At 38.4% G+C, this 72089-nt stretch overlaps 1 protein-coding gene across 1 annotated transcript; it reads left to right on the top strand.

Moving 5' to 3' along the window:
- The first annotated feature begins 31369 nt into the window (after nucleotides 1-31369).
- Nucleotides 31370-70344, top strand: LOC127659258 (GRIP and coiled-coil domain-containing protein 2). Its single transcript, XM_052148996.1, has 23 exons — nucleotides 31370-31521; nucleotides 32206-32262; nucleotides 32379-32463; nucleotides 32573-32640; nucleotides 35846-35950; nucleotides 39970-41997; nucleotides 43628-43691; nucleotides 43847-43947; nucleotides 44049-44147; nucleotides 44278-44397; nucleotides 48077-48241; nucleotides 48389-48493; nucleotides 50528-50690; nucleotides 50823-50923; nucleotides 53637-53714; nucleotides 53944-54081; nucleotides 55598-55719; nucleotides 57819-57995; nucleotides 58134-58351; nucleotides 58525-58719; nucleotides 61223-61362; nucleotides 64802-65003; nucleotides 68038-70344. The coding sequence occupies exons 1-23, from the start codon at nucleotides 31516-31518 to the stop codon at nucleotides 68112-68114; spliced, it is 4614 nt and encodes a 1537-aa protein (XP_052004956.1). The 5' UTR covers nucleotides 31370-31515; the 3' UTR covers nucleotides 68115-70344.
- The last annotated feature ends 1745 nt before the right edge of the window (nucleotides 70345-72089 follow it).

The raw sequence follows: 72089 nt of genomic DNA, 5'->3' as shown, positions 1-72089 counted from the left end.
CGTATATCTTGAAACCCTTTTCCCTCTTTAATCCTACTCTCGGGAGCCGATGATGACGCTTGAATTATTCGGTGTACGTCATTTATCGTTATCCTTGGCAGATGTTGAAGGGATCTGGTGTAGAAAGCCATGTTTATCTGGTCCTAGTCTTACCTGACAGTTACCGGCGTCGTCGATGAACCTAACGTAGCGTTAGACCGGAAATACCATCGCCCACCAGTGACGTCTGACAATCATGGAACGTTCGTAAAATCAACTAGCCAATACCTCAACTTCAGTAGCAGCAAATGTGGGCATTTTGCAGAAAAACCTGTAGTTACACAGTAAATACATAGTCTTGTATGTTTTTAAATGTTAGTACATAGTAGTTAAGGCCACTTAATATAAAGTGTGACCATGAAATGTTTTTCATTTTGGTTTGTTCTGAGCAAAAACTGTATTTTTTGTTCCGATTCAGAAGTTACGCTGTCTCCATTCTAAATGTTACGTTTAGAACTGAATAAAAGAATGGTTAATAACGTTCTTTTTAAAATGAGAGTACTCTGCATTTGTCAGGATATACACTAGGAAAACAAGGTTAGAAGGATTCAGAATAACTTTTAATTCAGCTTTCGTAGGACAGTAGGGAAGTTCAGATGCATAAACGGGTGCTGTGAGTATAATACTGATGAATGACCGTCTTTACTCTTGCAGATAACGGCAGGCTTGAATGTGGTATGAAACACAATCCAAAGGACACTGAGCATGAACACCAGGGAGATGGTGGAGTCTCTGGACGAGGGAAACAGGTAAGTAACACAAGGGTGTACTGAGGAAACAGACTGGAACAGTTCAGGAACAATAGTCTGAAATGCACAGAGAGCAGGTTAGTGGGTCTTTCCTTGTTTAAGGTTCGACAGAGACTGGGGGTGAGGTGTGATCTTTAGTAGTGCTGGTGATTGCTGGATTGCTGGATTGATGACAGGTGATTAGTATTCGGGTGAGTGTGATCTCTGTGTTGTGGATGTGAGTGAGCCTGATTGACTCCTGACATTACCCCCCCCCCCCTCCAGGGTCCGTGTCAGCGGACCGAGGACCCAGACGTCGAGGTGGTCTGCCTCGAGGTCGTGGGGCTGGTCGATGTGGATGTTGTTGGTGGAATTCAGTGAGAAGAGTCGGGTCTAGGATATCGTCTCGAGGAACCCAAGATCTTTCTTCTGGTCCGTAACCTTCCCAGTCGACAAGGTATTCTATACGACCACCACGACGTCGGGAGTCCAGGATTTTGTGGACGGAGTAGATGGGGTCTTCTTCAATGGTATGTAAGGGAGGGGTCTGGTCAGGATCAGGCTCTGTAGTGGGAGGAAAAACAGAAGGATAATGAGGTTTCAGGAGAGATACATGGAAAACTGGGTGAATCTTGAATCGAGGAGGCAGGTGAAGCTTATATATGACTGGATTGACTTGATGGAGAATTTTAAAAGGTCCGATATATCGTGGGCTCAATTTACGACATGTTTGGCATAGACGGATGTCTCGAGTCGAGAGCCAGACAAGTTGACCAGGTTCAAACACGGGGGTGTCATTTCGACGTGCATCTGCAAATCTTTTGTGTCTGTGTATGGCCCGTTGGAGATGATGATGGGCATCTTTCCACACTCTTTCACTTTCTCGAAACCAGTAATCAACTGAAGGGACCTCGGAAGGCTCACCGGACCATGGAAACAGTGGTGGCTGGAAACCTAGGAAACATTGGATAGGTGTTAGCTCTGTGATGGTCTGATGCAAGGAGTTTTGGGCGTATTCTGCCCAGGCAAGGAATTGATTCCACGTGTCTTGATGATTTTGACAGAATGTGCGGCGGAAACGATTAATTTCTTGAACCTTCCACTCAGTCTGCCCATTAGCCTGGGGATGATATCCCGATGTCAAGCTTATCGTCACTCCGAGAAGAGAAAAGAAAGCTTTCCAAACCTGAGAGATGAATTGAGGTCCTCGATCGGACACAATGTCCTCAGGGATGCCAAAATGACGAAAAACCTGGTTGAAGAGGCTCTCGGCTGTCTCATGAGCTGTAGGAAGGCCTGGTAAGGGAATCAGTTTACAGGCTTTGGAGAATCTGTCAACTATAATGATAATGCAGGTGTTGCCTCCTGATGGAGGTAAATCAGTAATGAAATCAATACCCAGATGCAACCACGGCCGTTGAGGAATAGGTAGAGGTAATAGTTTCCCAGAAGGTAAGTGACGTGGAGTTTTAGATATTGCGCAAACTTGACACCCCTGGACGAAGCGTTGTACTTCCTTTCTCATGCCTGGCCACCAATATCATTGCTGTAGGAGAGTGTAAGTCTGTGTTGCTCCAGGATGACCTGTACCAACTGACGAATGAGCAGATTCGATGAGAGGTAGGCGATATTCGTCTGGGACATACGTGAGGGTGTCTGGGCATTCTGGTGGAGTAGGTTCTTGTCTCGTGGCTTCTTGGATTTGATCATTAATGTCCCATTAAATGGGATTGACGAAAACTGTAGTGGGCAGGACTGGTTCGGGTTCATCAACGGTGTCTGGAAGGGCATGGAGTCTGGAAAAAGCATCCGCACGGGTATTCTTGGATCCTGGACGATAGGTAATATGGAAGTGGAACCGAGTGAAGAATAAAGCCCAACGGGCTTGACGTGGGTTTAGTCTCTTGGCTTCTTTAAGATACTGAAGGTTCTTATGATCGGTAAGTACCGTGAACGGATGTTGTGCTCCTTCGAGCCAATGTCTCCACTCTTCCAAAGCCAATTTGATGGCGAGGAGTTCCCGATTACCCACATCATAGTTCTGTTCAGCTGGAGATAATTTTTTTGAAAAGAAGGCACAGGGAAGAGGTTTATGGGAATCCCCCTGGTGCTGAGAAAGTATGGCACCTACTCCCGTAGTGGAGGCATCGACTTCAACGATGAAGGCGAGGTCTGGGTTAGGGTGGCGTAGAAGAGGAGCAGAGATGAACTCGTTTTTCAATGTCTGGAAAGCACGATCAGCTTCAGGGTTCCAGGACAGGGATTTTGGTTTCCCTTTCAGGAGAGAGGTAAGAGCAGAGGTTATGGTACTGTAATTGTTAATGAACCTGCGATAGAAATTCGTGAAGCCAAGGAATCGTTGGAGCTCTTTTACTGTTTGCGGAGTGGGCCATGAGGTGACTGCTGCGACCTTTCCTTCATCCATCTTCACCCCCTGCTTACCCACGATGTACCCAAGGAAGGTAACCGATTCTTGATGGAAGATGCATTTCTCTGCTTTTAGGAAGAGGGAGTGATCTCGTAATCGTTGAAGAACACTGGAGACATGTCGTTGATGCGAAGATTCGTCTTGGGAGAAGATGAGAATATCATCAATATATACTATCACAAATTTGTTGAGGAAATCACGGAGTATTTCATTCATGAAATCTTGAAACACCGAAGGGGCGTTGACCAGACCATACGGCATGATGAGATATTCGTAGTGGCCAGAGGGGGTAATGAATGCAGACTTCCACTCATCCCCCTCTCGTATCCGGATTAGATTATACGCACTCCTGAGGTCAAGCTTGGTGAAGATACTAGTGCCTCGTAGCTGTTCGAGTGATGTGGGTACGAGAGGGAGTGGGTACCGAAACTTGATGGTGATCTTATTCAAAGCCCGGTAATCGATGCAAGGTCTTAGACCACCGTCTTTCTTTGCCACGAAGAAGAAACTAGATGCTGCTGGCGAAGTTGATGGACGAATGTACCCCTGATTTAGGGCTTCTTGTATATACTCTTCCATGGCTCGTTGTTCTGGGATGGAGAGAGAATAAATGTGGCCATGAGGCACCGATGTATCAGGTTCCAAGTCAATGGCGCAATCCCAAGGTCTGTGTGGGGAAGATGAGAGGCCTTTTCAGGACTAAATACGTCTGCAAAGGAGGCATAACAGGGTGGAATTTCCATGGTCCGTTTTGCTTGAGGGCTCTCGATAGATGTCACAGCAATGGAGATAGTTTGAGACGAAGTAGAGACAGGTCTTGGAAGTTTAGGGAAGCAAGTAGAGAAACAAGTAGAACCCCAGCGCAGAATTTCTCCGTTGTTCCATGAGACATCAGGATTGTCTCATGGATAGACAATCCTGATGTGCTGGATGAGCCAGGGTCTGCCAAGAATGATCGCAGAAGTGGAATTTTCCAACACCAAAGGAGTGAATGGTTCTTCGTGTAGACGACCTACTCTTAAAGTGATTGGTTTTATTCTGTGTTTTACATACCCAGGATTCAAGGTCTTTCCAGTCACTGATTTACATTTACATTTATGCATTTGGCAGACGCTTTTATCCAAAGCGACTTACAGTGCAATTATTACAGGGACAATCCCCCCGGAGCAACCTGGAGTTAAGTGCCTTGCTCAAGGACACAATGGTGGTGGCCATGGGGTTAGAACCTGTGACCTTCTGATTAACAGCCCTGTGCTTTAGCCACTACGCCACCACCACTCCACTACGCCACCACCACTCCGATTTGGCTGTGAACGGGGTTGAGCAGAGGATTTTCGGGAGTTGAAGTTGCCGGCAGAGGTCGCCCGAGATGAAATTACCCGCTGATCCTGAATCGATGAGGGCTGTAACTGAGATGGTAACATCAGTAGAAATCAATGAAACGGTGGTGGATAAAGGAGCAATATTGAGGGGACTGGCTACCAACGAACTCACCAGGAGACGAGGTGGACGGACAGGACAACCACCGATGTAATGAGAGTTGTCTCCACAATACAGACAGAGATTATTGGTCATGCGTCTGGTTCTTTCTGATGGAGAAAGACGGGTGTGGTCAATTTGCATAGGCTCAACCCCGTGGTGATCTGGGATATCAGCAGGCCTAGACGAGGAAGCATATGATGATTGGTGATGATCTGGGAAACAATTTTGAACTCGGTGAGAGACTCGGATAGACTGTTGAATAAACTTCTCAAGGCCCATGACATCATCATAAATTGCGAGTTGTAATCTGAGGGCTGGATTTAATCCTTGACGGTAGGTTGTCATGAGTGCTCTCTCATTCCATCCACTCGTGACGGCAAGGGTTCTAAACTTCAAAGCATAGTCAGTTATAGACATTTGTCCTTGTTGGAGGTGATATAACTGCTCACAGACTGATGAATCACCTACAGGACAACCAAATACTTCTTTGAAGTGTGTTATGAAGTTTTGAAGAGAGTCAGTAACCGGTCCTGTCTGATTCCACATGGATTCTGCCCATTGAAGTGCTCGGCCAGATAAGAGTGAAATAATGAAGGAGATTTTTTAACGTTCCGTTGGGAAATTGTATGGTTGTACCTCTAGAGCGAGTGAGCACTGAAGGAGAAATCCGTTGCAATCCTCCTCCCGGCCGGAGAAAGGCGCTGGTTTCACCATAGGGCAGAAAACAAACAGCGGTGGTGAAGCGACAGATCGCGGAAGTGGGAATCGCTGCAGCTCACGCTCACTGAGCTCAGGCGGGGAAATTCCAGCTGGATTAATCACAGGATTGGCTTGTTCTGAATCCATAGCGGTTTTGGGTCGAACCTTCTGTCAGGATATACACTAGGACAACAAGCTTAGAAGGATTCAGAATAACTTTTAATTCAGCTTTCGTAGGACAGTAGGGAAGTTCAGATGCATAAACGGGCGCTGTGAGTATAATACTGATGAATGACCGTCTTTACTCTTGCAGATAACGGCAGGCTTGAATGTGGTATGAAACACCATCCAAAGGACGCTGAGCATGAACACCAGGGAGATGGTGGAGTCTCTGGACGAGGGAAACAGGTAAGTAACACAAGGGTGTACTGAGGAAACAGACTGGAACAGTTCAGGAACAATAGTCTGAAATGCACAGAGAGCAGGTTAGTGGGTCTTTCCTTGTTTAAGGTTCGACAGAGACTGGGGGTGAGGTGTGCTCTTTAGTAGTGCTGGTGATTGCTGGATTGCTGGATTGATGACAGGTGATTAGTATTCGGGTGAGTGTGATCTCTGTGTTGTGGATGTGAGTGAGCCTGATTGACTCCTGACAGCATTAAGGGGTGGGTGAAATATAAATTGCAGTGTTGCCAGATGTCGCAAGAGAAACAAGCAACCAGGTCTGGAAAATCAAGCTTAAAATAAGCCACTTGCCTCACCAAAATATGTGTGGTGGGTTTATCAGCATAGAAATCATAACAAGCATACAGTTAAATGTTCATTAAGCGATTTCACCATTCTGAAGCTTTCATCTGACTGAGCTGCCCTCATTCCAAAACCCCACCCTCCAAAGATCATTTTGAGACTGAAACCTTGCAAAAGAGCAGCACTGATTGTTCCTGTGTCTGTCAAATACAACAGTGGCACAACAGCGCCCTCAACTGACTAACGGTATGAATAATAGCTTTAATGATCCACTTCAAATACTACACTATGAGAACGAGCAAAATGATTGACAGGAGAAAAGCATCAGTGTCCGTGGTCCATGGACCATTTTTGTTTGCTGTTTACAAAGTCTCCGGTGAGATATCTCAGGACACTTATTTCATTACTATATTTAAGGGAGTACCTTTAATTAACAGTAAGGAATCATTTTAATTACAAATCTGCTTCTTAGTCAAAATTCGATATCATCAAATCTGTATATAATAAATATAATCTCCAATAAAACTTGGAGACTATATACTTTTTTACCTCTAATAATGTTCTCCTTGTATCTGGATTAGCCGTGCACAGTGGCGATTTCTCAGGGCCAGCAAAGCCTTCTCTGCTGGTCTAACACGCCAAATAAATAAATATTTCTCATCCTTTAATTCTCAATCACCTTTTCGCCTATGTATTTTTAACTGCTTTCACTCTTAATTAATCTACAAACAAATAGAGAATAACAAAAGTTTATCCAGTCAGAATTTAAGTGTGAGAACTGTTTCACAAATCGCATGCCCGAAGCAGCACGTGAGTCTGAACTCCATCTCGTCAGGCCTTCAGAATTTCCACAGAATCCCTCAACAGTGCAAATGAATGGGCAACTAAAGTCAGATTGTCAGATTCATCAGCCAATCAGATTTATTTATTTGTTCTTGGTGGGTGTGATCTTTAGGATATGTCCCGGTCGAGGCCTTCTAGCTGGCCTTGAGTTACGCAATCACACTTTAAGTGATGTACATAATTCAAGAGTGAAACGCATAAGATCAATCCGTCTGACGAGTCAACTGTCACTGCCGCTATCGCCGTTGAGAAAGAGATACTTATGGATTCAAAAACGCAAGCTGTTCTGCATGAACGTGCGATTGATTAATTTATTAAACAGGAAAGAAGGACTGATTTTCATTTCAAGTAAATTGGTAAGTGCTTTTTGCATTGTTATAGCAACATCAGGACTTTTCTAAGTGTAAATTAGGTTGCTTGAGAATTAAGTGTCGGATCAAGTTTTGAAAAGTAGTGCTGCGTTCCATTCAACTCGGAAAGTCGGATTTTACAACTTCCTACTATGAAAAGTGCAATGGATTGCATCTTTAAGTCAGAATTACAACTTGTAGGCTCGTGCAGAAATTCTCAACTCTGATTTCGCTTAGATGCAGGGGCATGATGTCACACAAACATGTCCAGACTCAGGGAGATATACAAAGTAAGTGATAAACATTCACTTTATTAAGTAATATCGATAAATAAGTTTGTTTCCACATTACATGATATTAAAGCTAAGTTTGGAACAAACACCTGCAGAAACAGGTGTATAAAACATGGTAAATTATAATCTCTTTTGATAATCGTACACCTGTAGCACAAATGATAGCACTGCAGCACTGTTTATTAGTTGGGTTGCTAGGAGACATCTCTAATGAGAGTAAAACCGCTGCTAAGGTAACTGGAGCATTGCAGTTCTGAATATCTGGGAATAGAATGCATTTATGTTCGGAAATATCAAGTAGGAATATCACTCTTCCAACTTGAATGGAACGCAGCATATTAGATTAGATTCAACTTTATTGTCATTACACAAGTACGGGTACAAGGCAACGAAATGCAGTTTGGGTCTAACCAGAAGTGCAATAAATACTATTAGTACAAATTAAATTGGACAAAAACTATCCGAGTAAAAGTGCAGTGGAAAGTAATTGCATATTACAGTTAAAGTACGGTTTTGCAAATGTATATGTAAACAATTGGTACTGTAAATAAACAGTCGGCAGTGCAAATGATATTCCAGTCAGATAAGTAGTGCAAGATGCATATGTAAACAGTTGTTACTATAATATAGTCAGCAGTGCAAATGAACATTATAGCAGTGCAAATAACAAAGTGTATGAGGTATGAGGAGGGAGAGGAGAGTTTATCAGTATATGAGGGGAGTGGGATCAGTGAGGGTTAGAGTTCAGTAAAGAGACAGCTCTGGGGAAAAAGCTGTTCTTTAGTCTGCTGGTCCTGGTCTGGAGGCACCTGAAACGCCTGCCAGAGGGCAGGAGAGAAAACAGTCTGTGGGCTGGGTGAGAGGAGTCCTTAAGGATGCTGCGAGCTCGGTGCAGACAGCGTTTCCTCTGGATGTGCTCGATGGCAGGTAGTTGAGTCCCAGTGATGCGCTGGGCGGTTTCACCACCCGCTGCAGTGCCTTATGCTCTGCAACAGAACAGCTCCCATACCACACTGTAGCACAGTTGGTCAGGATGCTTTCTATTGCACAGCGATAGAAGTTCACCAGGATAGTCGAGGAAAGCTGATTCTTCCTCAGTGTCCTCAGGAAGAAGAGGCGCTGGTGAGCCTTCTTGACCAGGCAGGAGGTGTTGGTTGTCCAGGACATGTCCGCCGAGATGTGGGTTCCCAAGAACTTGAAACTAGAGACACGCTCAACAGCCATTCCATTGATGTGGATGGTGTCGTGTATGCCTCTTGGCTCTTTTCTGAAGTCCACGATGAGCTCCTTCGTTTTGGTGGTGTTGAGGAGCTGGTTATTTTCAGTGCACCATGTGGCCAGGTGCTTGATCTCCTCCCTATAGGCAGTCTCATCGTTGTTGCTGATGAGACCAATCACCGTAGTGTCGTCCGCAAACTTGATGATGGAATTAGATTCGTACACAGGTTTGCAGTCGGAGGTGAAGAGGGAGTAGAGAACGGGCTTAGCACACAGCCCTGTGGTACACCAGTGTTGAGTGTGATGGACGTGGAGCAGGTGAAGCCAGATCGAACATTCTGGGGTCTGTTGGTCAAAAAGTCCAAAATCCAGTTGCACATGGAGGTGTTGATGCCCAGGTCTCCAAGTTTGGCTATTAGCTTAGTTGGGATGACAGTATTGAATGCTGAGCTGAAGTCAACAAACAGCATGCGTGCATAGGTGTTCTTTTGTCCAGATGTGTGAGCACAGAGTGCAGTGCCATGGAAACTGCATCCTCTGTGCTCCTATTGCTACGGTAGGCAAACTGATGTGAGTCCAATGTGGATGGTAGAGAGTCTTTTAGGTGTGCCAGGACCAGCCGCTCAAAGCACTTCATTACAATGGGTGTGAGTGCTACAGGGCGGTAGTCGTTAAGGCACTTCGGGCTGGAGTGTTTTGGCACTGGCACAATGGAAGTGCATTTAAAGCATGTTGGTACAGCTGCTTGGGCAAGAGACAGGTTGAAAATGTCTGTAAAAACCCCAGCGAGCTGCTCCACACATGCTCTGAGTACGCGACCAGGGATGTTGTCTGGTCCTGCAGCCTTGTGCACGCTGATCCTGCTCAGTGCATTGCAGACATCTGTAGATGAGAGTGTGATTGGCGGGTGGTCTGCTGAGGATTTGAGCTTGGTGGCAGAATCTCTGTTGCCTCTTTCAAAGCGAGCATAAAAGTCATTTAGCTCGTTCAGGAAGTTGGCATCAGTGGCTGCGGGGGTGGAGTGAGTTGGTTTGTAGTCACTGATGGCCTGAATGCCCTGCCACATACGTCGAGGGTCAGTGTTGGAAAAGTGTCCCTCTATCTTAAGCTTGTAGCAGTGCTTGGCCTCTTTGATGCCCCTTTTCAGATTTGCTCTGGAAGTGCTATAGGCTTGTGCATCTCCTGATCTGAAGGCAGTGTTGCGTGTCTTCAATAGGAGTCGCACTTCCCTGTTCATCCATAGCTTCTGATTTGGGTATATGGTGATCTGCTTCTGGGTTGTAACACTGTCAATGGTGGTATTAATATAATCCAGTACAGAGGAGGTGTAGCAATCAATGTCCGTGTGAGAGTCACTGGTGGCTTGAGAAGCAAACACACTCCAGTCAGTGTGTAGAAACCTTTCCTGGAGTGTGAAATCTGCCCCCGCAGGCCACACCTTGATGGTCTTCACTGATGGCTTCACGCGATTGATGAGAGGTGCATATTTGGGAGTGAGGAACAAAGAAAGGTGATCTGACTGCCCCAGATCACCTGGTACACTGACCGTGTACACTGACAAAATGAAATTTATTGCAAGCAACATTTAAATCACGAATATTATTAGATATATTTTTCCAGGTATTATAGACCTCCTTGGTAGATTAATATGAAAAATTAGGATTTTTGAATGTCTGTTCGAAAGACGTTCATTTCACAAAACAGTCATGCAGCATAAGGCTTGCTTGAGCAATAAGTGTCATTTCAAGTTCTGGCTTTCATGCGTGGACATGTTTTTAAAATGTCAATTGGTATTACTAGTTAGCTGCGACATACTGTATGATGCCCAAAGGCATAGAGTGTCTTATTCATTGTGAAATTGTGTTTTCTTAATGGCATGAATCACACTGAAGGCCTAGACTTTAAATGCACTGCCCACCACTGGCCAATGCGAGTATATATAGTAATAATACATAGTTGTTAAAAAGGTCTTCATTTACAGAATGTGACATCCACAATGGGCAATTAGGCACAGAAGCAGTTTTTACTTTAGGATCAAAGCATGTTTCATTTTTCTGGGCAGCATGAAGTGGTGTAGTTCCAATAATATTCTGTGATAAACCCATTGGCATTTAGTTTCATTAAAAAATTATTTGGAACAAAATAATAAGAGCTATAACTGGTTACCATCATTTAAAAATAAAGTTTTCACTCCGGAACGATTGAGAATCACTTTAGATTATATACATGAAGCTTAACCTTTTATAGATAGATGTCATGCTGGCTTCTCATTGATTGGTTTAAACTAAATGTGCAGTGGTCACATGATAAATTGAACTGAGAGTAAAACAGGCTCAATCTAATTATGTTGTAATAGCGTTGGTGTGGTAGCGGAAGAGAGACACCTGCAGTCACAACGATCTCTCATCCTGAAGGCCAGTAATGTGCTGTGACTTAAATCAACTCAATGACTCTCAATAGATGCAGAGTGCTCTCAGACTTACACTCATTTAACCACTTCTGTTACAGTGAAGGACAAAAACCTTGAAATAATGACACTGAACAATGCAATAAGTCTATTTCCAATAAGAAACACTATCCTGAGTATTTCATGGCTTTGGCTGGTTGTTGATGCACTCAATATCCGTAAACACATTTACTGTAATGTAGCATATTGTAATAGTTAAACATTTGAACAGAAACATATTTGTACGTTCGACATCATATTCTTGTAAGTTTCACCGAATTAGACAAGCATTTGATGTGTGCATGTGTTCGGGTAAAAAAGCAAATTTTACCAGCTTCTTTTATAAACCCTGCTGACGTTCTGTGTGCAAATTACACAGTAAGATGTTGGGAGGGGGGTGGCGGCCATCTCTGATTTAGTTAATGCACGACTGTGGGGGAGGTGGATGTTGCTGTTTGTTTGAGAAGGCTGGTTGTAAAACATCTTTAATAAATGCAGTCATTCCATATAACCAACCTGACATTTGCAACCTAAAACATAAAAATATAATTCTGAGACTGTTTCAAATTGATGTCATTGTTCATTTATGTGTGTTAGCCAATGTAAAACATGGATAAGCAGCAAATGGGATCTTAAGAGTGCTGACAAATGGCCCATGCCAAAGCAATACCCCTGAAACAGCAGCAAAACCCAATGAATTCAATGTTTTTAGCATTTATCTGACAGTTGCTATTACTTCTACACCATTGGGCTTGTTTTCGGACAAGAAAACACAGTGTGTGACTGCTCATATATCCTGCTAACAAACTGCTGTCAGAGCTCTCTCGCACGCGGCACTCGGCTAATGTTTTACAGGATTGTCGTTTAAAAATGATACAGGGCACAGCGCAATTTAGCCAAGCGATATTAACGGCAGCAGAGAGCGCATCTGGAACGGTGCGGGGGCGGACACAGGCGGGTGATTGATGTGCTGTCACTGACCAGTGGCAGTTATTTATTTGATTATTTTCTTCCTGGTTTAGCTCCAGTATGAATCTGAGGAGGAAAGGAGCTGACAGCAAAAATCTATTGTCATTCTTACTGACACAGCTGAGACTTTAACCCACCAAAGTCTGTCTATATCAACTATCTGTGTCTTAGAACAGTACTGAAAAAGCTAGTGGCCTGTAACAGTGACTAGTTATACTTCAAATCTAACAAGATTTCTGATTGTTTGACCTGGACATTTAAATAACTCGTACAAATCTGTCAAAATGTACTTACCCCCATATGATTCCAAACCTGTATGACATTTTGACATTGTATGGACAAAAGGTGCAATGAAGTGAATAGTGGATGATGCTCTATTTGTGTTCTATGGAAGAATATGTTATTTGGAACAACATGCAGTAAATAATAGCTTGGTTCTATCCTGTTAACCTATAAAGGCTCTGATACATTCACAGCAAAGTTCTGCATTTAAATATGAGAAGTAGACTGTCCTGTCAACAGACAACATGAACTAATGTGACAATAAAATGTTTTCAATGACCATCCTATTCATTTTATGAATAGAATACACATGGGATCAGTAAAAAAAATTTAAAAAAATAAAAATAAAGCTGTTTTAACATTTCAGGGATGATTTAAGGTAATATGTATTGAAATGGTGAAATTGGAACACCCAATATGGCGGTTGTAGAAAATGTGAACAAAAGTAGCACAATTAATGAGATCATTGTTGTCAAATTTAACTGCTGATTTGAAATATGTTTTTGTTTTATCGCAGTCTTTACCAACTGTTTTGGAGACCTATGTTTGTCCCCCATTCAAGTAGACAGTTTTTTTTTACTGTCTGGAAGTGTTCCAAAGATGGCCACCTAGTGGACTGACTTCTCTTGAAATGGACTTTGTCTCAGTGTTGGCGTCAAAGTAGGTGGAGCTTCAGGTTAATTTCATTCTGATCATTTTTTTCATGAAAGGCTAAAAGGTTTACAGTAACTTTTTGTTATAATTACTATATATACATGCACGGTTAATCCAGATAAAAGGAGAACATTAATAGAGGTAAAAAGTATATTTCTCAGTTGTTTCCATGTCTTCACTGAATTATTGTTAGATATGATGCATTACAGATTTGATGTTGCTGGGTTGTGACTGAGAAGCAGATCTGTAAATAAATTATACTTTACTGTTAATTAAAACTGTATGCTTGTTATGATTTCTATGCCAATAAATCCACCACACAGGAAAATAAAATTGCTTAGTTTCGCTTATTTTGGTGATGCAAGCACCTTATTTTGGGCTTGTTTTCCCAGACCAGGATGCTTGTTTCTCTTGCAAGGAAGCAATTATTTGAACTGTAATAATTTAATGTCCAACATGTTTACTAATTGAAAAATTATTACATCCTCCAAAAATATAAACTTTTATACATTTTAGAATTTGTTTCTAAACGTTGGAAAAACAAAACAAAAAAATGCTGGGAATTAGCTGTCATTTTCCGCTGTTTTCTGTGGTGTTCTGTGCTTAAAAATCTTTGTTTTACAGTATTCTTGACATAAAATGGATAGTTCACCCAAAATCTCATAATTTATTCACCCTCGTACCATCCCAGGTGTTTATGACTTTCCTTCTTCACCAGAACGCATTTGAAGGAAAATAGTCAAATATTTTAGCTCTGTAGGTACTTCAAATGCAAGTGGATGGTGATCAGAACTTTGGAGCTCCAAAATTCAAAGACAGTCAGTATAAATGTCATCCATAAAAATTGTTTTATTGTAAATCATCGCTTTCATGTCACAAGAGGGCCGAGGTCACGCGGTCTCTCGTGTGACGTATTCGCGTTGGCATGTTACGAATGTAATCTCACATTTTCTCTTGAGACATCCAGGATAAGCACACAAACGCAACATTGTGCATTAACATACAGATACAAATACATCTCTGAACCAAAACCAACAAGGCTTCTGTACAGTGTTCCTCCTACTCACTTGTAAACAGCACTGCTCTTCCAGGTGTGTCGGACATGTTAGTTCTCACACGAACATGCCAACGCGATTACGTCACGCGCATACGGCTATAGACCTGAATCGATGGTTTATAGTTCAAAAGTACTTAAATATTGAACTTTTTCACACCTAAAGTGTTTGTATCACTTTAGAAGACATTAATTTAACCAGTGGTGTCGTATGGATGACGTTTATGCTGACTGTCTGTGATTTCTGGAGCTTCAAATATCTGATCACCATCCACTTGCATTTTAAGGACCTACTGAGCTGAGATATTTTTCTTAAAATGTGTTCTTCGGATGGAAGAAAGTCATACACATACATTTCATATAATTGTGTTGTGAATTAAAAACTTCCATTTGCTTTGAAAATCAACACAGTGGTGAAATTTTGCTACCCTAAATACTCAGCATTGCAATTTTGGAAAGTTTTTCCAAAATTCTTCCCAAAACAAAATATGCATAACCTTTTTACAGTCCTTGTTTTCATCACAGTCACAGTGTTCTTTATGAACAGAGCAGCACTGCTCATGTCAAGACCATCCGACCCAACATTAGTGTCACCTTTATCAGCTGTGTTGACTGTTGGCTGACCTCAGCGTTTACTGCAATGAGGAATCTTATCGAGTAGCGTCTGGTTAAAACAGTGTTTGAGAAAAATGTCTGTGCGTGGATGATTGTACTGCAACTTCATTACATAATTACTTGTGTAGTTATGAAAAACAAAAACCAGAGGTGGGTAGTAACACGCTACATTTACTTGAGTAACTTTATGGAAAAATTGCTTTTATGAGTATGTTTTATGGTGGGTACTTTTCACTCTTACTCAAGTGCATTTCTGATTTAAATAAATTACTTTTACTTTGTTACAATGGCAGACATCCCAAGTCTCCCGGAAGTTCCGGGAGTCTCCCGCGTATTGATAGCGGCTCCCTGATGCCCGCAAATTAGTTAAAATCTCCCGGAATCAAGAGCTAGCGAGCAAGAGCGGTTAGACTGTGCTCCAAACCGTGTAGCGCGCACGGCAGAGAGGGAGAGAGCGAGAGACCTTGCGTGTGTGTGTGCATCAAGAAGTGAAGACAGAGAGCATCCTGATTGGCCTGTTTCGGTAAGTCAACCAATCAATTGTCAGTGTGGGCGGGCTTTTATCTCTTCTCCCGAACTTAATTAATCAGGACAGTGTATCTAGACACAGGAGTGCCATGGCAGAGGGAGAGTGCCCCAAAAAGCGAAAATATAAGACACATTTTACGCCAGACTACACGAAAGTGTACCCCTGTCTAATAAGAGTGAAACATAATGACAGTCTTGCACGCTGTACAGTTTGTAACAGTGACTTCAGCATTGCCCATGGCGGGTTAAATCATCAGAAATAAAGCATATTTTTTCAATTATTCTATTTTTGCCATAACCATTGCTAGCACAATGTCATCCAGAAGAGAGAGGGTTCTCTCAAGCATAACAAATGTGCCTGTTGCAGTAGACGAAGAATTAATTTATAGATGCAAGAGTACAAGAGTGAGAAAGTCTAAACCGGAAGCAAGTATTTGTCTAAAATAAAATTATTTTACATACCAGAAATCATACATGTGAATCATTCTGCCATAAATGTTTAGGTCTCTGTTCTGCTCATTTAAATAATATTTAGTTTCTAACCTCATGTATACACAGTTTTAGCAACAATAATATTATAATAAGAATTATATAATAAGTACATGTTTATTCCAGTTGATTTCAGTTGGAAATAAAGTAGGATATTTTTAACGGTTGCTTAAAGGAGCAATATGTAACATTGACATCAAGCGTTTAAAATTGGTACTGCAGTCCAAATAAAAAAAAATTTAAAAAAAGAAAGAAAAGTAAGGATGAATCAAAAATATTTTTTGTGGTAATCAACTTTAAGCCACAAATAGTGTTAATTGAGCTTAATTTGTATTGAACCCGGAAAGTTCCTTTAAATCTTCTCAAGCTCACAGCTGATTGGTTCACACTTTCTGCACGTCATTTAGAACTTTCACTTTGACAATTCATTGTAGAAACCTCAAGCTGTTGTGGCGCATTGTGTTTCGTCAACAGACGCGTCTGCTTTAGACAAGTCAGAGGATGTCAGCTAGTGGTTTTCAATGCACATTAAGCCACAGCTGCTTCTCAAATGTTCAAGCAAATTTCAAGGAAATGACAGAAAGGAAGGACAAAGCTTAGAGATTTTCCTTTTAATTTTTCAGCTGCTGCTGCTCCACCACCAGGGAAGTCATCTACAGGTGAAACTCGAAAAATTAGAATATCGTGCAAAAGTTCATTAATTTCAGTAATTCAACTTAAAAGGTGAAACTAATATATTATATAGACTCATTACAAGCAAAGTAAGATATTTCAAGCCTTTATTTGATATAATTTTGATGATTATGGCTTATAGCTTATGAAAACCCCAAATTCAGAATCTCAGAAAATTAGAATATTACATGAAATGAATAAAAAAAAAGGATTTTAAATACAGAAATGTCGGCCCTCTGAAAAGTATAATCATGCATATGTACTCAGTACTTGGTTTGGGCCCCTTTTGCATTAATTACTGCCTCAATGCGCGTGGCATGGATGCTATCAGCCTGTGGCACTGCTGAGGTGTTATGGAAGACCAAGATGCTTCAATAGCGGCCTTCAGCTCTTCTGCATTGTTTGGTCTCATGTCTCTCATCTTTCTCTTGGCAATGCCCCATAGATTCTCTATGGGGTTCAGGTCAGGCGAGTTTGCTGGCCAATCAAGCACAGTAATACCATGGTCATTGAACCAGGTTTTGGTACTTTTGGCAGTGTGGGCAGGTGCCAAGTCCTGCTGGAAAATGAAGTCAGCATCTCCATAAAGCTTGTCTGCTGAAGGAAGCATGAAGTGCTCTAAAATGTCCCGGTAGAGCGGCTGCGTTGACTCTGGACTTAATAAAGCACAGTGGACCAACACCAGCCGATGACATGGCTCCCCAAACCAACACAGACTGTGGAAACTTCACACTGGACTTCAAGCATCTTGGATTGTGTGCCTCTCCATTCTTCCTCGACTCTGGGACCTTGGTTTCCAAATGAGATGCAAAATTTGCTCTCATCAGAAAAGAGGATTTTGGACCACTGAGCAACAGACCAGTTCTTTTTTTCTTTAGCCCAGGTAAGACGTTTGACATTTGAAGCCCATGTCCAGGACCCGTCTGTGTGTGGTGGCTCTTGATGCAGTAACTCCAGCCTCAGTCCACTCCTTGTGAAGCTCCCCCACACATTTGAATGGCCTTTTCCTGACAATCCTCTCCAGGCTACGGTCATCCCTGCTGCTTGTGCACCTTTTTCTTCCACACTTTTCCCTTCCACTTAACTTTCTATTAATGTGCTTTGATACAGCACTTTGAGAACATCTTTTGCAATTACCTTTTGAGGCTTTCCCTCCTTGTGGAGGGTGTCAATGATGGTTTTCTGCACAACTGTCAGGTCAGCAGTCTTCCCCATGATTGTGAATTCAACTGAACCAGACCGAGAGACCATTTAAAGGCTCAGGAACCCTTTGCAGGTGTTTAGCTGATTAGAGTGTGACACTTTGAGCCTACAATACTGAACCTTTTCACAATATTCTAATTTTCTGAGATTCTGAATTTGGGGTTTTCATAAGCTGTAAGCCATAATCATCAAAATTATATCAAATAAAGGCTTGAAATATCTTACTTTGCTTGTAATGAGTCAATATAATATATTAGTTTCACCTTTTAAGTTGAATTACTGAAATTAATGAACTTTTGCACGATATTCTAATTTTTCGAGTTTCACCTGTAATACTCTGATCTGTCTGTTTGTCTTTTCTAAACAAGAGCACTAAATAGCAACCCAATTTCTAATGATATTTCTCAGCAGGAGGCTCAGCATCATATTGCTTGGAGAAAACATGGGTTCAGGGTACCCAGTGGAATTGTGTGTTTTTCATTTTGACTAGCAATATCAATATTTAGTTAGTAAGTGATGCTAACGGTGCAGTAAGAGGATCATCTCCACATTACAAACTGCTTCCATTGATCCAATAATGATGTAGACTATTTGTAATCTAGCACAGTTTAATAACTTAATAATAATTTAATTCAGTGTAGCATAATTTAGCATCTCTGGGATGTACATAAGGAAATATGAGCATTTAAAATGCTATTGTGAATAGCAGAACACGCACTACAGAAACAGAAATCAGTTTGGCTCTTATTACCTTTCTTCTACTCAACCTGAGCCTTGACATTTATGTTAGTCTGATCATTTTTAATAAACGTCTTTGCCTAAGGTACAATTTAATAGGGTGGACGACCATTTGACATTTTTCAAACAAAATGTAATACATCAATCAATTGACGTTCAATGTTTTTTACTGGCAAAATCAGAAGAGCTTGTTGTATTTTACCTAAAAAAAACATACAGTAACAAATGTTAAAACAAATTGAAAATACAAAATAGTGAATGTAAAGTTTGCACATACATTAGGATGTCATGATAAACATGAACATGTAGCAAAGACAATTTATTTTATTTGCATAATAAATACAATTATGGCTGTCAAAAAATTTAAATAATTGTATAATATTATTTTTTTATTTTTGTTTTTGTTTTTGTAGTCAATCATGATTAATCTGGTTGATGAGTCAAGGGGGCATTGTGCCCACCTCATTTTTCCATTGTTCCCACCTCATTTCATGGGGCCCATGAGATTATTTCTGAAAGGTAAAATGGCAGGTGAACAGAATGTCAAGTAATTTAAATTTTTAAAGCTCTTTACACAACACACATAATTTCAAGGAGCATTACAGAAAGTAATGCAGTAACAGAATATAATGCTGTGATGTTTTAAATTCCTCATTTTGTGGTTTAAATGAATATCGGGATAAAAGATTCATGCCTTAAAAGTTTACATCTGTCAGAATATAGCAGATGGAAATTTCTTAGGATTTAGGAATTTTCTTTATTATCATTGATACACTGCTTAATTGGAGAATGGGGAAATTTCATCAGATCTAGAGAAAATAAAAAGTTAGTATCATCGGCATGACAGTGAAAACAAATTCTTTGTTTTCTGATTAGGTCTCCCAAGGGAAGCATTTACAAAGAAAAAACAGAGGACCTAATACAAAGCCCTGTGGCACTCCATACTTCTACTTTATCTGTAAAACTCCAAAAAAAACAAACAAGCAAATGCTTGTCCACAAATACCAAAATAATTCTCAAACCTACCGAAAATTTAATGATTTACAGGGTTGAAGGCATCACTAAGATCTAAAAGCACAAGAAGAAAAATGCAGCTGCAATCAGATGACAAGAGCATGTCATTTGTAACTCTGATAAGTGCAGTTTCTGTACTGTGATGGGGCCTAAATCCTGACTGAAATTCTTAATATATACCACTTCTTTGTAAAAAAAAAAATAAAAAATGAAAATAGTTGGGAGGACCCTACCTTTTCTAGTATTTAATATATAAATGGGAGATTTGAGATCGAGGTCCAATTAGCCAAATCTCCAGGATCATGCTGTGATTCTTGATAAGCAGTATGATATCTGCCAGCTTTAAACCTCTGTGTGCATTTCTTAGATATGACAAGGAGTTAGCAATATTGGTAAGAGGTTCTGAGATTACAGGAAACACCTCTTTCAGTAGCTTAGTGGATATAGGATCAAGCATACATGTTGTTGGTTTTGAAGCTTTAATAAGTCTAGTTAGCTCTTCTTGACCTTTAACTGCAAAGGACTGAATTTGTGCATAGGGAATACCATGAGACACTGTCTTCTGAGGTGCTGTTGGAGACAATTGCATGATTCCAATTTTATATCTGATGGTCTCAATTCTATTTATAAAAAATGCATATAGTTATTTTCCAATATTCTCTCTAATTTTTGTTGTTTCTGAACAAATCCTATTTCTATTTGGTGGAACCTTCGGCCACCTGAGAATTATATATACAGTATATACTGTAAATAATCCTTTATTTAAAAAGATATATATTAATGTACATATTAACCTATTAAATTAAAATATATTAACCTATTAAATTAAAACAGTGGCATGTTGCCTTCGTGTTTTTTTTTTACAAATTATTCAGGTAAATATTCATAATAATAAAGAAGTTGTCAGGAATGCATATTAAGTGAGGGACTCAAATGCAGAGGGGTGAGTGAACAGCCTTTTATTAATAACAAACAGATAATAAACAGATGAGAGTGTCAATGATGGAATGTAACTGGCACAACAGGTAAATCCAAGAGGTAAATATCCACACAACAGGTAAGTCCAACAGTTAATCCAAGCGGGAGCATGAACTGGGTTAGAGAGCAAAACAAACAGTAATAACAGACCGACAGGAGGGTGATACTGCAACACTGAGAACGCTGAACAATCTGGTGATGAACAAGAGAAAAGAGGGAGAATATATAGGAAGAGTAAAAGGGAATGGGTGTATGTGATTGCCTCGTGAGTGGCACAAATTAGCATTTCCAAGGAAACGCTAATCATGCCAGCCACAGGGCAGAGGAAAGCACACAAGTAGAACGAAAACTCGCAGACACAGAAAAAAGCCAGATGGACTCACCGAGACAGTGGCCATAACCCTCCCAGTCTACCAGATAAAGAAAACCCTCTGCCTCATGTCAAGGAGATGTCTATTGGTGTAAGCCATAGATCCATCCACCAATCTGGAGGGCGGAAGGACAGAGTTGTCGGGATGAAGGGGGTACAGAGAATGGGTTTGATTCTGGAAATGTGAAACACTGGCTGAATCCTTTTAAACTGGGGGTGGCAATTTGAGTCAAACTCCCACCGGACTAAGCACCTTCGTGATGATTAATGGTCCAATGAATTTGGGTCCCAGTTTACGTGAGAGAAGTCTAAGTGGAATATCCTGAGAGGATAATCAGACTGACAGTGGCTGAAGAAGCCCTGCTGGAGTTCGACTGGAAAAATTATTGCTAGCACAAACAGGACAGGCTGAAACGAACTGATGAACATCCTGCACCAGAACTGCTGCTTAACCAGCACTTGGGTATGAGCAGCTCCTGGGTGGCAGGCTAGGCTGGAGGAATGTCCCCAGTGCAGGACCTGTGTTCATACTGAGTCAGGAACATACAGGAGCTCGCTGTGCAATTGGCAGAGATAGTGGCGTTGCGCAAAGCTGAGCTGACTCTGGATTGGACCACCCAAGACACTGCCGGCAGCACTCTATTAGATGGAATGATGTATCTGGAGAGGTTGAGTTGCTCTCAGTTTCAAAGGACTAAGATAAGGCTTTGGGCTTAAGGCTCTTAGATCCTTGGTGATACAAGATGGTAAAATTTTATTGACCAATGAAAAGTGCCCAACGAGCCTGTCTGGAATTTAGACATTTTGCACTCTCAAGATTCTTGTGGTCAGCCCAAACACAAAAGGTACCCCCGAACAGGGTTGGGGAGTGACGGAATACATGAAATGGCAATATGTATTTAAAATTCAAAATATAAGTAACTGTATTCCACTATAGTTACAATTTAAATCATTGGTATTTAGAATAGTGTTACATTCACAAAGTATTTTGATTACTGAAGAGATTACTTTGCAATTAATTTATACATATAAATGATGCGATCCAAAGTGCATTTGAATAGCGGTGAAACACTTTCTTATGATGTGTTACATTCATACGAGCTGACAGAGAAGTACGTTTGAAGTAAGTTTGGAGCAGAAGAAATAGAAATAAACCTTGTGTAAATTGTCAGCTTTACGCTAAGATAAAATGCAATTTCTAGCCATTTTACATTCACATGTTACCAGACACCATCATATTTTTTTATCAAAAAAATTCATGTTGGATCATAATTTCTTTTTTCTAGTAAGACCTCTGATATTAGGACAAAAATCATATTCTTGATCATTATTTTTGTATTGTTTTCCTGTAAAAATATCTACAATTCCTTAAAACAAGATCTATTTGATTTATCTTGTTTTAGAAACAACACTGCATAAGATATTTAGGTTTTTCAGGGAATGTATTTTTAACATGTGTATTTTGTCTTACTGTACTGGCTTATCTACCAGTGTGGAGGAAGTAATCCAAAGTATTTTGAATATGTTACTGACCTTGAGTAATCTAACAAAATATGTTACCAGCCTTGCAGCCAGTAATTCCCTGTTCCCGATGTCGTAGTTCCAGTCTGCAGTGGATAAACGATAATATGCACAGGGTGCATTCTCTCATCTGACGGAGGTCTCTGGGACAAAATTGCCCCTACACCTATCTCCGACACATCAACAACCTACCATAGCTATTAACGATGGTAGTGAGGAGTCATGCATGGTTTTACCTATCTGTAAAAGAGACCCACCTTAGTCACACAGTCAGAATATTTCAAATTAGCCCCATATAAAAGGTGTTAATTATTCCACAACTGCTACTGTTGTTAATTAATTTAAATGTGCATCCAAACATCTAAATCAATGCTTTACTGTCAAGTGTGCATTTCAACACACACACAATATGCAACATTATTTTTAATTACATGGGAGCTACCAAATCAGGTGCTGGTGTCACATTGTCAGCCGGCCTTTTGAGGGCACACATAATGCTGACTTTGGCAGAAATTTTTTCTCACTAAAACCTATTGATGAACTACTTTTATTATAATTTTTTTTAATCTTTTTTAAGCAGAAATAATGTGAAGCACTATCCACTGTTTGAACTGTTTGAAAATAAATAACTACTGTTAAGCAATAATTAACTTGCAAATGCTTGTAAAAGGACGTTTTCCTAAGGCAAACCAGGACTGAATCCATGGAAGAACGTTAGAGCACCTTCAATTGAATATCAATCCACAAATCCATTGCCTGTTGCTTTCGATTTCTGCTCTGGCAATCAACCCATAATGTGACCCATAACTGCTGGTCTACAATCAGTTTCCCAAAGCCAAACCTTTAACTATTATTGCAACATGAAAACTGACTCTAGATCAGTGGTTGCATATAACATCTTCCGACATTACTTGCTACATTCATGCACTTTCACTTTTTAAGTTTTATACTCAACCTACATATTAAGGATATCGGACAAGTGAAACTATCAATAGGATTTTGGACCACTAGCTAAAAATGTTAAACTGTTTATGGGGGTTAGACCCCAGGTCAAAAGTAACCTTTGCTAAGACTATTTTTGAGTTGTTGCTACTGTAGGTTTTTCAAATCAAAATCCATAGCTGGAGAGACTCTACTTGTTTCAGTGCATCCTGGGTTTCAATCCCCCTTCTTTCCCTGGTCAGGGAAACTCTTAGATGTGCTCACAGACAACGTTTGGGTTAGGAGGAGCATGCAGACATGGAACATCACCCACATACACCTTCAAAGAGTCATTAGATATCAAAGGAACCAAACCGATCATCAGAACAGACCAGCCCCCATTCAGCAACCCATTTTGAAGGCTCTTTCACACTAAATTTGAAATGAAAATGTTAGAAGAATTTATGGAATCACATGGCAGGGCTAATTCAATTTGCATATGCATTTGCAAATGCATTCAATATAATGCGCAAAATGACAATGCATTTCTCTATTATTATTTACATTTTCCATACACCATATTTCGGTCTGTTCTCACTCAAAAATGACTGGATCGCTTCAGAAGACATTCATTTTACCACTGGAATTGTATGGATTACTTGTATGTGCTTTTTGGAGCTTCAAAGTTTCATTCACCATATACTTGCATTTTATGGACCTACAGAGCTGAAATATTCATCAAAATATCTTAATTTGTGTTCAGCAGAAGAAAGAAAGTCATACACTTCTGGGATGGCATGAAGTTGAGTAAAGGAGAGAATTAAAATTGTTCGGTGAACTGTTCCTATAGTTCTTGTGCTTGCGCAGTGAATCAAACCTGCAGTTCCAGCTTTGGCCATAGGGAGTAGCGGTCCAGACATTCAGTAAGCATTGGCTGATTTTAGCAGACAAAACATTAGACCTGATTTTCGTGAGATCAGTCTGCAAAGAAAGACAGCTTCAACACATGTGTATTTCAGAAGTGGTTTATTCAATATTGTGTTTTATTGTATCCTTTTCCTGGTCCGATGTTCTAAAACAGGTCAGATATTTTAATGTCTCTGGCACAACTGTTAGCTGTTGCTAATTTTCTTCTTATTAGTCTGCACTCAAAGAAAAGATTATTGTTCTCAATCATTTGAGGGGAAATTGCAAGTAAATGTGAGAGACATTGTGTTCTTTAGCCTGTCTAATATTTTTTCAAGCATACTACATTGTCAAGTAAATGAATATTCTATTGTTGATACAATAAAGCTATTATCTTTGCTCTTGTTGAATGAACAATGAAATGTAAAATATGATTTTAAAAAGCTGACTTGTCTTTAGATAGGGCTTACACCTCCCAAGTATTGACTGGTAGCAGTGACAATGTAAGCAAAGCGAAAAAATCCCACAAAGTCTTTTCATTTGTGTGTGTGTGTGTGTGTGTGTGTGTGTGTGTGTGTGTGTGTGTGTGAGCCAGATGGAGGTTAACAACTTAATCAATGTGAGTACCACAATCAGCTGGAGTTGGATTGCACTTCATTGTCAATCACAGTGCAGAGGGACAGATGAAGGGTTGGTTGAGGAAAAAATCACAAGGACTATCCATAATGACAACAGCAGGGATCTATCATTCACAGCCAAGGATGGGGACTGTAGTTTTAGGCATCTTGCTCCCAGTGTCTCATGCTGTGAACTGAATCAAATTAAACAAACAAACATAAAAAAAGTGATTTTTGTTGCACAGATAGAGTAAATATGAACTACAGACGGGCACGTTAAGGTAACGTAGGGCCCTGGGGGTTAATGCGGGCCTGACTACTGGACACTGGATTTTGGTTTTGTACAGGAAAGACAAAAGCATTCACACAGTTAGAATTCACTCATTTAATGTTCAAGTAGTGAAACCCACATATTCATTCACTGAAATAACTAGTTGTGACTTCAGTGACATCTCTCTCCAACATAGTTTCTCCAGCCAGAAATGGAAGTCCCGCCTGACAGTTATAAGAGCCAACCACCTTCAGAGCACAAGGGTGTAGATACTTGTACTTTCTTGTTTTGATTATCCCCCCTGGAATCTATGCCCTTGCGCTAGCATAAATTAACGTTAGCCAACTATATGTAGCACAGAGCTGATACATAACATTTTGGATCTGCTGGAATGATTTTTGGCGCTACAAAGGTCTGATCACCATTCACTTGTATTGTATGGACCTACAGATCTAAATATTTTAATTTGTCTTCTGCTGAAATAAGAAAGTCATACACATCTAGGATGGCATAAAGGTGATTAAATGATGAGAGAATTTACATTTTTGGGTGAACTATCCCTTTAATTAGCTTGATTGTGATAGGAGAGACCTGTTAGTTATCACATGGGGAAGTTGTCACAACAGGCATTTATATATGCCTTGGTGTAAAAGTTTGCACTTGTCCAAAAATTAAAAAGAACTGCTCAGGTTAAGTTTAACAAAATTATTGTTGTTAATCCATTGCTGTCTTCAAATGTCACAGTAAACATATAGTGTAAATGGCTTTTTTCACTCTGTGCTAGCTTGTCTGATTTGCAGTCACTGCAGTTTTTTCACTGTAATTGCTTAACTGAACAATTTCATTCAAGAGACATGTCAGATAAAATGCATTACAATGTCACTCTTCATTCCAGCCCATGAAAGAATCAGGCCCATGAAAGAAAGAGTCTTGGGTCGCCTCTTGATCGGTATTTTTTTCATTTAATGAGTGTTATTACCATACAATTCTGATTTAATCATGACAACCTATACATCATATGAAAGGTGCACTCCAGCTTCGATATTTCACAACGGTTTTACTATCTAAATGTTACAGTAACCGGGACTTCTGCATACCAAGCCGTATTTTCCTTGAAACTTCCACGTAAAACATAAAAATGGAACATGTACTGATGGAAATACTGATGGTATTTTTATATTTTATATTTAAAATTGTATTTAAAATAGTGTCATAAACCGGTGAGATTCGATACACCCTGTTTAATAACTGTTCTAGAAAGACAATATGTCAAAGAATTCAAAATCTTCAGGCTCTGGAGACATTAAAAGACACATTAAATGACACCCCTGACAAGACCAGGGAGCAGATTTGATTGATGAAGTGCGGGAGATTCTGCGAGAATTGTTCAACTTGATGAAGGAGTTACTCCGATTATCTGGAGTCATCGGAGAGGGAATTAGCCGCTAATCTGCTAATAACCCTCTTTCAGGACAGTGTTGTGGATTAATCTGCATGTTCTTTGTGCTTATGTCTCCTATTGGCAGGAGTTTGTTTTATAGATTATCTTTTGTTGTGTAATTCTGTCTCACAACATCTGTATAGAAGCACCGGACTGGAGCATTCCGATGGCAAAGTTTCGTCTCGTAGGCGTACATGGACTGTTTGAGTTTAGAGGGATGGATGCCAGTTGGCACTGTCATCCGCAGGGTTAATGCGCACGTTTATCTTTTTTTCGGATTGTTTGGTTCTGGGGGAAGTTCGGGGTTTGATTGTTGCTCTAATGTTGGAACGTGGTCTTTATAATTTACAGTCTATTTTTTCTCATATTTTCAAAATGTCAAATGTTAATATGAGTCTCTCCATGTGGAATGTGAATGTGTTGAGGCACCTCATAAAAAGAAGGAAGATTATTTCTCTTCTCAAGCATAAGAAATATGATATAGTGTTTCTTCAAGAAATGTAACTTCCTGCTTTCCCTGCAGGAAGCTGAAAAATTTGGGAGGATATGGGGTGGACAAGAGCAGGGGAGTCATTACACTGATAAGTAAACATCTACAATTTAAATGCCTCAAACAGATTAAAGATAATTTAGGAAGAGTCATTATTGTCTTAGCAGAAATTCAGGGAAAAATTTTGATTTTGGCTAATATTTACACACCTAATGTTGATAAATGGGGCTTTTTTATAAATCTTGAAGGGATGTTGCAAGCCGCTGGCACCCCTCATGATATAATATTTGGAGGAGTCTTTAATCTTTTGATGAACTCAGTCCTTGACCATAGTGAAGCAAAAGTGTGTATGCCCCCTAGAGCTACATTGATGCTTCACAGGATGTGTAAAAATCTTGGTCTTACAGATATTTGGAGACTTGTTTTTCATCAGTCCATAAGATTTATTCTAGAATAGAATTATGGACAAAAGTGTCCAGAGTGTTTAATTCTGACATTTATTTAAATGTTGCCTCGAGCATATGGCTGAACCCAAAATTATGTATTAATAAGTCCCCATTCTCCTGCTCAGAGTGGCTCGTGAGGGGGTTGCTACACTCGGTGACCTATATGAGAGTGGAGTATTGAGATCCTTTGAAAATTTTGTACAACATTTTGGGATTCACGGATCTCCGTTTTTTAGGTATTTATAGCTGTGCCATCTGCTCTTTACTATTTTTGGGAGTAGCTTACACCCCCCTAAAGCAGCAGATACTCTGGGAGAGGTGATTACTGCTTTTGGAAAAGGTCATAAGGCATCAGTGTATTACTCCCTGCTAAATCAGAGTCTGGGGGACAGAGCTTAGCGGAGGGTCTAAATGTCACTGTCCTGGTTACAAAAGCAAAGTTTGTGGGGAATTATAGCCATTTTCTATACTTTTGAGGCATAAGCAATTAGGAAATAACACTTACTACCTAGGAAAAAAAATTGTGTTACATAGTGTTATATTATATACTCTGCACCCGTCTACTGAGATGCTTGAATTTGGGAATTAACATTGCTTGCGTTTGAACATCATATTTACGGGCAAACTGGTGTCAATTTTTTTTTTGACATTTCTGTTGAAGCAAAGAATTTTGGGCTGTCAGTGCCCACGAAGGATACACCTCATGCATCCTCCAAATTCCCATGAAAGAAGGTCGCATTCGAAGGCTGCATTTGAAGAATCCTACTCGCTTTTCTGAAACGAGACAGCCTTGATGACGTAAGTAGCCAACAAATGAGACCTCCGAAGGATGCATCCTTCTAAACGAGACACAGCCATAAAGAACAAAGTGAGCTGGTCCCACTGACTGTCAAAGTTTACAGAGGATTACCGAGGACTTGCTATGTGTTGAGATGATAATGGCAGTAGCCGAATAAAACATTTAGAAACCTACAGATGTTTGTTTCTGTGTTATTTTTTAATTATTTACAAATATTTGCAAATGAAGGCCTCGAGACAAGTAGGCATTTTTACTCAATGATTTTACTAATACAGGCAGACGGCTCTTGAGATTTACTAGACCAGTTATTGAACCAAAGAACCCGTTCGAAATGAACGACTCAAACCAAAGTCAGCGCTTCGTACCTCAAACTGTCGAAGTTTGCAGAGGATTACCGAGGAGTCTGATGAGTGAGCTTCTGATACTATGGACATGAATGTACTGAGGACATGAACGAGACTGTGGCGAACTGTATGTTTCTTTAATGACAAAAACATACTGGAAATATTCGTTTATCTATTTTTAAAGACACGTACAACATACCCACATTTTGCACAGTGTCTTTATTGGTTGCTTTAGGTGCAAAACTTTAATGTAGGAAACTTATCCAAGATGTAATTAATATCGACATGCAGGATCACAGAATGAAACACTGATGACAATAAACAACATTATTATTATAACTTAATTGAATAAAAGGTAATAATCAGCAATGTGCATTTACATATGGCTTATTTAAATGTTTGAGTTTGAAAACAATGACTCTGCGATGTTAGAATTAGGTGCTAAAGACGCCATTACATGATGTAAAAGAACTGCTAAATCTGTTTTGAACCGGTTCGTGGAAATGAACTATCCAAAAGAACCGGTTCACGGAAATGAATCGGACTTCCCATCAATAATACTTCAGTTGGGCACTTGCGGTCTTGGCCACTTGAGTGCACGTGCACGTGACAGGAAGTAAGTGTTCAAGACTGTCCCATGTCTGAAACATGCCAAAGCTCAGTGGACTTAACCCACACTAAATCCACACTAGTGCAAATACCGCTTTGGTGTGGTCTTTCAGGCGAAAGGGTTCTCCCATTCACAGTGGTACGAACGAGAGAGCTCCCGGTCTAGCCTGTGGAGGCACTCGCAGCATCCCCACGTGAGGTCCCTCTGTGTATATGGGACTCTTTTATCATTCGAATGGGAGAGTCCTTGATGTGTATCCCAGAGTTCATCACTCTCAGGAGATACACCCCACCTACCCGAGCGATCTGTGTATTTTCGCCATGATGTCGTCAAGGAAAGCTTTTCAACATAAATTATTTATTATAATCAGATAGTGAAGCATATATTTATTTTAGTATAAATGAAAGTATTCAACGTTATATAACGTGTTTAGGATGACTTAATATCAGGATCATAATTACTAAATATTATTTATGTGTATATTTATTTACCTCTTTGTATTCTTTGCACCCAATAATCACATTATTTAATTTGTTCTTGCCTAATAATGTTAGTGATTTTGGTCATTTATCAGTCAGTGTGATACAATAAACGGTCTAGTAAATTTATTAAAATTAAAAATGTATCTATCACAGGTTCTTTCTCATCTTTATGTTTTAATGCTTTTTATTTGTTGTATAAAATCACATAATGATAAGTTGTGTAAAGCAGACTTTGGTCATCTTATATAAATGACAAGCCAAAGCATTTCATTTATTTGAGCTATTAATGGATCACACGGGTTTATAGAATAAAGTTTTTATTTTTTTAAATTCAGTTTTATGCAGTGTCTTGAGAAACAAAATAGAAAGAAATTGCTTATATTTTACATCAGTTTTGGATGATTACATTTTACAGTTAAACAGCACCAACATCTTTACCTGTACGAGTGTCCCAACATGCAATCAAAAGTCATCCACACACTCGCAGTCTTCACGTCTACTTGCACACTTGTGGCCAAACACTGGAAATACGTAAGACAAAAGGGTTAGTAAGCAAAACCAAAACTGCAAGTGGGAGTATTGGGACAGCGCCTTGATATTTATTTTATTTTTTATTATTATTATTATTATTCATGCCAAACGACTTACATGAAATTGTGTCAACAAGTACAGAACAACAAACACAATATAAAATAAGGAAGACATATATTATAAATATAATAATATTAATAAAATAAAAAATATAAAGACGGGGGGGCATCCATAGGTTAAACATTTAATGTACTTTTTTACTTTTCAAAGATTTTTTGTTTTTTATGCCCATTAAAGACAAAACGTAGGAGTTATAGTCTACCAGAACAATTGACAGTAGTGCATTCTTACCCAAAAATTTGCATTTGTGTATAAACAATTTACCAAGTATAATAAAAAGATGTACTGGATACAAGAATTTGAGTATTAATTAAAAATATTAAAAGTGTTTATAAGTATTTCGACATTTGTTTTACCTGAGAGATAGGTACAGCTCATTCCAATAAGTTTTAACACTAAAATATGAACAATCGTCTCTTCTGCGTCCCAGGAAGTGCAAAATATTTTGAATATAATTATTGAGTGTGCGATTACAAGGGTAGCATCTTTGTAATATTTTAAACATGACATATCTTGTTTAATAGATATTTGTGGGGAAGAGACCAGACCAAATTCCAATTAACACTGTATAGCGTCATCCATTGAAAAGATGCTGGAATAGATTTTCTGTTGATATGATTGTGAACAAAGTGGTTACTGAATTTGTCATCAGTAATAAGAATTCCTTCTATTGAAATATAAGTCTTATTCAGAGAAATAGGATTATAGTTTCGCTCGCCTTTCAAAATGTTTTTTATACCACTGGGAATAGCGTTGGCTAAAATATCATAATCTTTTAATGACGCCCTAAAATCTAATTTTCTGGAGGGCCTTGGTTTTTGTAATTACCTATATCGACACTGCAGCCCGGACCCGCGTCTTACGTTTCCCGCATCATGCGACTGACCAATACGGACAGTCGGAGCCAATGAAAACCAGTCAGCTATTGGACAGTTGAGACGTCGTTCACACTCAAGCATACCATCCTCAGCAAACAGAAATGTGTTCAAGGGCGGGGCTTGTGTATATCCGGCTGACGCGTTAGTGAGGAAGTAACGAAGGCGGAAGTAATCACAGTGATGTCTGTATACGTTTAGACATTTAAACTGTAACTACATACAGTGGATTTCATTTACAATAATTTATCATTTTTTCAGCTGTTTACGTTTTGAGCCGCTGCTTTTTGTAATCGGATACAACAATGGAGGTTAGTAGCGGGATACTTTACTCTAAAAACATATAAAGTGGTTGAGTTCAGTCAGAAGCTATATATACATTTATTTAAGTCTTCAATTACCAAATGTGTTAATGCGTGAAAATGACTCAAAGTAATTCGATTTATGTCTTTAGTCAATGATCTGTATGTTGCTGTTAACCGTTTGAAAGTGTATATGGTAATGTAATGGTATTAATGATTATCATATTCATATAAAATGGTATTTATTTACATGATTCTTCAAGATGTACTATCGTGCAATCCTTTAGTATTCTTTCTAGAGCATTGTCACTCGTTTGTATTCATTTGTGGTATTAGTTTTTATTCCCTTGATGCATGTCCACAGAACCATGGTATTTGCATGAGACATGTCCTAAAAGGTTTTGCATTGTACCCTGTCCAAAAACAAACAAACATGGTAGAACCATGGTACGTTTTGGTAATTCTTTGTTAGTGTATTAATTGCTTTCACACGAGTTTGCTTATTTTGTCATCACTACTGTATTGCAAGACAATTCAGAGGACCAAAATGAAACTTAAGAGATACAATATACATTGTAGTGCAGTGTGTACATTTGGGTATGAGGTATTTACATTGTTGAAGGATTGTGATCTCGCATAGAAGAGCTTTGATAACTGTACGATTATAATGATATTGTCTCACACTTGCAACAGGAAACAAACCCGGAGTCTGTGATGTCACCATTAGGACAAGCCACAGGCAAATCCAAGGTAATTTTGTCTGATTCGAGGCTAAATCTGGAATAAATTAAAGTAATACATATCTTGCAAAAAATATATAATGTTAATGATTATTGTTGATGTTTTCCTCTTCTATCTTTAAAAAGTTGGATACACTGTCCAAAGAAGACCTGATCAAATTTGCCAAGAAACAGATGGTGGCAATGCAGAAGATGAAATCAAAATGTGCAGGTAAGGTAATATTATTATTATTATTATTATTGTTGTTGTTGTTATTATAATTATTATCTTTTTTTTTTTTAAGATGATTATTTTCAAATGTTTTTCTCTATTTGAACAGATTTGGAGAAGGAAGTTGCAGTGTTTAAACTTGCTCCACAAGCTCCTTCAGATGACTCCATTATCCAGGTTTGTAGGAACACCTCAATGACCAGTGAAGCAGTGTCAGATGTTCACTTTTTAGTTTTTATTTTGGCCTCAATTTTTCCATGAAAATGGCCATAGAAGCTGTCATGGCATAAAAAACAAGCACACTTAGAGAAATTAACTTCTCAGAAGAGACAATATTAAATAACAACTTAATTTTTATAGCACCTTTAGCTATTTAGCATAAAGGGCTTCACAAAACACACACAGTAAAACACTACACGTTCTCATAGTAATAAATGCAAGTCTATGAAAATTAGTTATAAGACTTAAAAACATACACAGATTCAGCAGGCTGTTCCATAATCGCGGCCCTTCACTACAAACACTCTGTCACCTTTAGTTTTGTATGTGGATCTAGAAGCATGCAACAGTTCATGACAAGAAGATCTAAGAGGTCTAACTGTTTCGTAAGGTCTTAAATAAGTTGCTAAATAATCTGGTGCCAAACCGTTGTAGGATATTTGGTACTGATCAATTTAGATTGGAACCATTAAAGTGCCTGCATTCTCACACCATTATATGTCAGGGAATTTAGGGTCTTGAAATATGTGAGATATGAACTAAATTACTACATTACTGTGTAAGGCAATTTATAATGGAATCAGTCGTGTTCGACAACCATTATAAATGAGATAAATGACAAATAACTAGATTTTTTTGTCTGAATAAAATTCTCCACCATTAAAATCGTAATATAACGTCTCGTTGTATCCACACAATCTACTGTAAGGAATTAGCTTTAATAAGTGAATTATGATTAATTCACTAATTGGAGTGATATTATTCTCATGGCTTATTGAAAATAATATCACACGTATTTAGGTACACCTTTGAAGCTAAATATTTCAGAAACAAGGATGAGATTATTTATCAAAATATAGCACAGTCAAATCGTCTTTGAATACAGACAAATGTATTGTTATTCTAAACATAAATCTAATCTAACACGTATATACATGAGACAGGTTGGTGAGAAGAGTGACAGAATGTGAAATAAATGATCAATACAGTGAAAATGAACTTTATGGAGTCTGTTGACAGTACCTTAAGAAACATTTAACCTTATTTGAGTCTACATCGATTTGCTATCGGATTACCCAAAGTATTTAACTAATCCACCAGCACTATGAGCACAATATTGGAGATATACTTGCTGGTCGTGGTGTTTCCTTGCTTTGTTTGTGTTGCTTGGTTCATGGCTCTTGGTCAAAAGTTTGTTCTGTCAGTGTTTTGGACCCCTGTAAGATCAGATAATTATTGTCTGTATGAATGATGAGGTTGGCTTTGAGGAGGCCTTCTCATGGAGGCTGAGAGGCTTCCTCGGGACTTCGAGTCCCGAGCTTCCTGGGACCTCAGATGCCATGGATCTGGTTCTGAAGAGATCCAGAATAGACCACGAGGGAAGAGCCAGAACGAAGTCTGAGCAGTTAGAAGAACAGAGACAAGAGAGGAGAAGAAGAAGAGCGAGAATGTTTTTCCTGTTTGGAAATATTTGAACTGAAATTGGCTGCATCCCCAAAGGTGTCCTGCGCCAATCAGAAGTGACTTTTCAGGTCTACTGGGCTGTCCTTTCCGACAATTGATTTTATGTTCCTTTGTTTCTGAGTCTTACAAATCTCCCGTTCAAAAATAGTGCATATTTAATCATGAACTTTTATATCTTGAGAATGGTACAAGAGTCATGTTATTCCTTGTCATCAGCTTCCTCCATGTAACCAAGTGAGCATTTGCATACCAAATTTTACATTCTTTCATGATTATTATACGTTTAGGTAACAACACATGAAAATCCCTGTTTACAAATCATACTGGTTAATCCCTTGGTTATACAACATTATACACATTTTAAAGAGGTACATCAGACTATAATCACTAATTTGTCAGTTATACAAGTTACCACAGTTCAAAGCAATTGTCAGAATAATCTATCAAGGCTAGGTATTGTGTAAATCGTGGATTTAAATGCATTCTGTACATTTTAGAAGGTTAAATCGGCAAAGTGCTGTGACTTTGTGTAGAATGTTCCTGGATTAAGATGAAATGTGTTAGTATTAGGGTCGTGCAAATCTGATGGTCTTTTAGAAACTTTTCAAGGAAAAGTCTGCTTTAACTCAGTGTGGAACTTCAGAAGGTCATGCTGAGGGGCCTTTCTGACCAATTACCCTTTTTGCTTTAAATTAGGTTGTTTAGAGTGTCTTGACCATTTTATTGTCCAAAGACAGGCCTTCAGTAGGACTGTTAATACTTATATATATATATATATATATATATATATATATATATACTAATACTCCGTTAATTTATGATGTTGAGGAATTCCAGGATTAAAATGTTTGGGTTTTTCCGAGATTCAAATCATGTCGTTTCAATTCTTATTATGTATAATTCTACACCTTGTAATGCCTTAAAATAATTATTAAAATCTTAAATTCAACCCTAAATGAAAACGGTAACCAGTGCAATGAAGCTGAAACTGTATTATTAATATACCTTGTTCAAGTAGATTGCAGCCATGCAAAGGCGAGTTGATTTAAAATTGAAAACGGGGCATTACAATAATCAAGGCCAGATTAAATAAAAGCATGTATAAATTCTCTGCATCCCTAAAACTCAAAACAATTCTCACCTTGGAAATGTTCCTTAACTGATAAAAACAAGACTGAACAAACTTCCTGATGTGATATTCAAATTTTTAATTTGTATCAAAACAGACTTTCTCACTGCCTGCTGAATATTTGGAACCACCTGACTTAAGTCCTGACTCAATCTGACTTTTTTTTTTTTTTTTTTTAAATCATGACCAATTATAACAATCTCCATTTTATCTGTATATAACTGTAGAAAATTACATGTTATTCAATGTTGTATCTTTTTTACAAGAACTGACAAAGTAATGACAGGTTTTTTTAATAATTTCTCAATCTAAAACAATTATGACTTTTACTTAAATTATATCAACATCCAATACATGCAAACCTGTAAAGATATCAACAACAACAACAACAACAAAATAAATGATCTGCTTTTCAATTATACAGTTATTATTATTAATGTATTATGATGGATATTTATTTGATATTCTTCCTGTTTGCATCTGAAAATTAATTTGTATCAATGATTGTGTTGAGCACATGTTTCAGTTTATATCCAGAGAGAAACAGTATTATGGTCTATATTTGAACAGGAGCTGACTGAGAGAATGGACGCCGTACTGCTGGAGAAAGCTGAGACTCAACAAAGTCTGATGTTACTGCGCAAAGAACATGAGGAGCTCAAGAAACAAGCACAGGTGACTTCACATCTATAATGAGTTTAACATTTTTATTTTGCTGTTGAGGATGTAAGGTTTCCTAGTTGCATATTTAATTGAGATCAACCTGAGTAACATATTTTTAACAATGAAAAATCACTGTTGGTGCATACCTCTATGTTGCTCAATCTCTAATTATAACCACTCTAAATACAATTAACGGTCTATATATATATATATATATATATATATATATATATATATATATATATATATATATAGGGAAGAACAGTGCTAACTCATCAAACTTTTTAGTTCAGTGATAAAAAATAAACCTACCCTAAGATATTAAGGCCAGTTTTTGCTTAGCTACATACCTTCAAGTCTAAATTACAAAAAGCTGTGATCAAAGATGCAATTCATTAAACATATGTTTACTTTTTTGACCACTTGCCCCAAAAGCGGGACATTTTGTCACTACCTGGAGTATATTGTCCCAGTGGAACCTGACATAGGTTTCATGTGAACATCATAACATAAACCTCTGCATTAAATATTAGAGTCTTTTCAGTTGTGCTGCAACAATGCTAATAATCGATAATGAAAATAATCAACACATTTTATTATCGATTTGTCTGTTATGTGCGCTGCACATGGAGAAGCTCAATCAGTTACGTTCCTATACAGTTGTGAGAAATTACGGATATTGTCTGTATTTCATAATGTAAAATTTTCATGAATCAAAGTCATGATTTTGCAAAACCACTTGTCATTACCACAAGAGTGTCTCCTGCTGCTTGTAGACATGACTGCATACTGTAGGCTACTGTGGACAATTTAAAAACCATATGTTGTTATATATTGTTATTTACATTTAGGGCTCAAGTCCTTAAAGGACACAGACCCCTATTTTGTTTGTTAGTGTTATTAGAGGCCAAACACTGAAAGTGCGTAGGCACCTATTGTAATAGTTAGTGTTCTTTATATTCTTCCTCTTATTCTTCCGCCATTGATTCTATGGTAGCCCATAGAACCGTATGCGGGAAAGTTCTGAAATTTGGTGCACAGATAGAGGACATTAACTGGAGCAAATTTGGATTCTCTAACTCAAACCTTCTAGCGGAACCAACTACCCAAATTTTACACATGTTTATGCTAATAACGTTTGAACTGTAAGTGCTAGAATCAAAATGCCCTGAAGGTACTCAAAATATTTGGACAGCACGACCACCTGGTCAAAAGTTATACCAAATTTTCATAAAATGATAATAACTTTTGATTACTTTGCTATTGTCATGAGATCAGTCTTGCTACATTGTGATGGTCATGCAGAGAACGTGGATACCAATTATGCCATGATCGATCTTCCTGTCAACCATTTTGAAATACACCATCAGACCATGCTGACAAAAAGTGGATTTCATGTTGAGGGATCAAACCGTTTTTGTTTAACACAACAGTCAATTTGATGGTAAGGTGGTTTTCAGGATCTTTCTCATCAACGCTTTTGCATACTAATATGAAACTTTATATGTGTCATCATGACTGCACCTTGACCACACCATATCAATTTGGTGACAGCGCCACGTGTTGGTCAAAAGTAATACGCTTTTATGTCCCATTGCAATTGGTAATGTTCATGATTTTTCAACCATTTTGCCTAAAATCATGACCAAATTGTTTTAATTATTTTGCCATTGTTTTGGCTAATAATGGTTGATGTTCTTGGCCCTTTAATTGCTGCTTGCAGCTATATTTATTATTATTATTCTGCCATGGGAGTCTATGGCAGCCCATAGAACCATTCATGGGAAAGTAATGACATTTTGCACACAGATAGGGAGAGTGTAAACTGACAACACAGCAAAATTGGAGTGTCTAGCTCAAACCCTTTAGCACCACCAACAGGTCAAAGTTTCACTCATTATGCTAATAACTTTGAACTGTAAGTCCTTGTGACAAAATAAATTTTATTCCTGAGCTCATGCCAAGTTGAAAGCATACCATGGTTTCGCATTGGTGTATCATTATGAAACTCTGTATGTGTTATCAGCACCATGCCCTGAAGGTGCCTGAGAAGTTTGTGTCCAGTGCCACCTAGTGGCCAAAAAATGAAATTTTATAAATTTGTGAGATTATTAAATTTGATGCCGTTGGTCTATTTTCACAAGACTGGTCTCACTATGTTCATGAGGGCTTACCGAGCGCAACAATACCACATATGCAATGGTTCACCTTATGGCCTGTTGCAATTTTGTTGCAAGTTCCGAAAATAATTTAGCGAATTGCTTCTAGGCCATTCGTCTGATCAGAACCAAACTACCGCCAGTAAAATTGCTCTAAGCAAGTTCTTTGAGGTAATAAGGAGGATAGCAAAATTTTGATTATAAGTGACACAAACAAGCTGACGAAATTAAAAGTTCTAAAAGCTCTTAAACTGAATGAGATATTTTCACCAAATTTGACCTAATTATATAAGGGCTCAATCTGAAAACACACAGAAAAAGTTGCAGGGCTTGGCCACTTGGTGGCGGTATAACAGGAAATAACGTGAAAGTGACTCTAACTACGTAGCCATTGGTCAGACTGACTTCAAAATTGGCAAGCCGTGTCTTTGTGCTCATGGTCAACAATGGCAATTCTGGCAGTCGCGTATCTTGAGATACATAGCCACCATTGGCCAATAAATAGTGAATTTTATTCTGAGCACGCCATACAGTTGTCAAGGCTGTATCTTGGCAACACTTTGGCCTATTAAAACTAAACTTGTTACATGTGATAGCCATCATACCCTGATGGTACCTGAGCAGTTTTGGAACAGTGCCACCTACTGGACAAGAATTGTGAAAATTTGTTATTTTTAGATATTTTTAAAATGGATGTTTTTTTTAATCATTGAAAGCTTACTTTTTCGAACTCCTACATCGTTCATCAGACTTTAACTTAAAACCTGTTATGATAATTCTTTGGCTGCTCATGCTGCCAATAATGGGCTTGACCCCGGTATTGGTGCTTGCTGCTATATTGTTTTTTTTTTATTTTAACTTTTTTTTTTTTATATATAATTCATATTATTTATAAAGAAATGTTAATAAAATAGGAAGTACAATTTTACTTATGTATTTGATCAACTGAAGAGATAATTGAAAATGTATCAAGTAATTGTTAGTTGTAGCCCTACTTTTTAGCTAAATGTAAAAAGTGAAAACATTATGAAGCACAAAACAATTAATAAAGCAATAAAACTGCCAAACATAACATACTATTACAAATATTAAAACATTGTTTTAGCTAGCAAATATTTATACACTTATGACAATATGGCCAGACCTGACTTTCATGATATTACCTGTTTCCTAAGAACACACAAACCTTTCAGTGAAACATCTGCCTTCACAATAAAGTTGGCCCTTGCCTGAATGTATGCCAGTGTTGTTTTATTTTTATTTTTTATTTTTGTGCATGTTTTGCCTAAGAGCTATAACTACAATATTGATGTTAGTGAAAATATACTTTTGGAGGGTAGAATTCACAAAAATATTGAAGATTAAGAGGGCTTTGAATTAGGTGTTTGAAACTTCACACAAAACCTCTACTAGAGAAAACACATATTTGCACCAATTTACTTTTGACTCAAAGTCTTACTGTAAATGTGGTCTCAGAAAAAAAACTCCAACAATTATTAACTTCAAATTTTGTTTTTCATATTTAGCAGTACCAGTAAATCAGTCATTCATGAATTAGCAAACTTAAAGCCCTTTGGAAGAATTTTACATAATGCTACTTTAAGACTGCTGCACTATTGGACATGCATACAATCCCCCTAAAGCAGATCTGTACATGTGGTTCTTGGGACGAGGATGGTTTAAGAGTAAAAACGTTTATAGCACGCTGCAGTGAAACCAGCTAATATGCATACAACTCAGGCAGTTTAAATGCTAGACAAACAAGGTGTACGCTAGTTGATTGGCTAACAGATTACATGTCAAAGGACCTGTCAGCTTGCACCATGTAGAGTTTCATGACTGAACTTAAAATAATTTCAAATGTATTTACAGGACACAATCGAAAGTTTAGCAGCTCTTAAGGCACAACTGGAAACAAAAAATAAGGAGTGTGCAGAAATGCAGAAGCACACGACTGAACTCACTGCAACCTTTGAGGCCACATGTCATGATTATCAGTCCAAGATATCTCAAATTCAAAAAGAGCTAGAAGAAGCCAAATATCAATTGACAACTGAGATCGAAACCCTCAAAGATTCTCACCAGAGCAGTCTCACAGAATCCCAGCAGGAGATTGAGAATCTACAGCAGGAAATGGAAAGGCTGAGCAAACAGTATGAAGATGATGTCCGAGACCTGGAGGAGCAGCTGGAGTTGAATGCAGCGGCCTTCGAAAGGGAGAGAGAGCGACTACTTTTGCTTCAGGAAGAGCTTACAGAGCAGCTGTCATTGAAGGAGGGTTTCCTCCAGGATGTTCAAGAGGAAGAAGAGGACGCTAGTAGAGCGGGGGCTCTGAAAGATTCAGGAAGTTCAAACATATCCGACTTCCCAGCATCAGATGACTCTAGCGATGAAGCTGGTATGCTAAAGATGGCACTGGAAGATCTACAGTCTCATAACGTCATGCTTCAGGAGGAGCTTACGTTTCTTAGAAATGTGAAATTGGAGCTGGAGTCTGAGCTGAAGCAGGTGAGAGATGAGTTCTCATTGGAAAAGGATGATCTAGAGTTCAGAATTAATGAGCTTCAAATGAACAAAGATGATGGTGATACGTCTGTGGACAAGAGTGGAAAAAGATACAGTATATCTGAAGTACAGCATTATCAAGAAGTCCAGACCTTTGAAGAACCAAAGGAATCAGAAGCCTGCCTTACCTCCAGTGCTGAAACACAAACAGAAGAAGACATTCCTCATGTCGACAACCTGCAAAACAGATGCAGACCTCCAGCTGAAGTGTTTAAGCATACAAAGAACATACAAACAAATGAGGAAATGGATTTACAAGACATAACAGAACAGTTCATAAAGCAGTATAAAACCATGAAGGAACAAACCACAGTTTCTGTTGAGGCTCTGCAGGAGAAACTTCAAAATGTCTTCCAGCAGAGGGACGATTTGTTGGAACAACTTCTAAAAGCTGAAGAAACAGTGGAACCAGTAGAGCAAAAGATGTCATTTGAGGACCTAAAGAAGGAAAATAAAGAAATTCTGGTGCACCTGCAACACAAGGAGGCTCTTATCCTAGAGTTTATGGAGATACTCAAATTCGTGGATAAGACACATGAGGAATCCAAAAGTGAACATGTGGACAATGCACTGTTGTTGATAACTGCAGAAAAGGATGAGCAAATAAAGACGCTTAAGGAGGAGGTCTCTTTTTTTCAAACCAGAGAGGAAGAGTGCCAAGAGAACAACAGACTTCTCAAATTCCAAATCTTGTCTTTGTCGGAAGAGAGGGACACCCTACAGAACAATATGGATGCTTGTCGAGAACAACTTTCTGAAATACTCGAGCAGAATTTCTCTAAGACTGAGGCTCATGGGACAGCTGATATCTTGACTTTAATCAACCATCTCTTGACTAAAGCTCAGGAGGAGAAAGCAATCTTAATCCGACAGTTTGATGAAAGGGTTGAGCAGTTTACAGTGGAGTTGGAGAGTGTGAGGCAGTTGGGTGAGGAGCAGAGTGCTGAGCTGCAGGCACACATTGATGACCTCAACCGAGAGAAGGACCTGCTGAAGACCAATTTGGGTGATGTGGTTTTAGATACTGAGGGATTGCAGAAGGACCTGAGTGAAATGCAGGTCATGAATGAAAAGCTCGGTGTTGAAAACCAGGGCCTTATCAATCAGGTGGCTGACTTAAGCAGGAGCCTTAATGAAAAGCTCGGTGTTGAAAACCAGGGCCTTATCAATCAGGTGGCTGACTTAAGCAGGAGCCTTGAAGAAAAACAACAGGAAGAAAAATGTAGGTCAGAAGAAATTGATGCACTAGCTGATGAGATGAAGGAACTGCAGCAGAGAATTTCTGATAGAGATGCACTCATATCACAGCTAAAGGATGAAATTGGACTCTTGCAGGTAATGTGTGCTCTTGGACTTTTTGAGATGTCTGATCAGATGTCAACATTCTAGGTTTTCTTCAACTTCAGGCAATTTTCTGTTATCCCTCCCCCTCTTCTTACTCCTCATTCCTCCTCTTCTTTCTTATTCTTCTTCTTACTCCTCAATATTCTTCTTCTTACTCCTCATTCCTCCTCTTCTTTCTTCTTCTTCTTCTTACTCCTCAATCCTCTTCTTCTTACTCCTCAATCCTCTTATTCTTCTTACTCCTCATACCTCTTATTCTTCTTCTTACTCCTCATTCCTCTTCTTTCTTATTCTTCTTCTTACTCCTCATACCTCTTATTCTTCTTCTTACTCCTCATTGCTCTTCTTCTTTCTTAGTCTTCTTCTTACTCAATCCTCTCTTCTTACTCCTCAATCCTCTTCTTCTTTCTTATTCTTCTTCTTACTCCTCAATCCTCTTCTTTCTTATTCTTCTTCTTACTCCTCATACCTCTTATTCTTCTTCTTACTCCTCATTGCTCTTCTTCTTTCTTATTCTTCTTCTTACTTAATCCTCTTCTTCTTACTCCTCAATCCTCTTCTTCTTTCTTATTCTTTTTACTCCTCAATCCTCTTCTTCTTTCTTATTCTTCTTACTCCTCAATCCTCTTCTTCTTTCTTATTCTTCTTCTTACTCCTCAATCCTCTTCTTCTTTCTTATTCTTTTTACTCCTCAATCCTCTTCTTCTTTCTTCTTCTTACTCCTCAATCCTCTTCTTCTTACTCCTCATTCCTCCTCTTCTTTCTTCTTCTTACTCCTGAATCCTCCTCTTCTTCTTTTTTATTGTTCTTCTTACTCCTCAATATTCTTCTTCTTACTCCTGAATCCTCTTCTTCTTTTTTCTTCTTCTTCTTTTTTATTCTTCTTACTCCTCATTCCTCTTTTTCTTTCTTATTCTTCTTCTACTTTCTTATTCTTCTTCTTACTCCTCAATCCTCCTCTTCTTTCTTCTTCTTACTCCTCAATCCTCCTCTTCTTTCTTATTCTTCTTACTCCTCATTCCTCTTCTTCTTTCTTATTCTTCTTACTCCTTACTCATCCTTCTTTTCTTCTTACTACTTTTTTATCTCAATCTTCTCTTCTTCCTCCTCATCTTCATCTTATCTCACTTGTCACTTTTCCTCCATCTTCTTACTCCTCCTTCATTGTCTTCTTCGTCGTCGTCTTCTGCACTTATAACTTGTGAGCAGAATATTTATTTATTGGCCGTTTTTCACCATATTACACAAATTGTGAAAATATTATTTAATTATGTCTATTTAGGACACCTTAATCATTAGCAATACAGAATTTGAGATGTGCTGGAAGTGAAATTGTGGTGTGGTGGAAATTTGTATGACTTTCAGAAAGAAATGGCAAAAAATAAAATGAATCTCCTGTGATGCATGCACATACACTATTGAACATTGCAAGTAAACAAATTGAAAATGATTGAGAGTGTGAAAAAATGTCTTACGAAAACTTTACTTTCTAGATGTCCACAGTGCCCAAAGTTGGAAAATACCCCAAAATATAAAAACAAAGTGAACAAGTAAATTAACAGAAAAATTACTCAGCAAAATGGAACAGTGACCTCTCATGTTTCTGACTTTATATTTTCAGATGAGCAAAGAGTCACCAGTCTCTAAAGAAAATGACAATATGAAAGACTTATCTGATAAAATAGGTATGCTCATATTACAGCTGTACCATGCAGTTTATCATGAGTGAACTTTCAGTTGCAGTTACAATTTTGATGTCACATTAAAATTGTAACTGTAACTGAATGACTGAATGTTTTCCATGTTTCATGTTCTTTTACCGGAATATTGTGTTGTCTAGAAATCCTGGAGAAGGAAAGCAAAGATAAAGATGAACGCATGAATAAAATCAAAGCTGTTGCTGTGAAAGCTAAAAAAGAGCTGGACAACAGCAAGAAAGAGGTTTGACGTGTGTTAAATCTTTAAGGCTTGTGTCAGATATACAGTTACCTTTATATCTTCTAGAGCTTGTGCTGTCCATACAAGTTCTGTTTGTTTTCCAGGTTGTCACTCTGAGAGAGGAAGTGGATATGCTGAAGGCTGATCGCGACAAATTATCCAGATCCATGAAGGATATCATCCATGGTGCTGAAGACTATAAGGTGTTGAGTTAGAGGACTTTGACTACAGCGTGGGGAAATTACAAACAATGTCTTTTTAAATGAAGTTATTGTACTCAGAACTCATTGTTATCAATTATTCTCATTATAATGAATGCAAAATCATTTTCAGAATTTGATGGTGGATTATGACAAGCAGACAGAGTTGCTGGATAAAGAGAAAGAGAAGCTAGAACAGGTGGAGAAACACAATGAAGATTTAACCAAACGTCTGCAAAATGCAATTCAACAGGTACTCCACTACCTCATGACATTACATTCATAGTACTCATTAGACACACAAACTCACATGACAGCCATTCAGCACTCCTGTTAATTAAACAGAGGCCCTAGAAAGTATTTGAACACTTGAGCCACATTTAAAACAATGTTAGATTGTCATTGTATTAGATAAGAAAATATTAAGTTGTATATTAATATACAAGTGTCATTTATTTCAAAGAAAGCTGCTTATGCACATAACAAAACATTTCACACAATTATGTTTTTGTTTCAAATGATAAAACAAAAGAGAGAGATAAGTATTTTGACAATTTGTGGTTGTCAAACGTTAGTGGAAGATTACCCTTGTGACATTTAATCACATGCAGGATATGAATTATGGATATCTATAATTCAGTATTCACTAGTTAAAGCTGTACTACAGATATTGTGCTCTTAAGTGATATCAGTGATTGCAACTTAAAATTACAAGCAATTTGTCGAAGAACACTTTACGCCAGTCGTGTTTCGGCACTGTTCTTTTGCACGGATGAATCTCTTGCCTGGACATCACCTGTGTATGATCATGAGTGGGAGATATTTACGTAGATCCAGAGTCATTTGTTGTATTTTCAATGTTGATTATTATGTTGTTCTATTAAACATTTAAAACTGAAATATTACTTTCTTTGATAAAGATAAACAACACTTGTATTTGCATATTTTGAATTAATTAATACATTTTTCAAATATAGTGCTTTTCTGACACTACACTCAAGGTGCATTTATATTGATAACAAACCACCACCAGTTACCAGCATACTTTTAATATGATCATTCAAGTGTTATATCTACTATTAATGTTTGCATTATACTACTCGTGATATGGTTCATACAAGTTCAACTGAAGACTTGTATTATATTGTAAAGACGTTGATAATGGAAGTAAAACTGTTATACTGAAATAGCATGTCTATGCATTGCACACAATAACACTGTAAACTAAAAACATAAAACGATGGTTTAATAAACCCTGATAATGGGGAAAAATTATATGCATAAATTTGCAGTATAAAAATTACAATAATACATTTAATTAATCATTTTTTTTAGCAGTAAAGTTATAATAGAGAGATTGTTACACACTAAACAAATAAATATGTACATTAATGAGCTATGAAATCGGTAAATTTTAAATCACTTGAGATGATAATACAGTGTAAACAGACAGACTCTCTGCGAAAAGGACAATAAGCAATAGCTTGTGCGTTTTGGAGACTGGGGCAAAAGAAATGAGAGAACAGCGGCACACACACTCTTAGGGAACCTGGAAAGTTGAAGTCAGAAGTTTACATACACTTAGGTTGAAATCATTCAAACTCATTTTTAACCACTCCACAGATTTCATATTAGCAAACTATAGTTTTGGGAAGTCATTTAGGACATCTACTTTGTGCATGACACAAGTAATTTTTCATCAATTGTTTACAGACAGTCTGTTTCAATATTAAGTGACTTAATCAGAATTCCAGTGGGTCAGAAGTTTACATACACTAAGTTAACTGTGCCTTTAAGCAGCTTGGAAATTTCCAGAAAATGATGTCAAGCATTTAGACAATTAGCCAATTAGCTTCTGATTGGAGGTGTATCTGTGGATGTATTTTAAGGCCTTCCTTCAAACTCAGTGCCTTTTGCTTGACATCATGGGAAAATAAAAAGAAGTTTGGTTCGTCCTTGGGAGCAATTTCCAAACACCTGAAGGTACCACGTCCAACTGTACAAACAATAGTATGCAAGTATAAACACCATGGGACCACGCAGCCATCATACCGCTCAGGAAGGAGACACATTTTGTTTCCTTGACATTAATGTAGTTTGGTACGAAAAGTGCAATCCCAGAACAACAGTAAATTACCTTGTGAAGATGCTGGAGGAAACAGGTAGACAAGTATCTATATCCACAGTAAAACAAGTCCTATATCATCATAACATGAAGGGCTGCTCAGGCAAGGAAGAAGCCACTGCTCCAAAACCACCATAAAAAAGCCAGACTACACTTTGAAAGTGCACAAGGGGACAAAGATCTTACTATTTGGTGAAATGTCTTCTGGTCTGATTAAACAAAAATGTAACTGTTTGGCCATAATGACCATCGTTATGTTTGGAGGAAAAAGGTTGAGGCTTGCAAGCCGAACAACACCATCCCAACCGTGAAGCATAGGGGCGTCAGCATCATGTGGTGGGGGCGATTTGCTGCAGGAGCATAGATGGCATCATGCGGAAGGACAATTATGTGGCTATATTGAAGCAAAATCTCAAGACATCAGCCAGGAAGTTAAAGCTTGATCACAAATGGGTCTTCCAAATGGACAATGACACCAAGCATACTGCCAAAGTTGTGGCAAAATGGTTTAAGGACAACAAAGTCAAGGTATTGGATTGGTCATCACAAAGCCCTGACCTCAATCTGTGGGCATAATTGAAAAAGTGTGTGCAGGCAAGAAGGCTTACAAACCTGACTCAGTGACAACGGTTCTGTCTGGAGGAATGGGACAAAATTCCAGCAACTTATTGTGAGAAGTTTGTGGATGCTTCCCAAAATGTTTGACCCAAGTTAAACAATTTAAAGGCAATGCTAACAAATACTAACAAAGTGAATGTAAACTTCTGACACTCTGGGAATGTGATGAAAGAAATAAAAGCTGAAATAAATCCTCTCTACTATTATTCTGGCATTTCACATTCTTAAAATAAAATAGTGATCCTAACTGACCAAAGACAGGGAATGTTTTCTATGATTAAATGTCAGGAATTGTGTAAAACTGAGTTTCAGTGTATTTGGCTAAAGTGCATGTATACTTCTGACTTCAAATTTATACAGCAATATTATAAAATACCCAGAAGTCATGCATATTAGTGAACATGTTATAGTAGATTCAACGGACAATGTAGATGTATCATGATCAGTTAACACATGAGCATTGTTCAATTTATACGAGCATTACAACCAATATAAGCTTCAACAACCTTACCAGACAACATATCCAAGCATTATAGAAAATAAAGAACTTTGCCAAACAGTTTATAGATGAACATCAATCCATACTGCAGAGATGCTGTCCTGAACTGTGTGACAGTGACTGGCTGAACTGAACAGTGTAGATTCCCCAGCTGGTATTTTATCCTGTGTTATGGACATGACGCAAGGATGAATGACATAAACCTGCATTTTCACTAGTAGAATTTCACAATGTTCTGTCATTCACTCCTGTTCAAAACACAATTTCAGATATGTAGCTCTTACTAGTAAAAATGAAACTTATCATTGTTTTCCAGTATACCATAGAAACATGTGAAAAATAATCTACAAATACTGAAGCAGCAAACTTTGCAAAACACAAAATGTATGTCACTGCCAATCCTTTTGGCCATGGCTGCACGTTATGTAGTATACCGTAGTTTTTTTTACTATTGCAAACATCATTACTGATAACAAGAATTAGCATTGTAACTTGTGTAACATGAATTATGTTATCCTGCATGTGGTCAAATGTCAAAAGGGCTTGCCATATTTCATGTGATTAGTAAATGTCCATAGTAAATGTGATTAACTATACCTGCGAGAGGTATTTTGGGTTCTTGGCATTCAAGAAGAATTTCACCAGTATTCTTTGAATGTGAATTGAGTGCTTGTTTTGTGTGACTGCCAGCATGAGCTGTTGTCGTCTGAGCGAGAGGATCTGACGGCTCGTCTTGAGATGCTGCAGAGTAACGTCACACAGCTGGAGTCACAGATAGTGGACATGCAGAGGGTTAAATGTGGGCTGGAGAAGGAGCTTGAGGCAGAGAAGCTTTTAAGAGAGCAGAAGTTTAAGGTACAGACAGACATCTCTGACCTCTTTCACTAAACCCTGCTGGGTTATAATGTTTGATGCACCTGAGTTTTAACAGCACTGGCATTGTAAATTCATGATGTTTTCTCTTGTTTTTTTACGGATGTATTTGTGTGTACTTCACGGCAGGAGCATCAGTGTGTTGTGAGGGAGATGGAGGAGCTTCAAGCTCAGCTCAGCAAACACAAACATCAGCTACAACAAACCGCTCAAGAACTCGAGCAGCTCAGAAAGGCATGTTCTAAAACAAGAACCTCTGAAATCCTGGTGTTTGTTATTGAGCATTTCTCCATGTTCTAGGACAAGTCCTCTAAAATGTAGCAACCTGATATAGCTGTAGAGATGCCACATCCATGCAGCTGTCAAAGTTTTACTTACCCTGGAGGTTGATTGGATCCATTTGGCTAAACTTGTTTAGGTTATTTTATTCAGGTGTATCACCACCAAATCAAAAGGAAAAAATACAAAATGTATTTTTGGCTAAGAGAAAATGAAGCCCAATTTTAGGAACAATAACGCCTGATTTACATTGCATGCCAAAGCAGTGTGTAAGCAGAGCAGAAGCAGTGCTTCACGACAACTTTCGCTGCTTGTGCTTTTACACCAACAGCGTTATAAAATGGTTATCAGGAGTGAGCTATTGATAAATATTACAAGCTTGATCGTCATGAAATTGTATTCAAAAGATGCTGGTGTAATCTAATATAGTCTTGTAGAATTATTTCATGTAGTGACAGCCAACACTAGAAACGCTGTCGTTTCAAACATCATTCAAAGGGGAGGGGGAGGATGATAAACCTGAACAACACAGGAAGGTTTGATTTCTCAGGTTGGCTCTTAATAATATAGTCAGAAAGCAATATGTACAACCATTGAGTTGCGATATCTGTTTGTTCAAACACCAGACAAAAGTCTTGAAATAATGCTTATAAGTTGTCATCAATCGTCAATAAAAGACTGCTCTTCTCACACTACACTTCTGCCACTCTGATATTGCTTCCGATGTAAATGCAGTAATTCGATAGCATGAGCGGTGAAAAGAATACACACTTCTTCTGCCCCGCTTCACTGTGCAGTGTACAATGGGTGTAAGTTGTGTATGCTGACGTTATTTCATGAAAATTAAGCACAGTTCCCCCCTAAATTGTAATTTCTGTAATGAATCCAAATGTTTACTTTATTCCAAATGCTTTTTTAGGGGTTCAAGCTTGAAGCTTTAGGGTTTCACATTTATTATTATTTTGGCCATTTTTACTTAAAGGAATATTCCACTTCATTACAAAAAATTATTTCGACTTCACTTCATTTGTAAGTGCTTCACTGTAACCTTGATTTTTGCTTCTACTTTTTAAAGGAGGTATGAGTTGAAATCATTTTTGTGGTAATCGGCATAATACCACACATGTTGTCGATTCAGCTTAAATTTTATTGAACCCGGAATATTCCTTTAAATGGCTGTAACTCTTGATCAGAATGTAATATTTTCGCCAAATTTGGAACACTTGTGTAAGGGGTCAATCTGAGAACACCTGATAAAAAATAATAGCGCTATTCAGTATATATACAGTATAAATTACTGTAACTATGGGATTATGCGATCAGAACGAAACTGTGGGCCTCTTTGACTCTTGACCCCAGTGCAAAATCTGGTTTCAATGCGTTTTCGCATTTTACGTGCTTATAAATAGTTCTATATTCTGCAGTGTTTCACACAGACACAAATTATTCATATCCTCATTCTGAACAACTTTGCCTCAAGAACCATTAGTGTCAGTCAAATCATTTATAATTGTATTATTTTAAAAACTACTTTTCAAATGTAAATAAACCATTACCTCTAAAATGTTAACACAAATCTCATAAGTTTCAGAAAATGGCTACAACACAAACAATATTTCATACATTATATTACACTATTTTATTGGGATTTAAGTTCTGTTTAATTATTACTGTTTGTATATGATCAGTACATCAACATTAACAGGGTTATGCTGCTGGTATGTTTGATCCAGCAATACAAACAGCTGCCACTTTAGCTCAAAGTGTGCGGGATTTTGACAAGGGCTTTGGTTTGCCTCTCTACTGGTTACAGTGTCATCATTTGGAAAATAAAACAATACAGTCAACATTAACTATTTTACAAAGTAAAACATTGCATTCATAAACAAAATATGACAAACATCAAACTAATTCATGTTTAGAATTAGATACAGTGTGACATTCTAACATGTTGTCATTGTCAATTTCATCCATCATGTGGGGTTGTAGGACGCTCAGCAGAACTCATTAATGGACATGGAGATGGCAGACTATGAAAAACTGGTGAAGGAACTCAATCACAAACTCAGTGAGAGAGACAGACAGATTGAAGAGCATCAGACTCAAGCTCAAACACACAAGCAGCGAGAGCAGCGACTCAATGAGGAGATCGGTATGACTGAGAGTGTAATCTGTTCATGTTTTGACCTGTGTGTGTGTGTTCTGTTGTAATGTACATGAAACAGATTCCCTCAAGCTGTACAGGATGAAGGCTGATGAATCTCATTATATCATGTTCTCTCAGAGTCTCTGAAGTCACTGGTGGATCAGACAGAAGATAAAGCCTCCAGGATGAAACAACTGCTGATCAAAACGAAAAAAGATCTGGGAGACGCAAAGCAAAAAGTGAGTCTTTTCAATGAGTACATCCAACCCATCTGCTTCCTGTTGTACACCAAGTATTTGTTGTTTATCCCCTTATTGGATAGTTCACCCAAAAATGAAAATTCTCTCATGATTTACTCATGCTATCCCAGATGTGATGCTGAACTCAAATGACAATATTTAGAAGAATATCTCCGCTCAGTAGGTCCACATAATGCTAGTGAATGGGTACCAAAATTTTGAAGCCCCATAATCCACATAAGGGCAACATAAAAGTGAATTCATAAGTAAGTCGATTTTTAAACTCTCCACCCCTCCTTCAGTGAAACATGATCTCTGATACCCAACAAAGACAAACGTCTCATGTGTGCTCGGATCAATGCTTCTTTAAGCCCCAAGTAGCCACATAATCTATCAACTCTTACCTTTGGCTGTCGTCTTCACTTTCTGCTTGTCTGTGAACTTGCTTGGGTAAATATTCCAATGTTACGTCTCGTATGTCCAGAACAAAAAATGCAGTCAAGCAGAAAAAACACGATAAACAAATTAGCAAGGGTGTAAAGTAATGAATTACAAATACTCACGTTACTGTAATTAAGTAGGTTTTTTGCAGGAATTGTACGTTAAGTAGTTTAAAAATTGTATACTTTTACTTGAGTGCATTTTAAGTGCTGTAACTGTACTTTTAATGGGCTTTGACTCCCGTCAAATCAAATCACACATAAAAAACTTGTACAGCAGCTGTAGATCAGGCGCCAACTGTTATGGCAACATGCTGGTTATGGATGTGGAGGATGCCTCCAACACAGTTCAACACCTGAACATCATGCCCACACCTGAAACGGCTTTTCGCAGTGAAAAAGGCCAACTTGCTCAAGCCAGATATCAGCATTAATTATGCCTCTAATTTAAAGAAGCCTATCGAGGTAAATTTCATATTTCTGCTTACAAAATTCTGTGTCTATAACGTAGCCTGTAATTTAACTATCTATCACTGAGATTATTGGGCTGATGTGAGAGATTAAGACAATGTTATCAATAGGGCTGGGCGATTAAAACAATCTTGATGTTTATCTGAAAAATGACGTCGATCTCGATAACAAGAGCACCACTGGTTGATCTGTCTTTTTATTTCCTGTCATCTGTTGCTGTGTGCTGTTTGATTGACAGGTGGCTAATGTTTGAGCGCTATTGTGGGTTCCTAAATGGTCAAATACGCTTCATAATTCCACCAGTGCCCATCTTGATGACGCATTAATGTAAAGGCAGTCGGTTTAGCCTAAAGTGAACGTAAAAATTGGACTTTGTATTTATATAAAAATGTCGGACTTGAAGTGTACGTTACCGAATGGAGCACCGTCTTGTAGGCTCTGTCATAAAAAGGCTATTAATCAAACAACAATAACAAGGAAACGAGAAAATCACTCACTACTTTTGGCTGAATAACTTGAGTAGCTTTAGAAATATTAATGTAATAGAATAAAACAGTGACATTTTAAATAATAATATTTTAATAATATTGTAAGTTGTTTTTTGTATGTATATAGATAGAGAGAGAGAGAGAGAGAGAGAGAGAGATAATACACTACTGACCCCATGTGTAGAGAGTGTATTAATTTGTATAATAAATTACCAGGAAAGTAGAGATGATAAAGTAATTTATAATTATTAATCCTTGCTACCATATCCCTTCTGAAGACATGGATTTAACCACTGGAGGCACATGGATTAGGCTACTTTTATGCTGATTTATGTGATTTTTGGAGCTTCAAAATGTTGGCACTCATTCACTTTCATTGTCTGGACCAAAAGAGCTGAGATATTCTTCTAAAAATCTTTATTTGTGTTCTGCTGATGAAAGAAACTCACATCCGGAATGGCATAAGGGTGAGGAAATGATGAGAGAATTTTCATTTTCGTGTGAATTATTCCTTTAAAGCCCGATGTGGCCACTGTACCAAACAACTTGTCCCACCCCTGCCAAGTGACCCTACCTGTTTTAAACATGTTTTATGCGCAACAATAACTCTCTCTGTCGGCATTAAGGGAAATTTAGACCCACATAGACTGATTTTAATGTAATTGTTTCATTCATTATGATATAAAATGGGGATCAGTGTATTGAAAATAACGTATTGATCTTTTCATTTCTGTAATCATCTCGCCCTTTTATTTTTATTTTTTAATCAGATTCATGTAGTGTTTACATTATCATAGATAAGTGATGTATTTTAAAAGTTGTCAGTCACAAACACCTATAAAATACCTATATTTCTTATTCTTTCTGTCAAACAGTCATAAAAGGGGGTATTTGTGCTACATTTTTAAACTGCAGCATCTTTTATTATAATGGGGCATAGGTTTTGCAACTCAGTACTCAATACTCACTACTCATGATTACTTTTAAGTGAGCTACTCTTTTACTCTTACTTGAGTAGATTTTAGGACAGGTACTTTTACTCTACTGAAACTACATTTTTTAAGAAGTAACTGTACTTTTACGTAAGTATTATTTTTCAGTACTCTTTCCACCCCTGCAAATCAGCGGCAAAAATATTACATCATACATAATCCAAATATTGCAGGGACATAGAGCAAACAGAGCCTGAATCACAGGCTTTCAAAGACCGGATTAAGAAGATGTTTTAAAAACAAAACACACAATTGTTTGTAATATTTTAGATTTTTTTCATGTTGAAACCGTGCTAGAGCTACTTGTGCATTTGTATTACAGGAAGCAGCTCAGATGATCACACAGGCTTCACTGAGAGGAGAACTAGAGGCCCATCAACAACAGCTGGAGGAGTATAAGGTAAAACACCACATGACTGCCGTCATTTACTGCCAGTGGATGCTGTGCAGCAGTGTTCTGGTCATTCACTCATATTGTTCACTTGCAATGTCATACAGTGACTTGGACACTTTTAGTCATATGGAATGGCATTCAGACAGATTTATAGGTGTGGCTTTTAACTATGGGGCCACTGACTGGACGTTTGAGAAGGATGTATGAGTGCATGGTAACTCTTTGTCTCTGTCAGATCCAGTGCAGCGAGTTAACTGCAGAGAGACACAGACTGCAGGAGCAACTGAAGATAATAAATGATCAACAACAGAGAGTGTCCAGCTCATATCAGCTCTCGCTCAACACACTACAGGACGAGTGTAACAATGCTAAGGTGACCTCACACACTTCTATTCTCACTGCCCTTTTTACTGTGTCCGTCTGATCTGTCTGCGTTCGGGGTGTCACAACACCAACATGTCTGTAGTCAATGCCAATACTTGTAAATGTTCTGAATTCTCCGTACCAATTTTGATGCCACAGCAAAATGTAATTCAACACACAAAACGTATTCAATTAAAATTGGTATATAAGATATTTAATTGAATCCCCTAATTTAAAAAACGGTTTCCATTAGAGCAATTCAAGCTCGAAGTACCAACTTAATGTCTTAAAGCCCTATATCGACATAACCTGAAAGGCTGCTCAGCAAGGAAGAAGCCACTACTCCAAAATCGCCATAAAAATGCCAGACTACAGTCTGCAAGTGCACATGTTGACAAAGCTCTTACTTTTAGGAGAAATGTCCTTTTGTCTAATGAAATAAAAATGTAACTGTTTGGCCACAATGACCATTGTTGTGTAGGACGCTCTGTATACTGCAGCCTTCAAATGGCATGTCCTATCTTGCACGCAGCCTTCGAAACGAGACACAGCGTCTGTATTTCAGCACATGCTCGAAAGTGAAACTGATTGGTCAGTGGCAAACTACTGAAGCGAGTGTGATTGGTCAGTTTAGTTAAGAAAAATAGACTTCAAATGAGCTTATGATTTGTTCTGTCATCCATAGACACAGCCTATAATAAAATTGAGTATTAATTTGCAGCATTACCTGGCTGATCATTTCTGTTTGCTAGCTCGCTATGCTTAATTAACCACGAGAGGCAGAAACCGTGATTGCAGTTAAAATATGATTAATTGTGCATCCCTATATACCAACTATATCTTCGGACTACCTAGTACCCCCTTGCAACCCCTACAATACTCACCTGCCAACTCAATAAAAAAAAATGTAAAAACACCATAAAGGCACCACAATTTTCAGTTTTATTGTAAATTATGTAAACATAAGGTAGGCACCAATACACAAAGTACAAGTACTTTTCACATCCTTGGTCTGCACATTAATCCTGTTCTCTTCCTTTTTTAAGCATATATTGATCTCCATAATTCAAACAGTCATTGACTCTCTGCACTTTATATCTCATATATGCGCTATGAAGTCCTCACGCGGTATATCAGCCCTTTCCATCAGAGTGACTGATGCTCTGAGAGTTGGATGTTTTCCACATGGCACTATAGATTTTCCATTTTAGTCATCTTCTACTCTGCGCTGTTGCTAAATGGCTTCAAAAGCATACAGTTATAGCGTGAGTGATTGGCCCTCGGGCCTGTGGCTCCTAATGAATCATACACAGCGGAAGCGAGAGGAAATGCTGCTGCTCAGGGGACGAGCACATGTTTTTATTCATTAGAGCGCAGCACAGCTATTTGTTTGAGCAGAGAAAAGCAGCACCAGCTTTTGTAGCATAAATAAAACATTATTTATGCAAGTTCATCTAGTAACCCATTTCCTTTTTATCATGTATTATTATTTAGTGTAATTTACTGCTGTGTTATTTTGATTGCAGGCTGATCTGGCAGCGACAGTCTCAGAGTTCGAGAGTTATAAAGTGCGAGTTCACAATGTCCTCAAGCAACAGAAACACAAGAGCTCAAATCAAACTGATGGAGATGCTGTCAAATCAGAGAGGTGGAATCTCACATTTATAATCCCGTTATTGTAATGTTGTTGTCATGTTTGTGTTTCATTGTTGCAGTTTTTCTGTGTTCCTTATGTATTTGATGCAATATTATAATTAATCCCTTTCTTATGATGTCATTGTCATCAGCGGTGTTGTAAAAATGCAGACACACCTGTAATCAGGGGGATTGCTACTTCAATTATATATAGGTGATTCTCACGAAAATAGTCAGGAAAATGTCCTGGTGTTATTTTACTCCAATAAGAAATTATATTTTTTATATAGAAAAGGCTATTTTTAGGGCTATTATGATTTTTTACATTCTGACATTATTTTTATGACAGCCCCACCACCCATTCTCTCTGAAAATAATTATATATTAGTTTAATTGTAAGTATTTATACATCAAGCTAGTATTCCCTTGGTACTACCTTTTCATTTTCACTGATTTAAATAAATAAATATTCATTAGTAAAAACAAATTACAAAAATGAATGCATTACAGTACTGAGAATTATTCAACTATGTGAAAAGTGAAAGTAAGACGCTCTGATGTATTTCTGTAATGAGAATTAGAGGATAAAAAGTGTCCTGAAAGCAATGTCACAATGCAAAATATCATAATGGTCTTAAATGTGGGCTTCATTTTTGTAATGTGAAATATTCTTTTATATATATATATATATATATATATATATATATCTCCTTTGCTTAGAAAATTCCTTTTACAACTTAGGGAGGAATTCACTGCGAATAAATTGCGCCTGGTAAAAGTCCTGGTTATTTGCATCGGCTGTCTGCACTAGTTTAGCAACAGATTCACTAAAGGAATTGTGCAGATCAGGCAACAGTGCAAATGTGGCCACAAACTCTGTGCTAAATGCAATTTATACACGCAATTCTTTTAGCGCGTTCTTGCGGGCTGATTCTGAGCACTATATAGTGAAGGATGCAGCAGACCACCGCAATCTGACACACTTTGCTGGGACAGAACGGCATCAGTTATTCAGTCACCTAAATTATCTGAAAGTGCACTTGACTACACAGTGCATGTAGATATATGGCAGGTTATGATGCTTTCTCCATTATTTGATTTAATGCTAATATGATCAATCGAAAATGTACACCAATATCGTTTTTTTTTAAATAATGTATTTAACCGCCTGCTTTTATCTGGCGATAACAACGCAATGTAAATTGTGGCGGGCAATTTTTGTGAATGAAATCTATAATGAGCCTAATTTACATAGAAAGTAGGTGTGTTTGCGTGGAAAGGAATGACAATGACATGATTGAACTACTCGAGTGCTGATTGCACTTGCTTAAACTAGACTGCGTGTGGATGGTAAATAAGACGCAGGTTTTTGCGAAGATGGCGCAATTGTTCAGTGAATTTACCCTTGACTCTTGTTGTGTTAGTCAAATGTGAAGGTTAACATGTCATGTAGTGTTCTAAAGTATAGTAACACACAATATCATGTAAGCTACTCAAAATAGTAATCCACTACAAATTACTTTTAAAATTAATTGGAAATGTAATTGCATTACTAATTACTTTTCTTAAGTTACAATGTAAAATAATTTACATTGTAACTTAAGTTGTTTTTTCCACTCAACAAATTTATAATAATGTCTATATGTTCTCCTTGTTTGTTTTTGTAGTCCCTTCATGACCATAATTCATGTTTTTAAACCTATTCTTCATGTAAAATATATTTAGAAAAATGTGTAACCTACTGAAAAGTAACTAGTAACTTAGATTAAATTTACTAATTACTTTAAGATCAAATTGCACCCAAACCATGCTACACATGGTAGCATCATGGTAGTGTCCTAGGTATCATTTTTAGTTTTTTTAGGTTGTCTCACTTTGCTCTTAGCTATATATTTATTTAAATACCCAATTTCACCATTCTTTACCAAATTGCAAATGAATTGTATTATGTACATAAATGTATTATTTAACACTTATGGCCCCCCCATATGCACAGGACCCCTCTCCTGTGCCACCGTCTGTCATGTTTTTTCTTGAATCTGTTTCTCTCATGTACTCTTGTGTTAGAACTCTTATTTAGAGAGTACTTGTATGTATTTGTGTTGAGTTTAGAGAGCACATAGAGGCTGTGATGCAACAGTTGCACACTCGGCTGCAGGAGACGCAGCACAATCTTCAGTCGAGCACTGCAGAACTGCAGCAGCTGCACACTGAACACGACATGCTGCTGGAGAGACACAACAAGTTCCTGCAGGAAACCGTCAGTAAAGAGGCAGAACTCCGAGAGAGGTACTCATACCCTCACAGAACACACACATGTGATGTATAGAACATGAAACACAGCAGGTGCAGCTCCAATACTCCATCCACATTCTGATTGGCAAAGACTTTAACGTGTACATGTCCTGTCTCTTTTGTGAATGGCAGACTGCTGTCACTGCAATCAGAGAATGTAGCGCTGAAGTCTGAGCACGGCCAGTGCATGTCTCAGCTGACCGCTCGGACTGAAGCTCTCCGCAGCAGCTTTCGTGAGCAAACGCGCCACCTACAGGACGAACACTGCAGCACTGTCGAGACGCTGCAACAACAGATCAACAGACTGGAGGCACAGCTCTACCAACTGCAGAGAGAGACCAGCAACACCGGTAACACCAGCACACGCACTGTAGAGACACCGCATATTTGTATTGGAATTGTGAGCACATATAAGATTTCAGTTCTGATATTCCTCACTTTTTAGATCAAGATAATGACGTGAGGCTAAATCAGCTTTTGACCAAATGTAATAAATTAAGCAGAATTTTCTCTCTCTGTATAGCTCCAGTTCTTGTGCAGCAACACAGGAAGTCTCAGTCAGACAGGAAGTTGGCTGAAGTTCCTCAGTTTGATCTTCAGGGCACGGCTCGAGAGGAGGGCGAGGGGATGGAGACTACGGAGATCGAGTCTGTGTCCAGCCCTGGAACTTCACTGGCCTCTCTAGAGCAGCTCCTCTCATCACCTGACCTCAAACACGGTACCACCTTTACATGCTCATTCAGATACGAAATAAAGGAGAATTTCAGTTTCCTTCACATTGTATAGTTTCCTGCTTTGTTACAGTAACATTCTGTAAAGTGACTAAAACCACCTTACCCCTTAAATGCATATCTCGGGTGTTTAGTTTTACCCCCTTTACCTCATCCATTATTTGGAGTTATAGCCCACCTCTTTAGTATTCCTCAACATTCTTATCAATAGTGTAACAATACAAATAAATGACAAAATGAAGAAAAAACTTATTTGTTTCTTATTGCTTAATAACCAAAAGTGGTTAGGGTCGTCGGTGACCCAAGATATAAAATAGTGTCACAAAATTTTCAATGTTTTGTTTACCATCACAGGATATCTGTTGTGCAACGATTGGTGAATTATCACTCAAAAGGTGCATGAGAAAGTACATACAGTATGCGTAGGTCAATATGTGTTTGACATCCAGTTGTGTCTCATAAAATTTCAGCATGGAAGTAATAAATCCCATTCTATAAATAGTTGTTCTCTTTGATATATGAAAAATAAAACCTCAAAATATTACAGAATATATTATATTCTATTATTTTCTAATTGTCTTTTATTATTATACACTATCTGGGCATTTTGTAGATCAAAGACTAGAGGTGGGAATATCAAGGTAACTGGTGATATGATATAATATTGATACGTAGGTCACTTTATGATATTATTGTTATTCTTTATTTTTATATACAATAAATTGCGATATTCCACTCAATGTTTCTCATTCGTCTTCATCGTACTTAAGAGAACTGTTTCCAAATCACCAAATGCATTGTTGTATTAATATAAAAGTGCCAGTTTATTTCCTAATATCTATGTACAATGCAAAGTCATAAGCATAGAGTAAGACCATAATGGCTCCCTATTTCTGTAGTTAGGTCAATGTAGCTGGTCTTTCTAAAAAATAAATTATAGGATTTATGAATACAGTCGTAGCCTAAACACTTTTTAAAAACATTATTGATTACAACACAGTTTCAATATACAAAAGTATCAAATATTTCTCCAAAAAGAATAGCCTATTTAACATGATAATAAACAAATACCTGCATCTGCATGATAACTGCACCGTCTAAGGGACTGTTGTTGAGTTCCTAGATCGATTTGGCAAAGATAATTTTTTTCCCATCACCATAATATCAATGTGTAAATAATAATATCAGTATTTGGCCCTCAAATATCAATACAATATCACAAGGAAAAATATCATGATACTTAAACACAGGGCACTGTTGTATAAATATACATCCCATTTATATTTGCTGCGAGTATATTCCAAATGGCCTCCTGAAGCAAACTACTTTTTTTTTTTTTTTTTTTTTAATGCCTCAGTGGTCTGCACTTTTATAGTGCTTATATAGTGCTTTTTTTTTTTAACCTTAGAGGTTACCAAAGCGCTTTACACTATGTCCCAATCACCCATTCACACACACACACACACACACACACACACACACACATACCAATGGCGGCAGAGCTGCCATGCAAGGCACAAGCCTGACATTGGGAGCAACTTGGGGTTCAGTATCTTGCCCAAGGACGTCGTGTGGGCCGGGAATCGAACCGCCAACCCTGCGATTAGCAGCCGACCTGCTCTACCACCTGAGCCACAGCCGCCCCATGGTACTGTGATACAGATACATGTGGAATAGTGCACATTAAGAATAACGTGTGAGGGCCTGGGTAGCGAGTATTGACGCTGACTATCACCCCTGGAGTCGTGAGTTTGAATCCAGGGTGGAGTGGTGGTGGCGGCGTAGTGGGCTAATGCACATAACTGTTAATCAGATCCCCACAGCCACCACCATTGTGTCCTTGAGCAAGGCACTTAACTCCAGGTTGCTCTGGGGGATTGTCCCTGTAATAAGGGCACTGTAAGTCGCTTTGTATAAAAACATCTGCCAAATGCATAAATGTAAATGTAGGGTGTGCTGAGTGACTCCAATCAAATTGGCACAGTTGCTAGGGAGGGTAGAGTCACATTGGGTAACCACCTCGTGGTCGCTATAATGTGGTTCTCTAAATACTGAGAAAGAACTAATAAAAAAATCTGAATATTTATGTTGTGACTCTTTTAACAACAAAAAACAACAATAGTAATAATAGCAGCAGCACAAACACTGTCATAAAATTGTGGCCGGTGGCCCTTGGTTTTGTATTGTTGACAGAATTTGGTCCTTGGTGAAAATGAATTGGGGAACCCTGCTTTAACATATAGATATTTTTTTCCACCTCTACTAAAGACCAGAGGTATGTAATATGCTAGGCGAAACACCCATGCAAGTCAATCATAATAAACAATTCTTCCACCAAACTGTACAGCTCCTTAGATATTGTAAATATATAGGTGTACCATTGATATTATGTTATAGCAGGTGAGGTCTTTCAGAATAATTCATTTGAAATCTTTTATAAAATAGTGGCTACACCAATATTTACTTTAGTCTTTGTGTGTGTTTCTGTAGAGCCTGTTGTTTGGCAAGTGGAGCCCAGTAAAGAGGAGCTGATTCAGAAACTCAACACTGCCACCCGCAGTATGGAGCATTTAAACAGTCTACTGCATGAGACCGAGGCTACCAATGCTGTACTGATGGAGCAGATCACTGTAAGATGTACACACACACACACACACACACACTATTGGGTTCCAACCAACTAATCGACGCTTTGGGTCTGTCGACTAGTTGTGGATCACAAGAAGTCAGTTGCGATTGTTCTATATATGACAGCAGGAAGAAAAATCTCTCTGTACACAAACTGTTCCCATGCATTTGTGTTCAAATACATTTGCAAATATAGCTGCAACGACAATTATGGGGGTCCAAGCAGTTTAGAAATGCGAACAAAATTACCAGTATTGCCAAATTTAAATGAACTGATCTTTCTGGGGCAAAGTAATTGTATTACTCTAGTTAGTTTATGGTTGGTATACTGTTTGCAGACAAGTGATGTCCAGTTTGTAAAAAGGAATCGTTCTTTTGAATCGGTTCTTTTTAGTGAACAAGCTGAACCAGTTCATCAATTTGGACTGAGTTGTTTGAAACGGTTTACATCTCGAGTTACTCTATCTTAACCTGTCTCTTGGATGTGCCTGACACTCCGAATCAAAATGAGCCAATAACCAAGAGTAAGATGTCTGACATACTGAGAACAGATGAGCAGCTGACATTGAGCATGTGTGTGATTTAAGGGGCAAAATATATGTTTCAGGTGTATTTTGCTGATCAACAAAGAGTGTAACCAATAAAACATACTGGGAATATGTTTATTACTTGATTGTATTACTGTTTTATCAACATATGAAGATGATCCATTCTACAGCTCTCGAGTCAACAGTACACTGATCCGGGGTCAGCAGCTCTCATGTCAGCAGTACACTGATCCAAGAACAGCAGTACACTGATCTGGGGTCAGCAGCACTCAAGTCAACAGTACATGGAGTCGTTCACAGCAGTTCTCGAGTAAACAGTACACTGATCCAAGGACAGTAGCTCTGGCGTCAACAGTACATTGAGTCGATCACAGCAATTTGAGAGTCACTAGTACACTGAACTGAGAATCGCCTCTTTCGGACATAATACTGAGGACTGCTGATCAGTGAGCACCTGATGAGCACAAGTGAACCCTGGACTTGAATGAGGGGGCGAAACGTTTCAGTCGAGAGACGTAAACTAATTTTACTATCAAGTATTGTGCATGCAGATTATTTGGGAAGTTGTGATGAGCTGGAACAGGTTTTCTGGAAAAGATTAAGACTAGTTTAATCACTTTATATGCTTTAGAAATGTAGAACATCTACGTTTGTTTATCAGTGTCAGTATTGGATGCTTTAGGTGTAATGTAGGATGTGTTGTGAAACACTGATTACAATAAGCACTCTTATTATTATTATTATTATTATTATTATTATTATTATAACTTCATTAAATACAATTTAATAATCTGCAAAATGCACTTACATATGGCTTTATTGAATGTGTTTGAGGGTGTTTTCTGTGATGCCGGCGTATTAGCATTATGTGCAGTGACATCATTACGTGAAGACATAAATGAACTGGTGAAACTTTTTTTTTCCAACCGGTTCATTGAAACTAACCATCTAAAAAAAAACGGTTTGTGGAAAAGAATCTGACTTCCCATCACTATGCAGACTAGCAAGGATTTTTGGATGTCTTTCATATGGCATTCACAGTTTAATTAACATGCTGATCATTTTGAATCGCTGGTAACAGAAATGAATGAAATTTGGCACATGTCCTCAGAATGTCCTGTTGTCGATGTGTACCAAGTTTTGTGAAATTTGAATGTTTACAAGATACTGCCCAATTACTCATTGTTGATCACACTTGAAGAATGTTGCCTACATAATTAAATTAACGAGATTTCTTCTGATCTCGGGGGCCTGTGTAGCTCAGCAAGTATTGCGAGTTTGAATCCAGGGCATGCTGAGTGACTCCAGTCAGGCTTCCTAAGCAACCAATTGGCCCGGTTGCTATGGTGGGTAGAGTCACGTTGGGTTAAACTCCTCGTGGTCGCAATAATGTGTGGTTCTCGCTCTTGGTGGGGCACGTGGTGAGTTGTTCATGGATGCTGCGGAGAATGGCGTGAAGCCCCCACACACATTAGGTCTTCGCGGTAACGCACTCCACAAGCCACGTGAGAAGATGCGTGGGTTGATGGTCTCTGGCGCAAAGGCATCTAAGATTCGTCCTTCGCCACCGGGTTTGAGGCGAGTCACTACGCCACCACGAGGACCTAGAGCGCATTAGGAATTGGGCATTCGAAATTGGGGAGAAAAAGGGGAAGAAATCCCAAAACAATTATAAATTCTTCTGATCTCTAGATGATTTTATTTAATTTTTTTCAGGTACACTAGAAATTTTGTTCAAATTAGAGAATAGCCCTAAGACAATTTTGAAGAAGGTTTTTCAATAAATTCACAGTAACGGAAGTATTACCGATTGGTTCAGGAGCACTTAAGGATTCATAAGAGACAATACTTGTTATACTAGTAATTGCTGTTCCTGAGTTATTACCAAAGGTACATGTTAGCTTATTATAGTGCCATCTTGTGGCCGAGTTTCAGAAAATTTGGTGTACATCTCTTAGGGGACTGCAAATTTCATGTTTGGCTGTTCACAATACATGATATTAGCTGCTGAAATTGAAATCCAAAAAATGTAAGTTCCCTCATCATTTACTCACCTTCATGCTGTCCCAGATTATGACTTTATTTCTTCATCAGAACACACATGAAGATTTCTAGATGAATATCTCAGCTCTGTTGGTCCATGCAATGCAAGTGAATGGTGATCAGACATTTGTAGCTCCAAAAATCACAAAGAAAACATCCAAATTACCCATAAGACTCCAGTGTTTAAATCCATATCTTCAGAAGTGATCCAATAGGTATGGGTTAGAAACTGTCCTTTTTTACTCTAAATCTCCACTTTCACTTTTACATCTGAAAGTCACATACGGTTTCTGTTTTGTTTCACTTTCACATCTGGAAGTGAATTTTAAAGTGGAGATTTAGAGTAAAAACATTATTAAATATTGATCTGTTTCTCCCCCACACCTATTATTATATGCTCACCATTCACTTGCATTGTACAGGTATGGACCTACAGAGCCGAGATATTTTTCTAAAAATCTTTGTTTGTGTTTTGCTGAAGAAACATACATAGTCATACACATCTGGGATGGCATGAGGGTAAATAAATGATGAGAATTAAAATTTTTGGTTGAACTTACCCTTTAGGATATGTTAGCACGTGACCCAAAGAAGATGCGTGCCAAATTCAAACTTCTTCAATCAAAATGTTGCAGAGTCCTAAATATTTTTTAGTTTTAGTGCCCCCTATGGGCAGAATTGCAAGACATTAGGCATTTATCCTCAAAATATCTTTGTGTCGAGGTTTCTCAAGTTTTGTTAATTTGAACTACCAATGCTGCACTGATGGAGCAGTTATACACACTCACACATTCATTATTGACTGTTGTCCCATCTCTTTACACTGATTGAAATATCTGGCTCTCTGCAGCTGTTGAAGAGTGAGCTGCGGCGTCTGGAGCGTAATCAGGAGCGTGAGAAATCTGTGGCCAATCTGGAGTACCTGAAGAACGTGCTGTTGCAGTTTATCTTCCTGCGCTCCGGCAGTGAGCGTCAGGCACTGCTTCCTGTCATACACACCATGCTTCAGCTAAGTCCAGAGGAGAAGAGCAAACTCGCTGCTATCGCACAAGGTGTGTTACATGAGGTTTAGATCATGTTGATATTTAATTTTGTATCATAGCTTCCAGTGGAAGCTGCTGAACATATTAATGCTAGTTACATTAATACATTACATTAATGCTGTTACAAACTGCCACCAGTGGTAGAAGGTGTGTGTGTGTGTGTGTGTGTGTGTGTGTGTGTGTGTGTGTGTGTGTGTGTGTGTGTGTGTGTGTGTGTGTGTGTGTGTGTGTGTGTGTGTGTGTGTGTGTGTGTGTGTGTGTGTGTGTGTGTGTGTGTGTGTGAGAGACTGGAGATACCTGCATTTGTGTAACTTGAGTCTGAAGGAATATAAAGATATCTTTATGGGTCTAAACTCCTAAAGAGAAATAGTCTGGTGTTTCATAGCATACATATACCAACCCCCTGTGGATGCACTTACAGTCAAATGAAATATACTTAAACAGGCTGTCTGACTGTACAGTACGATGACACTGAGTGTTCACAACAAAATTAGGCAACTCACACAGTTTCAAAGAACTAATGGCTGACCTCCTTCAGTCACAAACTGCCACATTTAATGTACACATATTGATAAATCCAGACTCAAAAGAGACATACAAGCTCAATTCTTCAAATGAATCGGACTTATGAAATACAGTATATCAAGTAGTTTCCATGTTTGTGTGTACAACATTAAATAAGATGTGTCAAAAGTAGGAAACTTCTTCATCAAATCAAACTGCTCACAGGAGGCCCTTGAAGTTTTTTGGTCCAATTATTAATAGTCAAAGATTATAAATAGTCAAATTTAGTCAAAGTAAATTACTGGCCATCAAGTCTTAGATGTCACCAATTCAATCTGCTAAATTGGAGAATTGGGAAATGTTATCAGAGTATCATCATCATAACCGTGAAAATTCCATGTTTCCTGACAATGTCTCCAAAGGGAAGTATTTAAATGGAGAACAGCAGAGGGCCTAATACAGAGCCTTGTGGAACTCCATACTTGTGTTTGATCTGATAAGTCTGATCAATTGGATCTAACCCAGGCTAATTTCTGTCCACAAAAGCCAACATTATTCTCAACTATTTCCAAGCAAATGTCATGGTCAATAATGCCAAAGGCAGCATTAAAATCCAATAGTACTATTAGTGAGATGTCGCCGCAGTCAGATAAAAGCAAGTCATTTGTTAATCTTGACAAGCAGAGTATCCATACTATGATGGATACTCCTAAATCCTGACTGAAATATAAAAAATAAAAACATGCAGGTAGTTGGGAGTACTTTTTGTAGTATTTTAGACAATGTCCAGCATCTGTTGTTTTCTGACAATTTCTTCTGTGTAACATACATATAGTTGCACATAATTTATTTGTTTTGTTGTTGTTTTTTTTACTTAAATACTTAAAGGTGGGGTATGTGATTTTCTTTTTTGACCATTTTTTCAAAATAACTTGAAATCCTATTCCTAACCCACTTACTGGCTGTAAATTAGAAGCACTGAAATGAAAATTAAGCAATTTAATCATCTGTGGAACGGGCAGGACTCGAAAAACTCCAGCCGATCATTTTCAAGACCATCTAGAATCATTGGACAGAAAATGTGTCAATTAAACGGTCGTACCATGCCCCCTCCCCCACCACCCTGGCTGCGCGTGTCCGTTAGGTCATCAGCTGCTTTCAGATGGAGCGGCATTTACTACACAGAGCTGTAGTTCATCACTGACAAGCTGGGCAATTTACCCTTCATTATCACGGCCCAGCTTGTTAGTGAACTACGGCTCTGTGTAGTATACCGCTCCATCTGAAAGCAGCTGATGGCGATTTACTAATCAATGAATGCACTTTATGTTATGTGCTTTACTGACGAGATGCGATAACAATCTCATCTGATAACGTTATATCGGTCAGCCCTATATTTAGCCATAAACTTTGGTGACAACCAGGACGTCCAATATATTTTTATATATTTTATATATATTTATACAATATATATTTACATTTCAAAAACATAAATTTTCTAACAATACTAATGATTTATGTGACTGTTGAATGTTAATAATATCTGGTGCAACTTACCGCTGAATGTTGTGCCATGTTGACGGTCTTAGCAGGTAAATGGTGACGTCATGCAGAAACTCCAACCTATGCTAGCCTGGCTCGCTCTCGCGCATCTGAGTTTTCGCTCGTGCGTGATTGCGCGTCCATGTTTTTCGAATGGGTGGAGTCAGGGCCAGCGTTGGAGGAGAGAAGGTAGGACCTTATGAGTTGTGTATTTTCAAAATCTGCCGGCCGTTTTGCAAATCACATACCCCACCTTTAATTGATTCATTAAGTGTGACAGGAATATTAACTGGGACAGTGGTAAAGATGCTGGCTACCACCCCTGGAGTTCGCAAGTTCGAATCCCAGGGCATCCTGAGTGACTCCAGCCAGGTCTCCTAAGCAACCAAATTGGCCTGGTTGCCAGGGAGGGTAGAGTTACATGGGGTAACCTCCTCGTGATCGCTATAATGTGGTTCGCTCTCAGTGGGGCGCGTGGTGAGTTGTGCGTAGATGCTGTGGTGGATGGCGTGAAGCCTCCACACACGCTACGTCTCCGTGGTAACGCACTCAATGAGCCACGTGATAAGATGTGCGGGTTGATGGTCTCAGAGGCAAATGAGATTCGTCCTCCGCCACCCGGATTGAGGCTCAAGGTTGAGTCACTACGCCATTACAAGGACTTCGGGAATTGGACATTCCAGATTGGGAGAAAAAGGGGAGAAAATACATTTTAAAAAAAATTTAAAAATTAATGTCTGGCTGTCCTGTAGAATATATAATTTCACAATAAATACTGAAGGCTGAGTAAATTTGTGAGTGTGTGGAGGAAGTCGCCTTCAGAGCTCACAACATCAGGTGATCTGTTTCGAAACAGGGTAAAGACAGGTGATTTACTTCAGCTTCAGATTGTTCAGTGAGTGTGAATGTTCTACATTTAAAAGCCATGTTGCCATTGTTCCTGTACTGATGTAATGTGTGCAGTGTTATGATTTATTGACTGTCTAATGTGTTGTAGGTGAGGAGGAGTCGTCTGCAGGCTCAAGAGGGTCAGGGTGGACATCATATCTGCACAGCTGGTCAGGAATCAGATGAAACACATACTGACTATAAAGCAGTGATTTAAACATGCAACTGAAGGAAAAGCCTCAATCAGAGCAACATACATGTGGGGCTACAACTCATACTTTTTCATTCACACCTTATAACAGCACATATCTGTATTTTATATATTTTATTAAACCTGTTTTAACTGATAACTGCAGTTTATTTCTCCTTTTTCTTTTTGGATTTTCTTTATTTATTGCCTTCATTTCTGTTCTGTATTTTGTCAGTCCTAACTGAATATTACTTTCATTTGGACTACTGATGTGCTGTGAGTTTTGCACACCATTCTAATTCTTTCAGTCTTTTGTTTTGTTAGTCGTGGTAAATCTCATGTCCATACATTCTTTTGTTTTTGATTGTTTGAATATTAATCAGGGGGCCAGATCAACATGCATTAATAATGAGATTAATCTGTGAATGTGTATATTCAGTCTGCAATATATACTGTATTATCAATCAACCTATTTTATTTACTGAAAAATAATATGCCAGTATGTATGGAGAATATGAATGTATTGTACATGATTCCAAAGATATTTAAGAGAAACAGTAAGTTATTGAAATCTGCTTACAGATCATATATGTAATATCTTTTACTTTTGGTTATTTGTTGTAAGGGTTTTCTTAATATGCGTTTATCCTGCTATGAATCACTGTTTGATTTCCTTTAATGTAGCATTTGTACTTGTAAATTTAAAAGCATTTATTTCTTGGTTAATGTAGGCACCAATTTTGCAATTGCAAAACAAATTAATCTCTGAAAAGTGACATTTGAAGTACTATGAGTTTTGAAGAATAAACATCACCACTTGAAGGTGTAAATAAGAGGTGTCAATCTTGGGACCAGTGTAGTCTGATTCATAAACTAATGATTCTTATGACTCAGTTCAATTTAATCTACAGTGTGAAACTCAGTGCAACCAGTGTAGCCTGTTTCCTGAATGAATGACTCTTATTAGCCATTCTTTTAAATGTACACCCCGAAACATACTGTAACCAGTTTAGTCTGATTCCTGGACGAATTACTCGTACAGTTAGTCAGTTCTTTTGAGTCTACTGTGCTGTGAAAAAGTATTTGCTCTACAACTAAACTTTATATGATGTTTTACCTTGTGAATTTAATTGTTTGTTTGTTTTTTAATGTACAGTCATTTCATTTCAAATCAGTTGATTGCAACATGCTCCAAAAAAGTTGGAACAGTCAAGTGTTTGCCAGATTGAAACATCACCGTTTCTTCTAATAGCACTTATTAAGCATATAGGCACTGAAGACACAAGTTTGTTAAGTTTAAAAAGTGGAATTTTCCCTCGTTCATCTATTATGCAGGTCTTCAGCTGCACAAATGTACAGGGTCTTTGTTGCCGTATTGCTTCATAATGCACTACACATTCTCAGTTGGAGATGGTCAGGACTGCAGGCAGGCCAATCTAGCACCTGCACTCTCTGCTTATTCAGGCAGTACGTGATTTGCCTGATACAATATGCCTCATTCATTAAAAAGATCAAAGCACAGTAATTAATGGAATTGGAAAAGAGTATTAAAAGTGCTGAAATAGAGCTGAAGTGCCGAATGACATCCAATGGTCTTAGAGAGTTGACTCCGCTATAATATAGGTACTATAATACTTTGTCACAGAAGGTAGAGTTTTGCTCATTCAGGGCAAGACAGACATGCTTTGAGTTAGGAGACAAGGAAGGGAAACTGCTTGTCAGATACATAAAACAAAGAGAGTTTTTTCCACCGTTCCTTCAGTAAAGTCTTCTGGAGGCAAAATATTCACCTCCGCCACAGATATTAATAAGGCCTATAAAGAATTCTAATATGATCTTATAGTTCCATGTCTTCGTCTACCGATAAGGATATTAGCAACATGGTAGAGCCATTAGAACTTCCTAATTGACAAATTATCAAAAATACTTTCTTGACTCTGATATTCCTTTGGATGAGCTTGTTGAGGTAATTACAGCCTTGCCTTACTCTGGGATAGGGGCGCCCGGCAGGGTTTCCCTTTTACCCCATTATTGTCTGTCTTGCCCTGGAACCATTAGCAGCCGCGATAAGAAAGGAAGATGACTTTCCAGGGGTGGTGGTGGGAGGTATGGTGCATAAACTTTTGCTTTACGCAGATGATATTTTATTATTTGTCTCTGACACTACTAGATCTATGCCTTGCCTCCACAGAATTATTAACTCCTTTTCTAAATTCTCAGGATACAGAGTTACAGTGAGGAAAATAAGTATTTGAACACCCTGCTATTTTGCAAGTTCTCCCACTTAGAAATCATGGAGGGGTCTGAAATTGTCATCGTAGGTGCATGTCCACTGTGAGACACATAATCTAAAAAAAAAAATCCAGAAATCACAATGTATGATTTTTTAACTATTTATTTGTATGATACAGCTGCAAATAAGTATTTGAACACCTGAGAAAATCAATGTTAATATTTGGTACATTAGCCTTTGTTTGCAATTACAGAGGTCAAACGTTTGCACACACTGCAGGAGGGATTTTGGCCCACTCCTCCACACAGATCTTCTCTAGATCAGTCAGGTTTCTGGGCTGTCGCTGAGAAACACGGAGTTTGAGCTCCCTCCAAAGATTCTCTATTGGGTTTAGGTCTGGAGACTGGCTAGGCCACGCCAGAACCTTGATTTGCCTCTTACAGAGCCACTCCTTGGTTATCCTGGCTGTGTGCTTCGGGTCATTGTCATGTTGGAAGACCCAGCATCGACCCATCTTCAATGCTCTAACTGAGGGAAGGAGGTTGTTCCCCAAAATCTCGCAATACATGGCCCCGGTCATCCTCTCCTTAATACAGTGCAGTCGCCCTGTCCCATGTGCAGAAAAACACCCCAAAGCATGATGCTACCACCCCCATGCTTCACAGTAGGGATGGTGTTCTTGGGATGGTACTCATCATTCTTCTTCCTCCAAACACGGTTAGTGGAATTATGACCAAAAAGTTATATTTTGGTCTCATCTGACCACATGACTTTCTCCCATGACTCCTCTGGATCATCCAAATGGTCATTGGAAACTAAAGACGGGCCTTGACATGTGCTGGTTTAAGCAGGGGAACCTTCCGTGCCATGCATGATTTCAAACCATGACGTCTCAGTGTATTACCAACAGTAACCTTGGAAACGGTGGTCCCAGCTCTTTTCAGGTCATTGACCAGCTCCTCCCGTGTAGTTCTGGGCTGATTTCTCACCTTTCTTAGGATCATTGAGACCACACGAGGTGAGATCTTGCATGGAGCCCCAGTCCGAGGGAGACTGACAGTCATGTTTAGCTTCTTCCATTTTCTAATGATTGCTCCAACAGTGGACCTTTTTTCACCAAGCTGCTTGGCAATTTCCCCGTAGCCCTTTCCAGCCTTGTGGAGGTGTACAATTTTGTCTCTAGTGTCTTTGGATAGCTCTTTGGTCTTGGCCATGTTAGTAGTTGGATTCTTACTGATTGGATGGGGTGGACAGGTGTCTTTATGCAGCTAACGACCTCAAACAGGTGCATCTAATTTAGGATAATAAATGGAGTGGAGGTGGACATTTTAAAGGCAGACTAACAGGTCTTTGAGGGTCAGAATTCTAGCTGATAGACAGGTGTTCAAATACTTATTTGCAGCTGTATCATACAAATAAATAGTTAAAAAATCATACATTGTGATTTCTGGATTTTGTTTTTAGATTATGTCTCTCACAGTGGACATGCACCTACGATGACAATTTCAGACCCCTCCATGATTTCCAAGTGGGAGAACTTGCAAAATAGCAGGGTGTTCAAATACTTATTTTCCTCACTGTAATTGATGTAAATCTGAAGCTTTGGCTCTGACAGTGTACTGCCCAGTGACGGCTTTTATACCCAAATTCAATTATCTACTACCGTCTCTCCCTCTAGAAGTTCCTCTTTCTTATCTAGGTCTTTTATTTGGAATGGTAAACAACCTCAGTTGCATTT

The sequence above is a fragment of the Xyrauchen texanus genome, chromosome 18 (genome assembly GCF_025860055.1).
Source record: "Xyrauchen texanus isolate HMW12.3.18 chromosome 18, RBS_HiC_50CHRs, whole genome shotgun sequence".
NCBI lineage: Eukaryota > Metazoa > Chordata > Actinopteri > Cypriniformes > Catostomidae > Xyrauchen > Xyrauchen texanus.
This window is presented reverse-complemented; position numbering and strand designations above follow the sequence as displayed.

Coding starts and splice junctions, on each gene's coding strand:
- LOC127659258 (XM_052148996.1), top strand. Junction 43,692..43,846: donor AGACTTATCTGATAAAATAG/GTATGCTCATAT, acceptor TGTGTTGTCTAG/AAATCCTGGAGAAGGAAAGC. Junction 50,691..50,822: donor GCGACTCAATGAGGAGATCG/GTATGACTGAGA, acceptor ATGTTCTCTCAG/AGTCTCTGAAGTCACTGGTG.